The sequence below is a fragment of the Rhipicephalus sanguineus genome, chromosome 11 (genome assembly GCF_013339695.2).
Source record: "Rhipicephalus sanguineus isolate Rsan-2018 chromosome 11, BIME_Rsan_1.4, whole genome shotgun sequence".
NCBI classification, from domain to species: Eukaryota; Metazoa; Arthropoda; class Arachnida; order Ixodida; family Ixodidae; genus Rhipicephalus; species Rhipicephalus sanguineus.
In genome coordinates this window covers 8,288,138-8,360,226 of record NC_051186.1, presented here as the reverse complement: position 1 = coordinate 8,360,226, position 72,089 = coordinate 8,288,138, and the positions used below count along the sequence as shown (strand labels likewise).

The 72,089-nt window shown below is 46.9% G+C and overlaps 1 long non-coding RNA gene across 2 annotated transcripts; it reads left to right on the top strand.

Moving 5' to 3' along the window:
- The first annotated feature begins 21,911 nt into the window (after positions 1–21,911).
- Positions 21,912–62,689, top strand: LOC119373740 (uncharacterized). 2 transcript variants are annotated; one of them, XR_005179960.2, is made up of 6 exons: positions 21,912–22,011; positions 23,559–23,658; positions 31,985–32,136; positions 45,497–45,570; positions 53,292–53,369; positions 62,421–62,689. It is a non-coding gene; the product is annotated as an uncharacterized LOC119373740 (long non-coding RNA). The 2 variants fall into 2 exon arrangements; XR_005179961.2 differs by lacking the exon at positions 21,912–22,011 and adding an exon at positions 22,031–22,337.
- The last annotated feature ends 9,400 nt before the right edge of the window (positions 62,690–72,089 follow it).

The window sequence follows — 72,089 nt, the reverse complement described above, 5'->3', positions numbered from 1 at the left end:
AAATGCCTCACAGAAATGACTAAGAAGAATGTTCCATTTCAGTGGACAGCAGAGTGTGATTCCGTTTATCACAGCCTTGTGAGCATCATTTCATCTGATCCAGTTCTCACTCTTCCAGACTTCAAGTTGCCCTTCGAGCTGAACACCGACGCTTCTTATTATGGCACAGGTGCAGTGCTTTACCAAAGAGATGCCGACTGTCCGCGGAGCCGGCAACAGAGGGTCGTCGGATACTATTCGTACACCTTCTCGAAAGCGCAACTTAACTACACGACTACAGAGAAAGAAGCCTTGGCAGTCCTAATGGCCGTACGCTATTTTAGACCTTACCTGGATGGCAGGAGCTTCACGCTCTTCACGGATCATCAAGCCTTGACTTACATCCTTAACCTCGCAGAGCCTAGAGGAAAGATCGCTAGGTGGGTCGCCGAACTCCAGCAGTTTACATTCGTGGTCCATCACAGGCCTGGGGAGCACCTAAAGGATGCAGATGCACTTTCGAGACTTGCGGTCATTCCTGATCAAGAAAACATCAACGCAAACCTGTTGTGGGAGGGAACTGAAGAACTCCAGTTCCTCAACGGAAAGTTCGCAGTCCCCGAAACAATGGTGCCTCGAATCTTGGAACTTTATCACGACTCCCCGCACTCAGGCGGACACGATGGCTTTTGGAGGACTTATCGCAAGATCCATCAACGTTTCCAGTGGAAACACATGAAAGATGACGTCCAGCGGTATGTTCAGTCTTGTCATCAATGTCAAGTTCACAAAGCCAAGTACCTTCAGAGAACGGACGAGATGGTCTTGCCTCAACACTCCGACATACCGTTTGAAGTTGTCCACGTCGATTTTGCAGAGCTCAAGAAAAAGGCTGCTGGAGTAGGAAGAACACAGTCTTTCCTAGTGGCAATAGACCAGTGCACAAGAACAGTGGCTGCACGGCCGGGAAGAGAAGACGCGAATAGTGTGATTGCTCTCTTGAGCCGTGAGATGTTTAAGAGTACAAAAGTAGTGATATCAGACAATGGACCAGCGTTTCTAAGCCAGCGTTTGCAAGAGTGGGCGAAGCAACGTGGAGTTACTTTGCGACGCTGCGCGCCGTACCATCCTGCAGGAAATGGCATGGCTGAAAGAATAATACGAGATTTGAAGCAGTTCATTTCAATGTACCCAAGCTTTCAAGGCGGATGGAAATGCTGCTTGGAGGCAGCTGTTGCTCATCACAACCGATCGCACACTGCGAGCATCGGCTGTAGCCCGTATTTTGCGGCATTCGGAAAGGTGCCAGTGCTTCCTGCTGATCAACAGCTTCGCATTGCTGACCGCCTGCAATTGTGCGAAAAGCGAAAAACTTCGGAAGCATACCAGCGATATCGGGAAGATATGAAGAGAAACTTCGACCGCCGCCACAACACGCGGATACCTAAGATACAGCTTAACGATCTGATACTCGTCAGAAAGGGCCTTCCCGGCACGAAGCAGCTGTATTTGGGACCTTATCGAGTGGTGCAGACTGCAGTGCAACAAGGCGTTCTCAAGAGGGTTGGTTACGTAAACGGTGACGGAGTGCTGGAGTTTGCGACTGTTGGAAACGTCTTCATGTATCATCCCAGGAGGGATGAGTCTTCAAAGAGGGGGAGTGTACGTGGACGTGGTGAAGAAGTTAGAGAAGGACTGAGGGAAGACGAGGAAGAGGAGGGTGTTCTAAATAAAGAACATGGCTGACACCATAGCCTAGCCCAACGTGTATTATTACACTGATGTCATCAGATGTATTAAGAACTGCAAGAGTACGCAAAACAAGGTTACCAAGGTCGAGGGATAATAGCTTGATTACATATCTCGTGCAGTACAACCACCCTACTAATTCCCATAGGGGCAGTTCTCCCGCTACCTATAGTATTTGCATGGTCAGCCTGTTTGAACGAATGGTGGTGTTTTAATATTGTTTATGCTTCAATGTGTTAATGCTAAAATGATGACGTAGCGTATATTTATGCTGACAAAAAAGTATTCAAGAAGACTAAGCAGTTTTGCCACGCGTCTGGAGCGGTTTTGAATATGGAGAAAAATAAGATTTGGTTAATGAGGAATAAGACCCTCTAGATCTGCTGATATTAGTTGGAACAGTGCACCGCTCGGGCACCTTGTGCCTTTGTATCGAATACGGAACACTGGGCCGCACTGCTCGTCAGCACTCACGCTTGTCAAGCGCTCCTCGCAAGCGTAGAAGCATTAGCGTGGCACTATGGTGGAAGACCCGACTGCCACGCAGAGGGCGCGGGTTGAAATGCCATATGATCCTAGAAATTTGTTTCTCATTTATTTTTTTTATATGACGCGATAGCGGTCCCAGACACCGGCGGCGGTGAACAACTATGGCGCCAAAATCAGCTGTTGTGATCTCATAACAGCTTTCGCTGTAACAAACTTCATTGCCGACAATGCCCTCTCTACGCTGGCCTGCGCGACAGGGCGCGCAAAAATCCTCTTGCGTTAATATAAACATCTCTGGTTGCCACTGTTTTCGGTTTTCGCACAATTTCAACATGTCTTTGCTTTGGAATTCCTGCCTGAGGTATTCGCTAATACCGTACCCTGAGATATGCTCACACTGCACGAGCTCAGTTGCTCCGGATTGCGAAGTTCTCTCGTGAAACGAAAAACGATTGAAAAAATTTCGTTTTCACTCCGCAACGAAATAATAAAGTTTCGGTTACGTTATCGTTCCGGTCGAAAATATCGTTTTTTTTTTCGTTTTTCGGTTTCGGTTTTCGTTCCGTTCCGACACCCTGGTTGTGTGCTGCTTCGGGTCTCAGTACGACTTTTTTTTGTCAAATGTGTGCATGACAGAATTTTTATTGAAGGGAACACCAGTGCCACAAAAACAGATAGTGGTCGACCAAGGTATGCTGCCAGTAATAATATATGGGCAGACATTTGGACAAAGCGACTCGAGTAGTTAAGAACCATACAGCGTGTAATAAAATAACTATTGTGAAGAGGTTTATTGGTCGTTGAAAGACGTAATGGTCGTCAGCGGCAAGCAAGCGAGAAGAAGCGTCCAGAGGCACAGCGGCGATCCGAAACACGAGCCGAGCGAGCCGAGCGTTGGCGATGCTGCTGGATGGAGGCGCATCTTCTTCTTCACAATCGCCCCCGCTGAAAAAGGAGCCATCCTGGCGACCTAAGAAGTTTAGGGTAGAGGCTCATGGTACGGCTTGAGGCGGGAAACATGGACGATGTCACGTCCACGCCGGCGCATGTCATCCGATCGAGAAACTGGCTCGATAAGAAAATTAACTGGAGAGGTTTTCTCCAAGATGGTGTAAGGGCCCTCGTACCTTGGAACGAGCTTCGAGGAGAGTCCCGGAGTCTGGTATGGGACAGAGAGCCATACGAGAGACCCTGGGGCATAGCTAGGGTCTGGAAGTGAAGTGCTGCGGTTTTCTTTCTGTCGCTGCTGCTCTTGCGAGGTAAACGTGCGGGCGAGCTGGCGGCACTCTTCGGCTTGTCGAGCGGCTTCGGAGACAGGTGGACACTCGGAAGCATCAGGACGGTAGGGAAGTAGGGTGTCAATAGTATGTGAAGGCTCGCGTCCGTAAAGGAGAAAGAAAGGCGAAAATCCGGTAGTTGTTTGTATCGCGGTGTTGTATGCGAATGTTACATAAGGGAGAACACGGTCCCAGTTGCTATGGTCAGATGCGACGTACATCGAGAGCATATCACCCAGGGTGCGGTTAAACCGTTCCGTGAGCCCGTTAGTCTGCGGGTGGTATGCTGTGGTTGTCCGATGAATGACGTGGCATTCCGAGAGCAGAGCTTCGACGACCTCGGAGAGAAAAGCGCGGCCTCTGTCACTAAGGAGTTCTCGAGGGGCGCCATGTCGAAGGATAAAGTGACGTAAAATGAAAGAGGCGACATCCCGAGCGGTAGCGCTAGGCAAAGCGGCAGTTTCGGCGTAGCGTGTCAGGTGGTCGACAGCCACGATAATCCACCGGTTGCCATCTGCGGTCATTGGAAGGGGACCGTAGAGGTCAACGCCGACGCGATCAAATGGCTTGGCAGGGCATGGAAGCGGCTGCAATGCGCCGGTCGCACGTAAAGGTGTCGATTTGCGTCGTTGGCAGTCAGGACAGCACTGCACGAATTTCCGCACAAAATTGTACATGCCGCGCCAGTAATAGCGATGGCGAAGGCGCTCGTATGTCTTGAACACCCCGGCATGGCCACATTGCGGATCGTCGTGAAGAGAGGCGCATACTTGTGATCGCAAGCTGCGTGGAATGACCAGTAGCCATCGGCGGCCATCGGCAGCGTAGTTGCGGCGATGAAGCAGTTGATCGCGGATGGTGAAATGGGAAGCTTGACGACGGAGGGATCGAGATACAGGAATGGTGGATGTTCCACATAGATAATCAAGAAGAGAAGCGATCCACGGGTCACGACGTTGTTCGGTGGCAATGGAGTCGAGATCGAGAGATGACAAGGGGTGGACGCATGTGGTTGCGCACGCTGGATCTGGCGGTAAAGGTGAGCGGGAGAGGGCGTCAGCGTCAGAGTGTTTGCGTCCGCAGCGGTATACGACGCGAATGTCGTACTCCTGGATGCGAAGTGCCCATCGCGCTAGGCGGCCAGAAGGTCCTTCAACGTGGCGAGCCAGCAAAGCGCGTGGTGATCGGTTACTAGATCGAACGGGCGGCCGTATAAGTACGGCCGAAACTTTCCAAGCGCCCACACCAGAGCCAAACACTCTTTTTCAGTCACGCTGTAATTCGTTTCGGCTTTCGTCAGCGTGCGACTAGCGTAGGCGACGACGTATTCGGAATAGCCGGGCTTTCGTTCAGCGAGGACAGCGCCAAGCCCGACCCCGCTGGCGTCTGTGTGTACTTCGGTAGGAGCCGTCGGATCGAAGTGACGAAGAATAGGTGGGAAGTGAGCAGGCGGCGCAGTGTAGCGAAGGCTACGTCACATGCAGAGGACCAGGAGGAGAGGTTCACGTCGCCGCGAAGAAGCTGGGTTAACGGTGACATGATGGATGCAAAATTGCGAACAAAGCGCCGGAAATAGGAGCAGAGACCTACAAAACTTCGAAGTTCCTTCATGGTCGTGGGCTTAGGGAATTCCGCGACTGCACTAAGTTTTGCAGGGTCAGGTAATACGCCCTGTTTGGACACGATGTGGCCTAAGATGACGAGCTCCCGGGCAGCGAAGCGGCATTTCTTGAGGTTAAGCTGAAGGCCAGCGTTGGTCAGACAAGTCAAAACGTGCCTGAGGCGACGGAGGTGTGTAGGGAAATCATGGGAGAAAACCACGACATCGTCGAGGTAACACAGGCACATAGACCACTTTAGACCACGTAGCGTATTATCCATAAGTCGTTCAAACGTAGCAGGCGCGTTACAAAGTCCAAAGGGCATGACGTTAAACTCGTATAGGCCATCAGGTGTAATAAACGCAGTCTTCTGGCGATCGGCTTCAGCCATAGGAACTTGCCAATAGCTAGACCGCAAGTCCAGTGACGAGAAGAATTCTGCTCCGTGAAGGGTGTCAATGGCGTCGTCAATGCGCGGCAAAGGATAGACGTCCTTGCGGGTTATCTTATTCAAACGACGCTAGTCCACGCAAAACCGGATAGATCCATCTTTCTTACGCACCAGTACAACAGGAGACGCCCAGGGACTGTGCAATGGTCGAATAACGTCTCTACGAAGCATGTCTTCGACTTGGTTGTTAATGACGCGGCGCTCTTCAGCGGAGACGCGGTATGGTCTTTGACGCAGCGGCTGGTGTAAACCGGTGTCGACGTAATGTTGTACTTGCGACGTGCGGCCCAGTTGAGGTTGCGACACATCGAAAGAATTCCGGAACTCGTGCAGAAGAGCAAGTAGGTCAGCGTGTTCGGCAGGGGTGAGGGTATCGGCGATGGCACTGGAAAATATATCACTGGATGACTCCCCGAGTGCCGACAGGGCATTTGGTGGGTCGGAGCAGTCATCCGGGACGTCAACCAAAGACGAAGAGTCGAGATCTTCCACGCGGCCGAGACATTCGCCTGCAAGCAGCGTGACAGGTGCACCAGCGTGACAATAAACCTCCACCAAATGTGAAGAGGTTTATTGGTCGTTGAAAGACGTAATGGTCGTCAGCGGCAAGCAAGCGAGAAGAAGCGTCCAGAGGCACAGCGGCGATCCGAAACACGAGCCGAGCGAGCCGAGCGTTGGCGATGCTGCTGGATGGAGGCGCATCTTCTTCTTCACACTATGAATAATGTATTTGCTTCACTAAGACACCACAGAAGCATTCTCACGCCTGTATACCAAGCAGCTATTCACCACTCTGGCCACGGAGTTCACTGCCCAAGTCCTCACTCACGGTGGATGTCCTCCACATGAAGGCGTCGCGCACAAGCCCCGAGTGTGACGGCAGTCATCGGCAGGATTGAACACATACCTGCAGATGTTGTTTGCGTTGGTAGGAAGTCGGCAAAGCAATACAACCAGCTACATGCAGAACAACTGTAACTGTGTGTTCCAACGCACTTATTTCTCTCGAGTTGCTTTCGAAGCGCAGCTTCCACAGCTTTATCTTTCATTTCATATGTGGCAGTTACTGCATGTGTGCATACCAATATTTATGAAATTAGAGCGCAATCAGTACGTTTGATTTCCTTTCATGCATTACTTTTCTTAAAAGCTACCACAATCAAATATGAAGCTTGATGAACTTTTTATGGTGTAAAGTCACCCTTGCCGAAACTACATAGTGACGGAAACTCCGTTTACCGTGACTACTGCGTTCTTTTCTATCACGCCAGTTGGAGCCGCGGCAAATGTCGTTGAAATATAGGAGTGGCGAAAAGCTGTCTTTCGCGTTCCTCCTTTGCATTCTACTAACGGCATGAACGTGATTGAATAAGATGAAATTTGTTCTCACCACCATGGTACTGAGGGCGTAAGTTCTTGCGGCAAAAGTAAGAGGCCTTGTCGCCGTCACCCTTTGCATACGGCACACTTATGCACACGAACGTGTCGTCGACCACCTCGACGCATCCTTCAAATCTTGCATCCATGTGGACAAAGCCTTCCGCTTGGCAGGAAGGGCGATCCACTCATTGCCGAGGCGCTCGACGATAGCTTCCATGACAGCATGAATCGTGAGACCCATACTGGACAAGCTCGTCACCACGTCCTCGTTGTTTGCGATCGCGTCGTTGTAACTGCCGGTGGCGAAGAAGCGAAGGGCGCAAAGCACTTGTAGCTTTGCGACCGTTGTTGTAACAGCCCCGACTGTTGTAACAACAACAACGGTCGGGGCTGTTCTCGTGTCCGTACGCCGCCTCTCCAGGTCCTGGGTAAGCTCCCCGCACAGCCATCGCACAATGTCGTTCGTCAGCCGGCACCGCAGTTGAAACAATTTATCGGTCATTGCAAAAGCACTGCGGTACTCGCGGAATTCTCTTTTTTCCTGCAGCTCCAGCCACTACACGACAAAGGGCAGCGCCATTTTTCTTCGCTTATCTAGTGTTCTCTTGTGGCGAGAACCCCAACTTCGAACAAGCCAAATTAAATAACAAACTTTTATTTTTACAAGCAGGCTTCATGTACAACACTTTATAATATTACTAACGGAAAACATGCTTGTAAATAACTCACGGAATGACATTTACACATGCGTATGTGAGGCTGTACATCGAAAAAAGCAACTCAATTTACAACAATATGGCGGCGAATTTAGGGCACTTCTGTCGCTCTCACATTTTAAGCAGCAAATTTGGCAGGGTGCAAAGTCACGCAACGTCTTATTGACGCTACAAAGAGTGAGGTCCTGTGACGCAATGGGCGCCATCAGTGCAATGTCCAATCGTGTTGCAGACATGGCGGCTCTTCGTCAAGCGAGCAGTAGTTTCGATAAACCGCAAGTTTCCGTAGGCACAGCTTAGTACCATATTTCTGCTTCGTTGTTCAACCCAAACCTTTATTTCTACATTGCAGAGTACGGCGAAGCGTTAGTCCGGAAAAAAATAAACTATTTTTGTCACGTTACGTCATCGCACATTCCTGTGTCGTAACGCCACTGCATCGCCACAATGCGAGCAACCTCGTGTGACCAATCAAATCAGCAACGCGGCGGAATTTGACAATGTCCAGAATAGCACCCTCCCTTCTCCGGCCGGAGGCCTACGTTTCCATTTTATTCCAAGTCGTTTCGTTCTATATCACTTTTTGTCGGACTTAACGGTGCCTCCGCCTGTTCAGTGCCCGTTCATTGCCCGACAGACGACAAAATAATTGATAACACTGACTGTTACTGTTGTTGTCACGCCTGACCATCGGACGAGCCTCGGCCGATACCGTGCGCTGCGATAGTCCGTTCTGTAACCGAATGTGTGCAAGATAGCGTCGAAGAGTTGTGTGCCCAGCGCTCTCATTGGCCTCATTTGTTTCTCCTGCGCAGTTTTTTTCATGCGTGTCACGGCGCTGTTTTCGAAAATCTCCTACAAATTAGTAAATTGAACGTATGTTCTCTTTCGTAAGACGCGTCACAAGAGTTCTTCTTCGGCGGAGCCTGGGTTCTAGCCGCAACCCTTCCTGGAGTCACATCGGCGAGGACATAGCACAATGTCCATTTATTGAGATATTGGGCCCGCGTAACCGCCATTATGCGCAGTGCTCCCTTCTGCAAAGCACAGTCCAAGAAGTGACAAGGAAATAACACGAAAATGAAGGCTGACGAAAATTCATTGGCTAATTTTTAGTCCTGGTGACAGCGACACGTGCAAAACAGTTGTATGTCTTATACATTCCTGCCATACAGATTGCAAATGTACATCATATTGGGTAGGCCTTGATACCAAGCAACCGTAAATACTTCTGCGTAGATTGCATTTTTGCAGTGTTCCACAGGTGACACCAACTTTTCGTGTGTCGAATCAAGACAAATTATTGCCTTCAATTCGTCACACGAAAGAATGATCGCCTTGTTTCACCATTAGCGCTCTCTCGCTGAGGCTAGATATGAAACTCAGGCTATGTGAGAGTTTTAAAAATATTTATTTTTCTGTTTTTCAACCCGCAAACAAGGTAAGCGGGCGTTAGAAACTCAGTACTCAGTCCTGTTTTACAGGGCATGCTGTGAAATGTTCCAAATCTTTTCACAGGATCGCCAGGCACCGATTTCACACTGGTTTTCTGGAGTAGTATGGAAAATTGTGCCGTCTTTACTGTTCACGTGGGAGGTAAGAACTTTACAATGTATTTTTCTGCAGGAGTGAAGTACATTTTGGCTTATCATGCGCCCGAAATTTACAAGTTAGATACTTCTACGAAGTGTGTAAGTTCATTCGACTGTGGGACTAGAGCATATCGTAAGCACCGTCAAAGCACCAGAAAAAAACATAGTGGGGGGCTCAAGAAGGCGACAAAGTACTAATAATGCAGACATACTCTCAATGCAATTTCGATTTTAATCCATTATGAGCCAGAAATAATGCATGTTTACAACACCAATATTAATAATAATAATAATAATAATAATAATAATAATAATAATAATAATAATAATATTGAGACTTCAATCAATAAGTGATGCCTTTAACGTGCCAACGAACAACGATATAGTCTTTGTGGTAGCGCACGCGAAAAATAATAGAATACAAATAAACAACACAACAAAGAGAGTATCCAGGCGAAAAGAAAAATGGAAAGAGAAAAATGCTTAAACAAAAGAAATCGGGAAAACGGGGCGAGAATACAATATTACGACACCAGAAATATCGAAGGATAACGACATATAAAATCGCATATATAAATTTATGCGCTACCTGGGCAGAAAGACAGAGAAGGAGAGTCTTTTTACAATGTGGGACACTATATTAAAGCAGTGCAACACCCAGGGGACAACAATGACTGAGAACTATGAAGAACGTGAGGATCAAGATAACTTTGTTTTCCTCTAGTGTAATGCAAGTGAAAATCATTACAGGAATGAAAGTTTCAAATGCAGCACCTAAAGTGTTGCAGGTCTGACGTGCTTGATCGTCATGCATTGATTGATCTGTGCTAGGCTTACGGAACGACATTGCTTTAAGCTGAGCCCCGTTTGTGTAGCGAGCGTGTACCCTGTTGTTCTCAATAACCACACAGCTTGTGTACGAATATTGCAAATTCATGAATGATAATAATAAACGATTAACAATAAAATCCCGAGCGCTTTATTGGAAGTTCTACTGCCAGTGAGTTACCGGCTTGCTTACCCTTTCACAAAGCCATTTTCTTCGCGAAAAGCTATGGGTTACGTTATAATGCGACCTCGTTCTCAATTTTCAAAACGAAAATAATGAGTAGTCTCAAGCAGAATCAATAATCATCAGTAGTCTTAAACATGAATCAGTAATCGTCCAGCAGAAAACCTCGAAGGCATGACAAGGAAAGCTGAATGCATGCACTATCTCGAGTTCTCCTTGGTTGTAATTCCGAAGTAATAATCATAATACACATGTATCTCGTTCCAGGTAAAACAGAATGCGACATGCGTGTGTGGGGAGGCCACGTTACATCACCTGTACCGCAGTGTCAAATGGCTTATAAGAAGTATTGCACGCAGCAGTACACACCATTCACCCGACATTGCCTGTAGCGAGGCAGTAAATGTTTCATGCAACCAACACCGTTTCTCAGCGTTTGGTTTTTATAAACTAAGAATGCTAAACAATAACCCGAACTTATTGGAGCGGATGAATCGCTGCCTTAGTAAAAACGCCAGGCCTGCACGGACGAGGGCAGCACAGTCACAGCGAAAGCTGGAAGAGCGGCTTTTCTAGAGCTCATTGCAGACTCTCTCGGGGCAACTAATACAAGCACACTTGCAGGATATCCACTATACCATAAATCGTCATGACCCTTGTGAAGTAGGGAAGCACCCGCCATGACATTATTCGTCATTCTGCGTAGAACCGAGGTTCCCGCTACACATCTGTGAGCATTATGTCCGCGAGCCGCACCCAATGCCAAATTGCCTGCCTCGAGCCAAGCGTTGCGAGGTGTGTCGACGTACTTGTGTAAGCTGAGTGGGTGTGCGCATATCGTGCAGCTCAGCAGGCACGCCTACCACACAGGCGTGTTAAGGGAAGCTTATGGTCCGACGTAACGTCGGCACTCACGTTGCAGCAGATACGTTGTCGCGAGGAAGTGCACACTATGGTGCAATCATGTGCCGTGTCTTTGCAGACAATCCCAGCTTCAAGCGCTCATTCGTATATAGTAGTCCTCAAAATAATTTTTGGCAATTACCGACGACTGGGAGTGGGAAGATAGAATGACCACGTTTCACGAAATTACAGTACACCATAGATTGCAGAGGCGTACATTCCCACCGCCTCACCCGAAATTAAGCAAGAAACAGTCTGTCGAATGGCGGCAGTTACAGACCCGATCCTACCCGAGTCCAGCTATCATGCATGTAATACACCCAGACTTATACACGACAGACAAGTGTAGACATTGTGACTCTGGAGCCACCTTAGAGCACATACTATGGGGATGTCCAGATATAATAAACAATAGCTGTGATGCAGCCTTAAACAGCGACAGCCTCCGCGCGCGCTGGAAGTCTGCGTTGCTCAGCTCGGACCTGGAGCAACATCTCTGGGCAAGTGTAGACATTGTGACTCTAGAGCCACCTTAGAGCACATACTATGGGGATGTCCAGATATAATAAACAATAGCTGTGATGCAGCCTTAAACAGCGACAGCCTCCGCGCGCGCTGGGCGTCTGCGTTGGTCAGCTCGGACCTGGAGCAACATCTCTGGGCAAGTGTAGACATTCTGACTCTAGAGCCACCTTAGAGCACATACTATGGGGATGTCCAGATATAATAAACAATAGCTGTGATGCAGCCTTAAACAGCGACAGCCTCCGCGCGCGCTGGGAGTCTGCGTTGCTCAGCTCGGACCTGGAGCAACAACTCTGAGCCGTCCAGCGAGCCGAGGAAGCCGCCAAGGGCCAGCAACCCTTGGCCGAAGCCTGGGCGGGATCCAGGCCCATCCCACCAATTCGCAGGGCAATCAATAAAGTTAATTGATCTGAATTTGTTACTGTTTAGTATACAGCGTCATCAAATTGTTCGCACCATAAATCAAGCGACGCGGCTTTTATCAAGGCATATACGGGCAATTCTATGTTACCTCCTTTTCCGCACTGCCTTTCCCCCTCAACACAGAGAGCTCGCAGGAGTCGATTGCGACGGCAGCGCACTCGACGAGTTGAGCTGCGCTGAGCAGCGGAGACGAACCTTATCGCGGAGTGGTTAAGGTATGCTCCAACAGTTGCCGTAGCATCATCAAACGTTCTTATTAGGAGCTGGCTCGCCAGGCTCTAAGCTGGGGCAATGTCCCACGTCGTAAGCGTAACCTTAGTTCCATAGGCGACCGCTACAGGCACAGCTCGCGCGAAAGAGAAGTCTTCTTTCTCTTCTTCTTCGAGCGCCCTGATGATGATATTAACGCAGGTAAAACCACAAATAGCATAGCCAACTGTGGCTTGCGCACGCCAGCACAAAAGAAAAGTCTTCTTCCTCTTGCTCTTCGAGCGCCTTGATGATGACATTAACGCAGGCAAAACCACGTTTTCTCGATTTCCTCGACGACACGTTCGGCCACAGCTGCAAGGTCTGCGACCGCTCGTGGTTCGACAACAACCTGACCACAATCGCTGCTGTAAAAGAGTGTGACGTCTTTATATGACAGTAGAGGAATTGTATGGAGCAATCACGGTTTACTCAGTTATCACCGAGCCAGCTCCTCAATCATCATTCCATTCGTGGATATGGCGCGATTGTTCTTTTTATTCCCCTGTGCGCCGACAGTCCGCAAATGCCAATAAATATGCGGACGAACAAAACATATTTGCGAACGATCCCGATACCCGTAGACTTCGTCATTGTGGTTGTCTTTCGGGGGTGAAGTTATAACCGTAGACGCGTTTATCCCGGCGTCGACAGCGACAGCCCTATGCTCACTGCACCGACGAACTCAGGCGATCCCACTCGCCAGTTGCCTTGCATGCGTTTCTCGATGTGGCAGCTTTGGAAGTCAGCAGACTGTAAATTTTCAGCACACGGCGCAGCTAGGACAACTCGAAGTGTCTGAGAAAAGAATCCTCGAGATAAAGACTGGCCCGCAGCTCACGTCAACGCAGGTGGACGTTGCATGTTGCGACGCAGGCGGACGCACGTTGCGACGTTGCGACGCAGGCGGACGACGCTCGCTGTCCACGGGAGTTTCAGTGACGTGGACTGGGCATATCTAGTCAGAGTTTCCCCTGGTGCTACGTATCATGGAACAATGCTAGTTAAAATGGAACCGGGAAGCTGAAAACTCGCGCCGCTACTATCTGTAGCGATTCGCAAGTTTAAGTATTCTATTAAATTATAGCCGTTACACAGAGCGCCTAAATTAGCCTTCAAATGATCTTTAGGACTTTCTTTACTGGGTCAGTGGGTTTTTACGAAATCAACAAAGCCGTTTCACCATGCTTCGCCGCTTTCATGCATATGTAATAATAATATTATTATAATATCAGGGGTTTGACGCCCCAAAACGCCCCAGAGACGCCGTAGTGGAGGGCTCTGGAGATTTCGACCACCTGGAGATCTTTAACGTGCACCTAAATCTAAGTACACGGACCTCAAACATTTTCGGCTCCATCGAAAATGCAGCCGCCGCGGCCGGGATTCGATCCCGCGACCTTCGGGTCAGCAGTCGAACGCCATAACCACTAGATCACCATGGCGGGGCTTCATGCATATGTGGACGCCTCTGATAACGTCATATGTACAACGTTGCAAAGATTGGCCTGCGGTTCCGTAAGACCGAGGCTATGCGTAGAAATTCGAACAATTCAAATGGCGTTGTTACTGCATCACATGAAACATCCTCTGGTGCTACGGGTATCTGATGATATGCTCGTACGAGATTATGCTTGAGAAGGTGTTAGCACCACGCCGGCAGGAGGTCATGTTGTGAACGTGTGGCACTGGGTAACGTTTCACTACGGTCATCCGCTTCATTGCTCGATAGTTCTTACAAGGGTGCCAATCGCCGTCCGTTTATTTGGGGACCATGTGAAGGGGTGATGCGTATGTGCATAATAAGGACGTACTATACCATGTTCAATGACGTGTGCGAACACTTGTGGGCCTAGACGCAGCTTTTCGGGTGAAAGGCGCCGTGACCGCGCGTAGGCCGGTGGGCCTGTGGTTCAAGTGTCATGTTGAACTCTGGGTTTCACATCGGCGAATACCTGTAGGTGTCGCGTCAGCTCGGGAAACTTTTGTATTATGGCAGTAAAGTACGATTCTTGTGATGAATTGAGCAAAGTCGGGCACAGATGAGTGTGCTAAGATGGTATGCCTTGTACTACTTGCTGACGAACAGGTTCCTGAATTGGCTTTTTGCGGACGTCAACCAAAAGACCGAAGTATTACAGAAAGTCTGCGCCTAACATAGCGAACTTTACATCAGCGTATATCAACACCGAGTTAAACCTTCCGCTTAAACCGAGGTTCAGCGTCAGGGAACGATGTCCATGTGTTGGTTTCACTGTGCTATTGGCGGCTTGCAGTGGCGATGCGTTAGGGCTATTTCTTTCGGCTTGTGCCGCCGGTATCTCACTCACCTCGGCGCATGTGTCGACTAAGAAACGAGCTCAGTTGTTGCGCTTGGTAATAAAGGATAGCGAGGAACGACTTGATGCAACGTAGAAGCACAGGGCACATTCAGTGCTTCTCACGGTCATTTCCCGAGTGTGCGCAGGGTGTAATGCAGTTACGCGCAGCATTTCCGAACCACCAGTGATACCAGCGTATCTTTTAACGCTCAGGCTACGATAATGGTGTGTTTGTTTCACATAATGTTTCTACCCTTTTGCTTGTGCGAAAAGTTGATAGTGTTTCGGTGATGCGACAAATCGCGTCAAACAATTCTTGAAAATAATCTCGAGGCGATTGTGCTTGCACGGCAGGCAGTGATGTGGACGGGGTGATCGCTAGCAGCCGGTCAGCAAGCCCGGTGACCGCGCGTAGATCATCGTACTCTGAGGCAGCGACTACCATGCGGACAGTTCAAGCTCGATCTTGCATAAAGAGTTCTCGGAGCAGTAATAATCGCTGGGGCTTTACGTGCCAAAAGCATGATATGAATATGAGAGACGCTGTAGTGAAGGGCTCCGGAAGTTTTTGCCATCTGGTTTTCTTTGACGAATAGTTCTGGTTTTGACGAATCTGGTTTTCTTTGACGATAGAAATGGGACGAGCGCGGCCGGGATTTAACCCGCTACCTCCGGGTCAGCAGGCGAGCACCGTAACCACTCTACCACCGAGGCGGGTCACGTTCTGAGTGCAATGCTCTTTCTATAGCGCTGGTTGTTTCGCCGAGCAACTGCTGCATGTTCACCTAAACTGACTAGGAGTACGATCGCCGAGGTTCGTGTCCTGAAGCAGTTGCTGCAGTCGCCTTGGTTCGGGATGCGTAATTCGAAGAACGAGAGTTTTTTTCGAAGTAGCATATGTACTATCGCGCTCAGTATGAGCTACATCACGCGAGCGCGTGGCCAAGCATTCTGCAAGGTTGTACAGTGGCGCCGATAATGGCTTATTTTCGAGTTATCGGGAGAGAGTTTGGCTGTCCCTGCGAACGCGCATCGCCCCCACTTGCTTTCACCCTCGCCCTCGTTTTGCCCTGCGGTGATATCAGCCTCGAAAATGATAACATCTAGGGTGAGAGCAAGGAAGTGGGGGCGATGCGCGCTCGTAACAGCAGCTAAACCCTCTCCCGATAACTCGAAAATAAGCCATGATCAGCGCCACTGTACAACCTTGCAGATTGCTCGGTCACGCGCTCGCGGGATGTAGCTCATACTGAGCGCGATAGTACTTTCGGCAGCTGTTGCAAACACAAGATCTTATTAAATGCGGAGCATTTCTTTGCGAACCCAAGGCACTTTGATCATTTCTTTCTTTCTTTCTTCTTTCTTTCTTTCTTTCTTTCTTTCTTTCTTTCTTTCTTTCTTTCTTTCTTTCTTTGGGCTAACTTAGTGATTGCACTGTGCTGGATTACCGAGGATCCTAACAAGTGAAAATATTTCGTTCGCCATAAGGTAACGAACCGTGCTGACTTTTTGATAAAATGACTATCCGCCTGTCAATTTACAACTAAATCAGTCTAGTAGACCGAACACAAGTGGCTTGTGAAGGGAATGAATGGCCATCACGCCACATTCTTAACTCTACCAATCTTCCACTGAGCGTCGCGGGGGATCGTACTCATCGAGGAACACTTTGGAAAATCGACATGCCAACCGAATCATCAATTCTACATTCATTAATCGAGCCCTATCTTTCGAGGCTACACAGTATTACGGCTAGGGTACTACGATTCGCCTCGAAAATGAAGCGGAAGACAATGTCTCAGGGAGCCCTGACTGCTGAAGATTTACAAGCCGGCGAACTATATAGGACACAAATTCAGGAGCCCTTCCCTAATTAGGAAAATTGAGCATGCGAAGCTTGGCCTGGGCGTGACTGACCTACTACTTTCTTTTTCTTTCTTTCTCTCTCTCTTTCTTTCTTTCTTTCTTTCTTTCTTTCTCTCTTTCTTTCTTTCTTTCTTTCTTTCTTTCTTTCGTTACAGGTAGTGGCTGTCCCTGTAACGCAGTTCTCGGCCGGAATCGCCGTGGCGTCCTTTATGTTGCCGGCATTCGTCAGCTTCTAGAACGGCCGAAAAAAAGAAACATCACGCGATCAGGAAAACGCGTTTTAGGAATTCAACTTGCTCGAATTCGGAATTTTCCTGAAATGTGCAATTCCCAGTATCGACGTTAGGCGTTGTGCAGCATATCGCTTTTAGTTCGCCAATACGAAATATTGCAATGAAGCACTGCAAGTGCACATCTTCCCTTGTTTTTTCATCGTCGGTAGAACGCATTCATATGCTTCAGCTATGCTCACATTGGAGAAATATGGGAGCGAGGCCTAGTGTTCAAGGCACTCGCTTCCGAACCGCGGGGACCCGGCTTCAAACCCCAGTGATGGAGAGGAAATTTATTTGGTAAGCATTTAATTTTTTATTGGGTAGCTTTGGGTGACGATGGTTTTTTGGAACACCACCCGCTACACAGGTCAGTCAATACGAGCTCTGCTTGAAAAAGGTTCTAAGCTGAGCCCTTTTCTCAGGAAGTTAAGCCTATTTATAAATGAGCGCAGTAAGTAAGGGATTCTGTACTCCGGAACGCGACCTGCTTCCTCAACAAAGGAGTTCTTCGCGTCGCAGGACGTCTACAACTCATCAAAAAATCTCGCGAGGAAAAACATCCCATCGTCTTGGCAAAATACCACCACCGCAACTTCTCGTCGTGCGCAACCATCGCCAACGCCTTAAATATGCAGTTTAGGATACTCTCGTTCAAATGAGGGAAAGATTCCGGATAATACGAGGATGACAGCTCAATCACAAAAATCATCATTGGATGTACAGTGTGCCAATGTTCCAATGACAGACCTTTTTCGAAGTAACTGCGCCGTTACCATATGAAAAATTGACCGCTTCGAAACCTTTTCAAGTAACAGGACTACATTTTACCGGTCCCTTTACGTTAAATGTTTAGATGGCTACGCAACAATCTATATCTTCTTGTTCACGTACGCCACGTTTAGAGCTGTTGATCTCGAATTAGTCGAAGATATGACTGCCACAAGCTTTCGAAACGCCTTCCGAAGCTTCGTCTCACGGCAAGTACTTCTTTTTGTGATATATTCAGACAACGCCTTAGCGTTGAACAAGAACGAGAGAGCTCTCGAGACTGTGACAATAATTTTGTTGACGGAGAGAATGAAGTCTGTAGCTTCATCGCTAACCATTATATAAAATGGAAATTTATGGTTGGTCATTCAGCGTGGTGGGTCGGTTTTTACGAGAGATTTGTCATATCTGAGAAGCTGACGCTGAAGACGTGCGTCAAAAACATCTCATACAACGAAAAAGCTACAAACTACCTTAACTGAAGTAGAAGCAGTCATGAACTCCCGGCTAATCACAGACGTTAATGACCACTGTCGAGATCTGGAAGCGATCTCTCCGGCTCACTTTGTCGCAGTTCCAGACTTAAATCTTGCCGCGATCACAGTCCACAGTCGCCGTATGCTATCTATGTGGGATCAACGTTGGGAGCGTTGGTCTAAAGAACACCTCTCGGAGTTGAAAACAGCGCCACTTTGCAAATCAGCGACCTCGTCAGACAGACTTGAGAAATGCGACCTGGTTCTTCATTTTTTCAAGAGTCCAGGAAGCGCCGACATCTGTGGAACATTGTTCGAATAGAGAAGCTCTATAGAAAAAAGAATGAGAAGATTCTGTACCTTCAGACCACAGGGCGCAACTACTGTGAAGGTGAGACATTCATCACGTGGTCCGTCCATTTACACCAAGACCGCTCCAGTGCCGTAAAATGTCAAAAATGGATCATGTGAGCTGAGCTTGCAGGAATGTGACGATTTGCCACCGCTGTGCACAGCCACAGAATGCGGAATCCTGACCGAGCAACTGCCCTGAAATTTTCCAACTGCACTAGATCACACGAAGCCCCATCAATGAACTGTCCATTAGTGAAAAAAAAACATGGATGATCCCTCCGTCATAGGAATCGGTATAACACGAAAGTGAAACGTGTCTTCACAGAAGTAGTGCTTATTGTGTAGTGATATATGAGAGCTTGTACAATGTTTATTCGTGTTTGGCAGCTCTAGCACCGTTTGACGTGGATGCACCCATGTTGACAGCATGTCTCTATCGCGACGACTAACGCCCATGATCATTATTAAACCGTTGTGGTAGCTGACGGTGTGAACATATATTTGGACACAGCGAATCGTGAATCCCGCGTAAGGATGATATCAACGAGCTCATAATCAACACTGGTACACGGTATGCGCTTCTTCAAAGCGTCTTCAATTAAGGAGAGAAACGGAACGGTGTGCGCTTTCTAGTAATGGGTAGCCGACGCCTGTGCTCATGCATACATAACACACACTGCGCTTCAGCAACACGGCCGGGAGGTAGAGGTTCGTAGCCCGAGCCGCAAACGCGTGCGTCCCGCTGGCCTCTGTCTCGCAGGCGCGGCCCTCGCTCCACCAAGGCACGACATTCGCCCGTCGAAATCGCGTCCTTTCTGCAACGCATATTGCAGCAGTTTTGTTAGTCGGTGCTCTCGCAATTGAAACAGTCGGCCGCGGAGAAATCCCGTTGGTGCACGTGGAAACTGCAGTACTCCGATGAGCCGACGCACGCTAACACGAAGCCAAAGGCAATGAACGTAACTGCGTCAAGGGCGCCTCGGCGACGCCATCGCGGCCAGTCTACCTCTCTGGTATCGAGACGCTTCAACCATTACCTTCGATATCGCGTGCAGTCTCGGAGTAAGCGCTAGTAAGTATCGATCGTGAAGCATTACTTCTTTTCACATCTCACAGACGGCAGCAGCGCCCCGCTCCGCCCGCCACGAAAGAGAATGTGTGAAAGATATAAGGCGCGTTCGCGCCGTGTCTAGCATCATCCGAGTTAGCTTACTTGGTAGGGTATCGGGCGCTTGCCGTCGCGGCCGCAACCTCGTGGGCTCGATTCCCAGCGGGGTATCTTTTTCTTGGTTTTTTCTTTCTCACCTGTTGGCGTCCATTTTGTCAACGTCATATCCGTGACGGATGTACTTGGTGGACCCCGGCATAAAACACTTTCGTGTTAAAAGAATGGAGCGTCATGAAACGGATGGTACGGGACGGCTCAACACACGAAGAGGCTGCTGATGTTGAGAAATGAATACCGACGCTCGCGTCGGCGACGAAGATCTGAGTCTACTGCTGCCCAATCTGGACAGACGCAGCAATTGCCTACTTCGACAAACTGTCAGAGTTCTCTTAGGTGCCAGCTACCACCCCTGCCGTCACCACCACCGCCCAATGCGTCCCAATCGGAGAGCGGAAAAGATGCAGATGCTCTAAAGCGGCGGCGGATGTCGCGTGGCCCCCACTGCCACCACTACGCCCTCATAAACAGCCGATGCAGAATGCCCCGCAATGTCCTTCATCGTCCACAGATGATTGCCGCGACAAAAACGTACAAGTCCTCACTGTGTTGAGGTCTCTCATGACCACGATGCGCACTCTCCTCAATAGAATGACAACTCCGTCAGCTCAATGCGCTCTGCAATTTCTGGATTCCTTGGAGCCAGTCCTTGCAAGCCTTCTTTATTATCTTTCATTCTAGCCTATTATTAGACAACCGCAGAGAAACATATGTCGAAGTTTTCTTGGTTGTGGCTGTCTGTGTGGGCGCATTACATGTTCTGCCTTGCCTCCTTGTAGCTATACTCTTTTCCCCTCCTCCCCCCGTGTAGGGTAGCTCACCGGGTACAAGCTGTTAACCTCCCTGCCTTTCCTTCGCCTTTATCTCGCTCTCGCCCTTTGGGATCGGCATCATACAGTATACAAGGGTATCCCTCAGCTATCCACCTGTCTGAGTGTCTGTGAGAAGCGAAATAGGTGAGTTTATTGGGGTGATTTTAATCATTGCAATTTTAGTTTTATGGAAGAGAATGATTCTTGCAGTTCCCAGTGAGGGCTGTCTTCTCATTTGGTCATACGGCAGCTTCCTCGTCGAAGTTTCCCGTTTGGGGGGAGCTTCAAAAACTAAATTTCTTGCCTAAAACAAAAATTGAGATGATGAAACTTGACATATCATAATAACTATTTATTTGCTTTCAATTAAAAGTGTAAACCTAATTTTTAATTAGGGCACCACGTGGTGTAAATTGCGTCTCAGTGTGGACCAAAATGACGTTTGCCTCAAATTTCTTATCTTTGCTCGTAAAATTTAGAAACATCAGTCGTCTCAAAATTTTTTTATGCGAAATTACCTTCTGTGAAATAAGTATCCATTACTCGGATATTCATACATAGAGTAATATAATAAGGGAAGAAATGCTAACAGAACAGTTTGCCAAATTTTCTGGACGCGTATAGACTATGTTACGTAAGGGCAAGGCATATGGACGCCACCATCATGGGCTGTTAAACGAATGTTTTCTTGTTTTTGTATTCCGTGACGCGAACTTATAAAGCCAGGAAACGCCGAATGCACCAACCCAACAGTTTTCATGAGTATACGTCCGCCGTAGCGCTGTTCGCTTAGTTGTTCAAGATAAAACACGGCAAGGTTAACAGCCCAGCATGGCGGCACCGAAACCCGTCCGTCAAATAGTCCATACAAAAGAAAAATTGCAGTAATAATAGTGAGTTTCGAACACCTTACACACGAGGAATTATACTCTCAGAATGATTTTGCAAGAAACAACACTTAGACAACATTATGAGGAATTCGGAACGCTCCCATGTGACCAAAAATATTTTTCTCTTCGAAGTAATTTAGCAATTGGTTGTTTTCAATGCACGAAATTATCACGATTTTTTTCGAATACGATTGCGATGGTCGCCAAAATGGCTGGGTCGCTGGGCGTGCAATGACGCAGCTGATCTTGAAGAAATTACGGAGAGTCACCCGCGTAAAGTAGTCTCGTTTGGCCTCCTTACCTGGCAGGCACGTTATCCCATAGGAGCTTGACCTATTGTATTTCTAAGGTTGGCACTGAAGATGACATTTTTCTAGAAGTATCTGCATGCCTTTATGGATTGTCGTCTCCTTGCCTAAGCACCTTGCAAATGAATAATTATGCATAGAAAACAGGAAGATCGATTGTAAATGAGCAAGTCCATGTGGTCGGTCGAAATAAAGCTTCTAAAACATATCAAAAACATAAACCGGCTACTGTCTCTGTTTTCATCGAGCATCCATGCGTTGTCCTCGCGCGATTCGTACAGGTGCGCGTGGCCAGCTGGCTTTCTGCCGCATAGAAGACTCGCCGCGGCATACAGCTGAGTATCATTTCGCGAGAGTCCTTTCCACTCAAGTAAGTTTAATTGTTATGCCACAGTCGTGCTGTTCATGTACGACCGTCGTATTAAGTTTATGTATATTGGAAAGCTTAAGTCCAATATCTAGTGTCAGAGCACAAGGTGCACGCTACACTCGTTCCAACAAAAAATATTGGCACCCCACAATGATGAGAATGAATATAGCCTAATAATTGGACCATGGGAGTGCTGCACTCGTTGTCGGAGGTCAAGTGCAGTGATCAGTGAAGCATTTTTGGTTGCGTTATGGGAATATCTTTCACAATTCGGAAGTGTGTAAGAGAAAAACCATTTTTCCTGTAGCGCTTGTCCATCAAACAAGGTAAAACATTTTCTTTATATAAATGAGCCCGTGCGCCTAGTGCACATGCACAGCTGTCCAGAATTCACAATCTAGCTCCGTCTTACGTGATTGTTCTAGATTTCTATTCAGCTCACAAGCAGCCAATGTAGTTTGCATGGTCAAAATGTATCATATGGCAATGTTCGCATTGGCGGGGAATTTCATCGGGTGATCAATAATCTCCGCTATCCGATATTGCACGATCTGCCAGCTACACTCAACTAACACACGACATGAATTGATGATGCTGCAATCAGCTGAATTATCCTATAATTAATTATACCCACATTTTCTTCGTATAAATTCAACAATAGAATATTAGTGTACTAATATCGGTTCACACTTCATTTGCTTATACTCATATTGTATTTCTGTTCATTGCGCGACCCATTACGCCTCCTGCAGTAACTCACAAGACAGTAACTACGCTATAGGCTGACGCAGTTCTGTTTCAGTTAGCTCTTTTCCAAGGAATATTATCCACAAGCAGGATTTTAATCTTTTACTCAGCGGCGCTACGTGATTCAGGATATTTTGGTTTGGAAGAAATGAAGAGTAATACTGAATAGCTTACTTCTGTGTTAAAATTATTACAATAGAAAGGCCTGGAATCTCTTTGTCTTCTTATATTTGGGACTATCCGCCTCGGTGGTGTAGTCGTTATGTTGCTCGATGGCTGATCCGAAGGTCGCGGGATCGAACCCCGGCCGCGTATTTTCGATGGACGCGAAAACACTTGAGGCCCTTCCACTTAAATTTGCGTGCATCTCAAAGAACCCTCATATCCTCGTTTTGGCCCGTTAACCCTCGCAGTTAGTGTAATTAGGACCCAAAAGTGCCCACACATGAGCAACAGCTAGCATAGAAGTAACCAAGTTTCAAAATTAAAAATCTAGGTCTTATATAATAGCAGATCAATGCGCAGTTCCAAGTATATGAAATCACCTGTACATCCTCGTAGAAGCAGCACTTTCTTGCTTGAACACTATTGTAATGAACCGTCGTGTCCGCAGTAGGTGGACGCGTTCTTTGTGCAGCTCCAGACATATTTATATGCGTGAAAGGGGCCGCTCTACAAAGACGCGCGAAAAAGCAGCTGATACGACAAAGCTCATTGTAATACGTATGAAACGAACTCGCGTTTCATCGCACAATATCTTCATCATCAGGACTCAAGCACCGCTAATATTGACATTCCAGGCCTTCAGCGATTTGTGCGTAAATGTCTACACCAAAGGTCATCTTGTTGATTAGTGTGGTGGTTGGAATTAATGGGATCGGCGTTTACGACCTCAAGTGCGTAAGTACACTAATTTTTCATATAAACTTTATTTATTTGTACATACTGACAATGAATCATAACAGGAGGGCATGTATAGTAGTTGAATACAGAAACAGCGCGAATTGCAATACATTGGCAACAACAAGGCCTGCTCTGAAAGCGCAGAACACACACAGCGAAAGCTCGAAGTGCAGCGTTTCTAGAGCCCGTTATAAACTCTCTTCGGACTACTGATACAGGTACACTAGCGAGGTACCCACTACGCCATAAATCATAATTTTTGTGAAGTTGGGATGCACCCACAACGCCAATATTTGTCATTCGGCGGAGAAGCGAGGTACCATCTGCGCATCTATAAGGCACTATGTGTACGTTGTCGATGCCACGGCTGATGACGATGAAGAATTATGACTGAGCCCTTTCCAATGGGTTGGAAGCTTTAAACGGTGCCGACCCACTAGTCATGTAATTGGCATTGTGTGACGCCCGGTCGTTATTTCACTCCCCCACCACGCTTTATAACATAAGTTAACGTGAGAACGAGAGAGAGAGAGGGAAATAACTTTATTGAGACCCTGAAAAAATGGATGATGGGAGCCTTATGGGCTACCTTGGCAACCAATACAAATGCACTTGCGAGGAACCCACTGCGCTATCAATCATCATCATTTTTGTGAAGTAGGGAGGCAGCCACTATGCCATTTTTCGTCATTCTGCGTAGAACCGTGCCGCCCGCTAAACACCTGTGAGGCACTGTGTGCGCTTTGTTGATGCTGTGACGATGAAGAATTATGGAAGATCCTTTTGTAATGGGTCGGAACCATTCGACAACCCACTCGCTGCGCAGTTGGCATTGTGTGACACCTGATTACAGAATTCGCGCTGCGTTGACGCCTGGTGGTTGCTTTACTCTGCTACCACGCTATATTACATATGGTTTCTTCGGGACATGAAGACTGTGTAGGGTCTTTTTGCAAGGCAATTTTAAGCACCGACATGGCTTTGAGGTATAATACTGGGATCCCGCGCAGAGGGCCCGTGTTCGAGCCCCGTTCCATCCGGGATATTTTTCTAATTTAATTTTTTATATTTCGCGCAGTAGCGGTTACGGGGAGACCGGCGGCGGCGGCGGACAACTACGGCGCCGAAAAAAACGGCCGTTGTTGTGATCTCATAACAGCTTTCGCTGTAATAGGCGCAAAACAAGAGCGATTAGTAGCATGATGTATCTAACGATAAACAGGTTCGCATAGTGAAAGAAAAACACAGTGAAAGAAAAAGAAAGAGAAAGAAAAAGCAACGTGAGACCCAAGTTTTAGCACTTTTACACAGCGGTGCTGCAGCGCGAGAAGACACATGCATGCTGTGGCACATCAAGTATTGCAACATAAAAATACGACCAACAACAAATCCAATAAGAGCGAGGTTCCCTTTCAAGTGCAGTTTAGAACTGCGCTAGTGGTGGGCTTTCTGTGATACATAGGGGAGGGTTTTCCATTCTCTTATGGTCAATGGAAAAAAATCAACTTTTGAAACAGCCTGTATGGATGATCATTTGTATATATTTATGTCTGGTAGGCCGTGCTTGTACTTCGTTGTATCGATATTTACGTTGTTATGCATAACGAAGTATATGAATATCAGTCTAGCTATTTCATATATGCGTTAAATAGTACCTATGGCAGCAGTTTCCATCTAGACAGTAGGTGATTCATGTGGCCCATACCTGTTAAAATGATCATGATTGCCTTTCTCTGTACGCATTAGAGTTCACCGATGTCTCGTTTAGTAAAAGGGAACCATACAATGGTTACGTATTCAAATGTACGTCTAGTAAATGCTTTATAAGCCAACAGTTTAGTAACAATGGGGGCTAATCGAAGGCGGCGTCGGATGAAAAAGCCCCACGACCCTGGTTGACTGTTCATATTTGTTTACAACATGGCAGTGCCCTCGAGCGTTTCGTTGGAACGGCTCTCTAGAAATGCCAACGAGGTACTGACGAGAAAACAAATTCTTCTGTGAGATAACCAACATCGAGATGCAACTCTTGCTGCGTTCACACACGACATAACTAAGGTGCAGCTATGTATCGTAGACATTATTTACCACTTATACTGCAATATTTATTCAGTACTTATTAAACGCCTGCCTATTATTTGTTTCAATGCACTTCCCGGGGCAAGAAATTTAATCATAATGGTGCACGTGAGGAAACTTTTCTTTCAACATCTGAAGCATTGTATGCTCGCTGAACATTCGAATAGCGACGTGGAAGGTGCGACATATGTTGCACGTATAATAGGCGACCACCAAAGCTGCAGTTAGGCATGCCTGGAGTGTGTACAGAGCTCTCTAAAACAATTTGTCTGGGAGCATTTTTTATATTCTTTTTATCTCTATATCGCTAAGCTCGTTTCTTTCTTTATTTTGATGTATTCAGGTTTCATCCATAAAAACTGTCAGCAACGCTCTGCGCCGACGGCGTTGCAATGTTCGGGAAGCTTCGTGATTGTTTGAGACCATCCTGTTAAGATTACGCGCAGGACACGAACAGCCAAGAGAGAGAGAGAGAGAGAGATTTATTTATAGAAAGGCAGAGAGGTCGGCCTGAGGGATAGTATGCTCTAGCCTGCTACTCTACACCGGGGGTAGGGAAAGGGGAGAAAAAAGAATGATGGATGACGATGGTAGCACAACTGTGGTCATAAGAGCGCTCGCAGCTTTCCTACAAGCCACTGGACTGGATGCGCGGCTATAGCACTGCACCACCTAGACGGGACTGTACATACTCACCTCCCTTACTTACCATCGAAAATCAAGTTTATTCTAGAGCTTACGCGAGCACCAGCGATAGGAATGTTCAATGACTGGTGTATAAAAAACCACGCATTCCAGCGGTGATTATATCACCGACGGCCGACGGTCTGTTCGCCGCTATCAGCGTACAGCATGCATTGCTTGGACCTTGTCTTTTCATTTTCCGGGCACAAGCTCACCCGAAGAAAGAGCCGCCGGCTGCTGCCTTCTTCCACGTCACGACAACGTGACATCTGGTGGAGGTGCTGTTTCGTTCGTGATCCGGACGCCCCCGAGAAGCCCTCACTCAAGACCAAGCCGCGAAGAAGCCGATGCTAAAGAAAACCCGGGTTGTTGAGCAAGCTCAGGCAGAAGGGACTACAGCCAGATTTCGGGCTACTTCTCGAAACCACCAGGCAGCCCCACACCACGATATCGACCGGTGAGTTGATGACAGCCACTGTATACCGCCTGTGGCGGCGGTCATGCACCAGCCCAGAGGGCCGCCGATCTTCCCTGGATCACCATGGGAGAATCCAGAAAGCTGGCTGGAGGCATATGACCGGGTCGCCACGTTCAACAACTGGGACAGTGACGAGAAGCATGTGTATTTCGCCTTTGAAGGTCGCGCAAGAACCTGGTTCTAGAGCCGACAGCCCAGGCTAACAACCTGGGAGCTCTTCCACACCGCATGCCTTGGTACATTTACGAACGGGATTCGCAAAGAAAGGACCGAAACCGTGTTGGAGACCCGTGTACAGCTGCCGAACGAAAATGTGAGGTTGTACACCGAAGCAATTGATTGGTGTATTTCGCAAGGCCGACAACGCTATGTCTGAGGAAACAAACGTTCGCTTCTAGATGCGAGGAGTGAGGGAAGAAGACGGTCTCGAAATTTCTTACGGAGGCCAAAGTGATCGAAAAGGTACTTGAGGTGCGTACCAGACAGTACAACCGGCCCATGCCGACGACGACTTACGGGAAGCTTCAAGCGCAGCCTTCCGACGACCTAGACGAGACCATCAGAGCGAGCATGCGGGAAGAGCTGCGGAAATTGTTGCCATCCTCGCAGCCTCAAGTGGACTCGATTGCTGACGTCGTACGCCGGGAAAGTCAGGAATCACTGGGAGCACCTCAAACAGTGCAGCCTGAGCTACAAGTGATATGCTACGCTACCGCACTCCGCCGCAACGCTCGTCCACGCCCGCGCCAGGGCTCTACACTGCCGCAGTCCCGCCGCCAGCGGCCACCGCCGATTCCATAGGACCCACCTGTCGCTCAGCGCTACTTTCCGAGGAATGCCGTCATTTGGTGCACCCCCGACCACCGTTCGCTTTCCTACCACTGTTGAGAAGCCGGTCACACATACCGCCGCTGTCTCAAGATAGGACTGCGGGGATTTTCCATCAAACCGCCACGTCCAGAACGACGTGAACGGTCACGTGACATCGCAGACTCGCAGGAACGCAGGGCACACCCAGACGACCTTCCAGATCGCTGTCGTCATGCCGCTAAGTCTCTCCCCAACTCGGGGCCGGTCCCCTTTCCCGTACTCGGAAAACTAACGGCAGCAACCGATGGAGGTGCAGTTGCTGTTCGTCGTGGCAACGAAGATCATCCGCCGCCGACGACAACGGTGCGACAAAATCATGCGACAACGCTGCGACGAATTCCGAGATCCAGAAAGATGGAGGTCTCCAAGTAACGCCGACGGGAATCTGCACAGCGAGAGTCACCATTAACAACCGGATTTATCCCGCGAGCTTCGTAGTCCTACAGCTTTGCTCGAGATGTGTCATCCTTTAAGGACTCCTAAATTAAAAATCCATAGTGGAGTCATCGACCTGAGATTCGAGTCGACAACATTGTCCACAGAAAACGCACTACCACCGCACACGCCAACAGAAAAACACGCCTTGAATGTGCAGGAAGACCAAGTCGCCATTCCCCTTCGCTCCAGCGTCATCATTTCCGTCGGAACTCGGAAATCAGCACGCCAGGAAGGCATCGTGGAAGGCGACCAGCAGCTGTTGATCAACCACGAGATTTGCGTCGCAAGAGGAATAGCCGAGCTGCGTCGAGGGAAACCAACGGTGATGCTTACAAATTTCAGCCACGAGTGCAAGCATGTCAACAAATGCACGACGGTCGCCTACATCGAAAAAATTGTGGAAGCCAGCAATCCTTTCTCCCTAACAGATTCTACCGAACCTACTACGACGAACCAAGCTCATCAACCAGCTTTCCACGTCAATCCGAGCCTTCAAAAGCTTAATAAAGAACAGCTCAAAACCCGGTTCCTGCGATTCAAGGACTTCGTTCCGTCGTTTCCCAGAATTCCACAGACATCATTCGCGAAAAATCGCAATACTACCGAAGACTATGCCAGTCCGCTCCGTCAGAGTTCGTGGGTGTCTCCCGTGGTGTCAGTGAAGGATGATGAACCCTACGTTTTTGCGTCGACTATCGTCGCCTGAACAAACTCACAAAGAATGACGTGTACCCTCTCCCACGGACAGACGACGCCCTGGATCCGCTCAACAACGCGAAGTACATTTCAGGAATGGACCGCAAGACCAGCTACTGACAAAACAAAGTCGACGAGAGAGGCAGAAAAAATATGCCTTTACAAAAGCAGACGGCCTGTTCGAGTTCAAGGTCATGTCCTTTGGCCTTCGTTCGGCACCTGCGACTTTCCAACGCGTTATGAATACAGTAATGGTCGGATTGAGGTGCCAGACGTGCCTCATGTACTTGGACGATGTCGTTCGATAACCAGCTGTGGCGCCTTGAAACTTCGATAAACACCTTCGGCGCCTTGAAGTTGTACTACAAGCAATCAAGACCTCCAGAGTCACGTTCAAGCCAGAAAAGTGCCGCTTCGCGCACGAGGTGCTCTTGTTCTTAGGCCACGTGATTAGCAAGTCTGCAGTTCATCCCGACCGGCGGAAAACAGCTGCCATCGCTGACCTCACGCCACCCGCGGACAAAACGGCCGTACGCCGATTTGCTCGGCTTGTGCGCCTTTAAAAGACGCTTCGTCAAGTAAATTTCACGGATCGCCGAGCCATTAACTTACCGCACGAAGTCCGGCTTGCAATTCAAGTGGGAAACGGAGCGAGTCGAACCGTTTCAAGAAGAGAAACAGGGCCTATAGACACCTCCGATACTTGCGCATTTTGATGAATACGCCGATACGGCAATCCACACCGGCGCAAGCAGCGTAGGGCTCGAAGCCGCCCTTGTGCAGAGGAGTGACGGACTCGAAAGGGTTATCAGTTATGCTAATCGGTCGCTATCGCAGGTGGAAACCAACTGTGCCACAACAGAAAGGTAGCGCCTTGCCATATTCTGGGCTACATCCAAGTGTCGCCCCTCCCTCTACGGCCCGCCAATCGAATTTGTAAGCGACCACCATGTCTTGTGTTGGCTAGCTACCTTGACGGACCCGTCAGGTCGCTTAGCACGATGAAGTCTGAGCTTTCAAGAATTCGGCATTACTGTCGTTTACAAGTCCGGATGAAAACACTCTGACGCCGAATGCCTGTTTCGCCACCCCGTCGACCCGCAGGCTCAGGAGGATCCCGATGACGGCGGCTTCTTGGGAATCACAAGTGCCGACGACTTCGCTGAACGAGAGCGAGCCCACCCGGAACTTAAGTGCCGTATGGAACACGTCGAGGGCAGGGCAAGACGGACGTTGTTTCGAAGGCATTCAAGCGAGTACTGGCGTCGTTTTTCTTGCGGAATGGTCTCCTTCTAAAGAAGACCTTTTCGTCACTTCGAACCAACTAGCACCACTAGCTTCTTCTACTGGTGACGTCACGGCCAGCGCTGGCGATAACAGAAAAGCCCTGAGAGGAGCACGATATCGTTTTGTTTCCTTTTCTTGTGGCTCGTCCGCGGCGCATATCGATGCCACGATTGGCACTGTTGATCATGACGGTTTTATGAACTTGATGCGCGAGTTTGCTCAAAATATAATAAAAATATATTGGAGGTGCTTCAGGTGCCATTTAAGAGGGAATCTCACTGGAACACGCGTTTCCTGGAGAGTTCACTTCTTTGTCAGAGGAGCAATAGTTGCTGCCCTGAAGAAGAAAATTCTACGCGTCTAAACGCTGGTTCCCGTTACACTCCTGGTTCAAATATTTTGCGGTTCTATATAAATGAGTTACGAACAATACTCCCTCCCTCCATCTTCTTCTTCAAACGCAGCCTCTGATTGCAAAAGCGCCTGCCCTGCGCTACTGAAACCGTTACCTTTGGTTAAAATGGTTGCGGTATTCGTTCGCGGGCCTGATACAGGCGGACTCATTCGCGGTGGTGGTAGTTGCGTTTCGAAGAAATGAAGATGTTAAGGGGCTGCGTAAACTCCGCTGCCAGTTCATATTGAAGAACCTCAGATGCTGAAAATTACCTGCGGCTTCCACTGTGGCGTGTTTGATAATGGTATTCGAACGTAATACCGTAGAAATTATTATTTAATCATTGTTCAGCTATTATTGCTACATGCTTGTTTGTTGCAATTTCCGAGCCACTACGTGCTGTGAATGCAAGAGATTGTTTCCTGCCTTTTGGCGATCACTATAACGGCACGGGTACCGAGTAACACTCCTTGCTATCTTCTACACCACTGTGTCCAGCGCCAGTGCGACTTGTCCGATAACCGTGATAGAAATAAATTATAAAAAAGAATAAAATGGGTTAAGCAAAGTGCTGTAGATGATAGAGTGGGCAATAAGGTGCGTTATAAATAAACTTGAAGCCATTAAACCAGTAAAAATTAGTATAAATAGCAAATACGGCCATTATTGGGTTCTCTGCGGCACCTGACGGATCAGATGTGAGGCACGCGCTTCTTTCTAGGTGGCTGCGTAAACCCGCGAAACATAACGTTCACCTAAGGAACAACCATGGCACAAGAACCCCGAAAACGTACCTAAAGGAGATGGAATCGGTTATAAGCTGTCGGTTTTATATGATGGAGTGGACTTTAAGATATGCCATAACTTAGATTATCATAAAGGCCCGTGAACGTCTTGCGTGTTGACCTCACATTGCCCTCGCCGCACGCTCTATCTCGTTCCTCACTGCCGTTGCGCGAACTTTGTGCCTGGTTACGCAGCGTTCGGCGCACGTACATCGCAGGACAGGACTAGCACTGGGTGCATTTGTTCTTGCGCTCGCCAGGTGTCGCGTGCCTTGCCGTTGCTCCTCCCGCCCACATATAAGAGGACGCCTGCTTACGCCACCACTTGCTCTTTTGGGTACGCCGCGGAACGACTGAAAGAGGGGTATTTGGCTCACTAGCGTCGAACGCGGGACGCCACCGATGTCTCCTTGAACACTAAGGACTACGCTGGGGTACAGGAACGCTAACCGGCGAGTGCCACTATCAGATACCTAAGTCAAGATAAAGTTCGCCTGCGGTAGCGCACTCCCCTTTGTCACATATCTTTTTTTTTTGGGTGGGGGGGGGCATTTTTTATTCGATGCTTACCTCCGTTTGTAATAGAAATGTTTGCTTTGATTGTATATTTAGTTCCTTGCTACGAATCAAAGGATTTGGATCCGTTACCGGAGTTTTGAAAGATGCACTGAGGGACAATGGCACACATGTATATATTATAGAGTAAGCAACCAGGGTCATGGAAAATATTTATTGACACAAACGTACAAGGTTTCCGGAAGATGGTAAGTTTGATTTCTTTAATGCCTTTGAGCAAACTGTAAAGTTTTCTCTTTTCTGGCGAACACTCAAGGAACTCTCTCAACCTTATCTTTCTGTTATTGTGATAGCAATTATATGGACACTCTCGGCAGGTTTTTGCCGTCACCGTTGCTGTCGCCGTCATGTCCCGGATATTTACATGTATGTATATACAGGGTGCTTCAAGAAATGTGTCCAACCTTCTCAAAAAAATCAGGAAAATGCGATATTTGCTCGGGGCTTTCAGAATTGATTTTTCTGTAGCGGCAGGAGTCTTAAGGTAGTTAAGGACATCATTTAGGATAGTAATTAAGAAAGTTAAATTAATTAACTTTTTATTTAGTGAAGTTAGGTGATTGTGTCAAATGGGAGAATTGAAGTTCTTCATGCGAGGAACCCGTCCGAGCTTTAGGATTTCGAAAAAGCGTCCTCTAGTAATTGTTGTGGCGTAATGAAATTCAACGAAATGCAACGGCTTTCAACAGCGAAAGCCATCGAATTCGGTTGAATTTCAATACTTCGCAATTATTACTAGATGCCACTTTTTCGAAATCTCAAAGTTGAGTTGGGTTTCTGGCATGAAGAGCTTCAATTCTCCCATTTGACACAATCACCTAACTCCACTAATTAAAAAGTTAATTAATTTAACTTTTTATATTACAGTCCGAAATAATTTCTTTAACCATCTTAAAATCTCTGCCACTACAGAAAAACCAATTCTGAAGGCAGCAATCAAATATCGCATTTTCCTGAGTTTTGAGAAGGTTGGACACATTTCTTGAAACACCCTGTATAAATAAAAGCCATAAAAAAATAATCAGAAGAAAAAAATCCGGCAGATCCCACGCGCAGTGGGAATCGATGTAATGCGAAGCAGCCAGCAGAGAGCTGCATGCAACGCCTTGTTTCTCTCCGAGGAAAATGAAGTCATTCACATCATGCCATCGAGTTAACTATATGACCTATGTTTGTCATGCATGCATGTATGTGCGATATTTTATATAATGAAACGTATATTCTGGTACGGTATTTACTCGAATTTAAGCCGATGTGTCTTTTTCTGAAAAAAAAAACGATGTGCGAAAGTGGGGGGGGGGGGTGGCTTAGGTTCTGGCACAATGATTAAGTTTTTTTCTTTTTGCTTTCGGGGGTCGGCTTAGAATCGGGGCCGGTCTAGATTCGAGTAAATACGGCATATACAATGCATGGCCTATCATTTTCGTTCGTCGTAGACTTACGTCAAGCAATACCAGTTTTGGTATATATCAAGGCAGGAAAACGGCCGCGAGTAAATCATGCTGTACAGGGATTGCATGTCATGATTGTCATGTCACCACTTGCCATTAGTTTTCATCATACAGTCGCGTCGCCCAATACCAATATTGGTGTATGTCAAGCTAGGGAAATAGCCGCGAGCAGACCATGAACGTGGCATGTAAATCAAGCCCTCCACGACATGCATGTCATAATTTTCACGTTACCAACTGTCATTTATGTTCATCACACAGTCACGTCACGAAATACCAGTTTTGGGGTATACCACGCCAGCGAACCGGCCGCTAGGGCACCATGAGCGTGGCTTGTAAATCATGCTCTACATGACATTCATGTCATGATTGTCATGTTACCACCTGTCATTTATGTTCATCATACAGGCACGTCACGCAATACCAATTTTTGTGTAGATCAAGCCAGCGAAACGCCCGCCAGCGGTTCATGAGCATGGCATGTAAATCATGCTGTAAATCACATGCGTGTGATGGTTTTCATGTTACCACCTGTGATTTGTGTTCTTCATGCAGTCACGTCGTGGAATACCAAATTTGGTACATGTGAAGATAGCGAAACGGCCGCAAGCGCACCATGAGCGGGGCATGTATGTCATGGAGTAAATGACATGCGTAATGATTTTCATGTTACCACATGTCATTTATGTTCGCCATATAGAAATATCTTGTCGTATCAATTTTAGTACATATCCGTCTAAATAAACGGCCGCGAGCGTCCGGAGACCATGTCATGTTAATCACGCTGTAAGCCGCCCATTTTTTTAACCTGAACGCGCGAGCGTCGATGACCGAGTCGATAAACGCCGGTTCCCGGCGTCCCGACGTCCGGTTCTCGGAAGAGCCTAGCAGAAGACAGCTGCACAGGACTGTCCATCATGCGCATGCGCGTATTCTCGTTCATTTCACTGCTGTGCTCCGTTAAACGGCGCTTATCGACTGGGAGGTCGGCGCTCGCGTGTTCAGGTTAAAAAAATGGGCGGCTATACATGAGATGCGTGTCATAATTTTCATAAAAGGACCTGTCACTTATGTTTGCCATGCACTCTTATTACGTCATACCAATTTTGGCATATATCAAATTAACGAAAGGGCCGCGTGAGCACCAAAACCGTGGCATGTAAATCATGCCACTCATGGCATGCATGTCATGATTTTCATGTTATGACCTGTAATTTATGTTCGTCAAACAGTCATGTTATGCCATGCCAATTTCGGTATACATACTGTAGCGAAGCCTTCGAACTTAGTAATGGGTTGCTTTCTCCAGTGCCTTCTATATAGTGGATCGACCTCTTTGGTTTCCCCTGAAAGGACGCCGCTCGCGCTGAGAGTACGTGCCTGGCCGTGACTCGCGCTCTCCCTTACCTGAGGACAACGCCCCTTGCTCAGTATCTCACATAGCTGTTGCTTCAATCGACGTTCACACCATCGCTCCCGAACCGCGCAAGGTTAAATGGATCACCTCGCTGATCGACTTGCTCACTGATCCGTCGGCAACACCAACCACTCGCGCGTTGCGTCGTCAAGCCCACCATTTCGCCATTCGTGACGACCTCCCCCACCGATGCAATTACGGCGACGGCCGCCAGTGGCTACTCATAATACCCCGCAGTCTGCGTTCTGAAATATGCGAAGCCTTCCACTCTGACCCGCAATGCGCGTATTCTGGGGTATCCAAAACATACCACCGCATTCGACAATGACACTTCTGGCGAGGGATGTACCGCTACGTGCAGAAGTTCGTTCGCTCCTGCCTCGACTGCCAACACCGATAACCTGCAACGCACGTGTCGCGAGCAGGTCTAGAACCATTACCTTGCCCTAACCGTCCGTTCGGGCGCGTGGGCATCGATTTGTATGGACCACTTCCTTTGACTTCGGCTGGTAACCGCTGGGCCACCGTCGCTGTTGACCATCTAACGCTATGCGCCGAAACCGCCGCCCTCCCAGCGGCTACAGCGCGCGATGTTGCCACCTTCCTACTACACAGATTCATATTGCCTCACGGTCCACCCCAAGAGCTTTTCAGCGATCGAGGCCGTGTCTTCTTGTCGGAAGTCGTGGAAGACATTCTCAAAGAGTGTCATGCTGTTCACCGCAAAACTACTGCTTACCACCCGCAGACGAATGGCCTAACCGAACGATTTAACCGCACGCTCGGTGACATGCTCTCAATGTACGTCGCCGCCGATCACACCAACTGGGATGCCATTCTGCCCTTCGTCACCTGCACCTACAATACCGCCCCTCAGAGCACTACTGGGTTTTTACCCTTCGTCTTACTGTACGGAAGGCACCCGTCGTACACCATCGACACGATACTTCCATACAAGCCGGATCCATCGGAGCGTGCACCTATTTTTGACACAGCCAGGCTTGCTGAAGAGTGTCGCGAGCTTGCGAAGACATTAACGACGCCTGAACAAGAGCTGCAGAAGAGCATTCGTGATGGCACCACCACTTCGGATCCCACGTTCCTCCCTGGAGCGCTCGTATGGCTCTCGGTCCCTACCACTGCAAGTGGTCTCTCTTCGAAACTGCTGCCGAAATACGAAGGCCCCTACCGTGTAGTCGAGCACACATCCCCGGTCAACTTCCTGATCGAACCCGTCGAACCATCTTCAGACATGCGCCGTCGAGGGCGCGACATTGTCAATGTGGAGCGCCTCAAGGCATACTATGACTCCATCATAGTCACAAGCTGTTAGGTCGCCGGGCGGCTGCCTTTTCGTAGTTGACCGGGGACGTGCGTTCGACGACACGGTAGGGGCCCTTCCTTGTGTTTGAGCAGCGCGCTGCAAGTGTCGAGCTGTGACCGTTGTTAGTTCGCGGTCGCTCTGTGTGTGTTCTTTTCGTCCGTCCTCCGCGATCGAGCGGCGCGTTGCAAGTATCGCGCTGCTTGCCGTTCTTCGTGTGACATTTTAATTTGTTGTTATCGCATTCATTGCTTCGCCATTGCGGCGGAACTGTGACTATTTTATGGCCCAAGAAAACGTGATCGCACCTGTTGAAAGGGCTGTTTAATCATCCGCTCAGGTATTACGTTTTCACGGGATTTATCAGCCTTGATATGGTTGTCCATCAATAGATGCATGGATTAATGTAGTACTCAAAAGTGACCAGCACGACGAGTGTCTGTGAAACGCCGTCGCATGTGACTCTTAAGCTGCCTTGTCTATCTGCCGGCATCCTCTTGTAAATACACATCCTGTCTCGCTCCCGTCTCCGCCACACTTCCAAAGTTTCCCGCTCAGGAACATTTGATAACACAGAGAGAAGAAATAGTAGAGAGGGAAAGGCAGGGAGGTTAACCAGTATAGGACAACCTTTTTGCTACCCTACACATGGGGACAGGGTGGGGGAGATTTAAAGATGGAGAGGAAAGAGAGAGAGAGAGAAAGATAGAAAGATAGCACATGACACAGCACACATAGAATCAGTCCGTCACTTTTGCGTGGTACGCGACATTTCTGTCACAGTCGCTTGGCCGAGTTCCTCGCTCTCAAAAACCTCAGCAGTGTCTTCGTCGCCTTCAGTGTGATGTCTTCTGTTGACAACATGCAAGTATTGTTTGAACAGACATTTGTCTACTGTCAAGGCGCGCTAGAACAATGGCCGACAACGCTCTCTGCGATGCCTGTCGTTGCGAGGAGACGCTACACCATGTCCTGTGCGACTGTCCGGTATATAATGCTCAGAGACAGTCATTGATAGCACCGAATGTCTCGGCATGATATATACCTGACGGTTGAGTGTTGTCTACCTCAGCTATTTTAAAAAGAACTAAGTCACGTAATTTCGATGCTTTTCTTAACTGTCAACATTTATTTGCTCGCAACGGCGTCCGAACATTTGTGCCCGATAATAGAAAAAAGGTCTGCCCAGCGCCAGAAAAAAAGAATTTAAAATTCTGTGTGCTTGGCTTTTTAGGGGCGTAGCTCCTCTTAGTCTAACCTTGTCACGTCACCGTTGTCCGGCGTCAACGGCAGTAGCTCTGTCCGGCGTAAACGGCAGATGGCGCTGTCTCATAGAAGTGCGTACAAACTGCAGTTCAGGGACGATATTCTAGATAGCGCTGTACACAATCCGTGTCCTCATCACCATTTCTCGTCTCATTTCCTAGATGGCGTTGGTCCAATAGAATTGTATGCAATATGGTACTTGTGTGAATCGACACTAGATGGCGCTAGAAGTACCGCTGCTCTCCGATTGGCTGCTGCGCGGGCTGCGCGGGGAGCGAGCGCCTCTCTCATTTTCCTGGATCGTCGCCGTGCATGTCGGATCGTTGGTGGAGCATGAACGATGCACAGCGGCGGGCGCTCGCTTGGCGGCAGCCAGCTGGATCCCAAGAAGGTGCGCGCCAAGGACGCCACTGCAAAACGGGCTCAACGAGAAGCCGATCCTGAGACCATGATTGCTTCAGGAGCTTCGCCCAAGCTCTTCATCATTCACCCTTGGATATGCTGTAATTTTTTGTTCATGTTCAAAACGGACGAATGTTTACGTTCCTAATGCTCACATGAGCGATGTTTCAAATAGAACGCCTTGTTACAGTTTGTGAAATTTTACGGCTGCAACAAGCTTGTTGACAATACTGAAAAAAGAAAACAATCACAATTACAATTCCTGCGCCATGAAAGTAACCAGTGACAATTACACCCTCACAAAGGTTATCGCAATTTAGTTTAGAGTAATTGGTTAGTTCCACGTTACTTTTCATACGCATTTTTGTATGACGGTAGCTCATATACACATGCACCGTGGAACAAGTGAGCGAGGTTGCCGCTAAATTGAGTCAGAAAAATGGACAGCTGCCCGTACGTACCTCAAATTTGTGTCAAAGATCATTGTTGTGGTGCCGCTACCGTGTGTAATTTAAAAGAGCTGCTTAAATTTAAACGTCAAAAATTTGCAGCTTCCACTAGTGGCGCAAGGCTGGAACCAGCAGCCGAGCTGGGCGACCTTCAGTGCTTGTCTTTGCTTTTATCTTTCTTTATTTCTCTCTTTCTTTCTATTTTTCTTCCTCTCTCTCAATTTCTTTCTCTGTCTTCTTTTGTTTCTCTCCTTTTTTCCTCGTTCTGTCTTGTTCTGTGTTTTTCTATCTCTTTTGTGTCTGTATCTTTCTGTCTATTTATTTCTCTCTCTTTGTTGTTCCCTTTCCTTCTCTATATTTCTTTCTTTTTTTTCTTTCTCGCTTTCTCTCTTTTTACGGTTGTTTTCTAGCCCATCGGAGATATTGCATCCCACTCGCTGCCTTTTGCAGTAACCGCTTAACAATTTGCACACATTTTTCTGCCGGGCGATTTGACCGGGGAAATCGTGGGCTGGAGGTTGTGTGATTGAATTGAAACACGTTTGCGAATTGTCTGAATTCGTAGCAAGCGATTTGCGGACCATTGTATGTCACAACCTCCAATGAGACGCCCTGTCTGCAAAAGATGCTGCTCAACACATCAATACCTTCCCGGGCATTGGCGCTTCGCAGTCGCTCAGCTTCTAGGAAACTTGAGAATGCGTCATACGCTACCAGATAGCGCTGCGCATTGAATTGGCAGAAGTCTACGCCCCCACGATCCCACGGTCCTACTGGCGCTTCGAAGGGCAAAAGTGGCTCGCATGGCTCGTGATATGCGAACGTCTTGCACACCCGTACATGACCTGATTCAGGCTTCTATGCGACTGGCCAGACCAGGCCAGAAGACCAGTGCCCGTGCCCTCGCTTTGAACTTGTTCATTCCTAAGTGACCTTCGTGAATCTACTAGAGCATTTCTCATCTCAGTGTAAGTGGAATGACCACACTGGTTCCTTTAAATAGCAGTCCGTTTATCTCCGATAGCTCCGCTGCGAATGGACAGAAGGGGCCGTTTACTGGATTGCCCGCCTTCAAAGGTTCAATGAAGTTTTGCAGCTCTGGGTCTTCTGCAGTAGCTTTGACCAATCGATGGGTTGTTTTCTCGCTATGCTGCTTTGAATGAGAGGCGCTTGAAGGTCTGCGTCAGCTGAGGCATCACAGTCTTGAGCACTTTTGTGACGAGGAATACCCTCGAGAGGCTGTCCGGAATTACGATATCCTTTCCGAGTACTTACTGCATGGTGTAATCGTACTCCATTAGTTGCAAGAAAAACCATTGCAGCCTTAGTGGCATATCTCCAATTGCTTTGGCAGAGATGGCAATAAGCGGCTTATGCTTAGTTTCTGCAACCGCCCGACGACCATATGTGATGTGGTGAAATTTCTCAAACCCGAACAGAATTCCCATCGCTTTTCATTCAATTTGTGAGTAGCGTCCCTCAGCTTCTGACAGTACTCTGGTGACCTACGCTGTCGGACGCCAGCCATCATTATGCTATTGCAGCAAAACTGCCCCAAGACCTTGCGATGAAGCATACGTTGACAACTTTGTATCTCTTGACCCATCAAAAATGGCCAAGAGTGCTGTTTTAGTCAGAAGTTCCTTGAGTTCTCGCCATTCTCTCTCGAAAGGTTCTGGCCATTCAAAGACAGTGTCACTCTTGATAAGCGAACGCAGTAATGAAGTCCTAGCTGACATATTTGGGATGTACATGCCAAAATAGTTTATCAAGTCTAGAAACCTGAGGAAAGGCGTTTTGTCTTTTGGCGGGGGAAAACCGCTCACCGCCGCCACGACTCATCACATGGCCTTATGCCACTGTTACTAATAACATCACACAGGAATACAATTTCTGATAGCTCAAACTGACAATTTTCGAGATTCAGTGTGACGGTCTGTTGTTTCAGGCGAGCTAAAACAGCACGTAATCGCCCCTCGTGCTCTTGCCTGCTACACCCCCAGACTAGGATGTCATTCATATATACATTTGTTCCTGCCAAGTCCTCAAACACATCGCTCATAGTTTTCTGAAAGACTTCCGCAGCAAAACTAATTCTGAATGGCAGCCGCAAGTACTGGTACCGACCGAATGGCGTTGCCACGGTACATATCTTTGGTGCGGCCTCACACAGTGGAATTTGATGGAACCCATAATTTGCGTCGAGTTTAGAAACGTTACACGCGCCAACAAGTTGCGCCTGAATTTACTCGCGTTTGGGGAGTTGAAAATGCTTACGTCTCAAGTTAGCGTTGATGCGTCGCGGATCAAGACCAGTGGTGCGGAATGTACGCCTCCATTCCATTTCAGTTCCATTCCGGGGAATTAGAACTTACCACAATTGCATTCCTTTCAATTCCTTCTCACCAGCCACATGGAGCTACAGGGCTATCTTCTGAGCGGCTGTGCGTCCGTTCGCACTTTCTGTGGCCTTGAGGAACAACTCAAATCGTTGGCCAAAGCGCCTCCAGTCCTCCGCGATGTTACCCAATATTACGAGCTCGGCGGGCGGCTTCAGAAACTCCATTCCGCTGGCTTGCTTTGTGGCCTAACTGCCGAAAACCTGACCGAACCACTTCTGAAACCATCCATCGATACTTACAAGACGGCTAATGGTCTTTATTGCGTTCAACCACCGGGCTCGCAGCCAACCAGGGTTCCTAGCCGAGAGCGGTGGATAGCATACAACTATATACATACCATGCACTCATTGCAGGTGCCTCATCTTAGGATAACCCAGAATTATTCTGCGCTTCCTTCTTTGCAGATATTTCTTCTTAATGCTGCAATCGCGCACCACTTCTTTCGGCAGTTTTAGTATATTTCCGGCACTGTATTGCAACAACGTACTCATACCCTACGCCATGTTCTCGGCACTGCACTTGAGTACTGGCACGTTTGAAAAGTGGAATGGGGGCCGAGGGGAAATGTGCCCAATGAAACTCATTTGTCAATTTGTCCATGAAATTTTGTCATTCGGTTCGAATCGAACATTCGAAGTGTCGAATATTTGCCGCTTCCCTACAAATAAGCTGTAGTTTGAGATGCACACATGCACATTATCGGAGAAACCACTTTAATGAAACGGTCACGATAGCTTCACAGCGTATGCATAATTTAATCTGTGCCATTCATGTCATGGTATACTACATGATGAGGACAGTCATGTCGCGACCTGTCATTCGTGTTTGCCATGCACGTGCGTCATACTGCAGGAAGATAATGAAACCATTGCCATGTCATCACGACGGTATCTCGTCATATATTTCATGACACTCATGACATGCACATTTTCACGTTACCATCCATCCTTTCCTTCTCTTCATTCACCTGCCATTTATATTTTTAACCCACTTATATCACACTGTGCCAAGTTTGGATTTCTATCAAACAAGAGAAGCGGCCAAGATTGCACGAAGGCGGAAGTGGTTTCAACATGATTGACATGACACGCATATCATGATAGTACGACGACCTCCCGTTCATCTTCCTCCAACACCCATTTCGTGCTATTTGAATTTTGGTATATAACAAGTTAACGAAACGGCCACGAGACTCCAAAGACGCAGGCGGCTAGATGATGATTTACATTCAACACGACGGAAACAGGACAAAGTGCTTCATGCTCTTCCCCTTTGTTTTTGTGAAAATATTTTCAGACGTTTTCAAGCAGGATTTACTTTACATGTGTTTCATAAGTTTGATGTTATCAGTGATCATTTCTGTTCGCGATAAGGTCATGTCATTCAATACTAGTTTGGTTTTATGTCAAAATAAAGAAACAGCCACGATAGCACAAGTCGTAGATAGATAGATAGATAGATAGATAGATAGATAGATAGATAGATAGATAGATAGATAGATAGATAGATAGATAGATAGATAGATAGATAGATAGATAGATAGATAGATAGATAGATAGATAGACAGACAGACAGACAGACAGACAGACAGACAGACAGACAGACAGACAGATAGATAGATAGATAGATAGATAGATAGATAGATAGATAGATAGATAGATAGATAGATAGATAGATAGATAGATAGATAGATAGATAGATAGATAGATAGATAGATAGATAGATAAAGGTCAAAGTACTTTTCGCTTGCCAAGAATTTATTCGCATTTAAAATGTAAATTGCGTGTTTTGTTACCCTATACTATCGTGGAAATAAGTACAATACTGCAGATAAACCACCTCCGAGTCTTTATCGTGCCCCTACATCTAAGTGCACGAGTGCTTTCCTGAATTTCGTCTACATAAAAATGAAGGCAGCTTCGCCCTAGTCGTGGCACGCCTGAAGAAGCAGTGGAACTGGGCGGCATTTCTTCTTTCTTTCTTACCCTCTCTCGTTCGTTTTTCTCTCTTCATTTTGGTCTCTGTTTCTTTCTATTCCTTTCTTGCTCTCTGTATTTTTCTCTTTATTGCTCTTTCTATATTTCTGTATCTTGCTGCTTTCTCTTTCTGTCTCGATTTCTCGCTTTATCTTTCTTTTTCGATTTTTTGTTTTGCTCCCTGTAGTTTCTATCTCTTTTTCTGTGTCCCTTCTTTTCTCTCTCTCTCTCTCTCTCTCTCTCTCTCTCTCTCTCTCTATTTGTTTCCGCGTCTTTCTCTCCTTTTTCTGTGTGCCTTCTCTCTATCTTTCTATATTTTTCTTTCTCTCTCTCTCTACTCGTTCTCTCGTCAATCCGAGTTACTGCATTCCACGCCGGAAAAATTGGCGGACGTGTTCTGCGACCAAAGCAGAAGAGGAATAAGAGGACGGAGAGACCGCGTGCCGGCGTTGCACGCGCTAGGGTTTAAAGGGGCCCTCCAACACTTTTCCAGGCCTCACTGTTTTACATTTTTTATTTGCGGGTTGCGCAGATTGAAGGCTGAAGAGATTAGTGCATTAAGAACGGCAGCGATAGGGGCGTGCAGTCCGAAGTTATTCTGCCTAGAAAACTGAAAATAGAATAAAATGGAGGTCTACCCTACACTTGATTTTCGCGGGGTCACCTGATTACGTTTCACTTGCCCTGTGGCGTCTGATGGGGCCCCAATGAAATTATACAGAAATATACTACTTACGGAACGCCTGCATACAATGTTGCCCGTGATTTCCAACGTACTGAGGACGCCGTTGCGATAGTGACAAACAGTATGGTGCTTGCAGAGTGAAGCGCACGTGCGAAACGAGGCAGCTCGCGAACGCCTCTATAACGTTTTGTGGTTTTTAGTGATTTTTCTTGTTGCGACGGTGTCTACATCGACGGTCTTACATTTTTTCCCCTCAGTTTCATCAAAACAACGGTGCCTCGAGCGTCCCCTGCTCGTTTCCTCCATCGCCTTGACGTATGGCGTATTCTTTGCCCGGCGCTGCACTTTTAAAGGGACACTGAAGAGCAAAACGATTTTTCTTATGCTAGTAAAGTACTCTTTCACGATACCAAAAACACCACGCTTGCTGCGATAAGACGCTAAGTAAGCGAGAAAACGCGCTAAAACAAATTGTGGGTGCCGACGCCACCTAGAAGTTTCCGCAACGTTCGCCGTCACGTCACATGTTTTGCTGGCGCCTACTAGGGAGTACGTAGTTCCTAATCAATAAAAATTAAGTACATTGTCCTCTGAGGGGGCCAGAGACTTAATGTACCAAGTTTGGGGTAATTTAGTTGAGCCAATGGCGCCAAATACGGTAATTCCACTTTCAATTTCGTGACGTCACGAAGGGAGATTTCTGCGCGAAATTTAAAATTGAAACTTTGAACTTGATTTTCTCCTGTATTAATAAACCTATGATGGCGAAATTAACGACATTAGAGTTATCAGAGAATAATTTATTGATCTAAACAGATTCATTGTTTCTCTTTAGTGTCCCTTTAAAGGTAAAAAAAGTCTAAGAGCGTAAGTCTATTCGGCGTTTAGTGAAAAATATGTCAAAGAAAAACGAAACAAAATAATAAGCCGTTTTTTGGCGGTACGCTATGGTCACTTGTAACGTTACATTTATCCAATCACAGGCCAGCGCTCTGTGACGTCACTTCCGGCTGCAATAGTTCTGGCGAGCGCCACTACGCGTTGATGCCTCGGCACTGATGTAGGCGCTTCAAAAATGTGTTGGAGGGCCCCATTATTGTAGAGGCCGTTGATGATGATGATAGTCTCTGTTGGCGCCTAACGGAGTTTCCTATAAAGAGCTCCTCTGTAAAAAGTTAGCTCTGTGGCCTGTAACGAAACCCCCGTTCCCTTAGCTACGCAACACTTTCCTTCCTCAGTTGTCATAGCAGGTGTGAAAGCATGACAAAGTGTAAATGCCGAAACTGATTCAGGCACACGCAGCTGCAAGAAAACTGCCTAGGAAGCCTCGGAGAACCACCAAGAATGTTATTGAATACATAGGACACCACGACCATTCCGCAGAACATCGAGGTCCCCACGATGGGACTTGGTAGAAGAAATCTGAAACACTTCGGTCGCAATGACTTCCATGGAAGGGAAAGCACATGCCTCAACGGATGACTTCAACGCATAAATTGTAATCTGGCAGCGTGTGCAGTTATTATATTGTAGGGGTGTTCGTTAATGAGCAGTTCCAATTACTCTACGCATATTGAGGAGCGAATGCATTAACGTATTCGATGTACGCGCTTTACATGTCCAAGTTAACCCAATTTGAGTTTAAATACGACGCTATGAATGGCATTTTCGCGCAATATTGTCTATCGCGATTCTGAAATATTTTTTTAAAGTTGCCCAGTAACATGATCAGATAGGAACACATCAATTATTTCATTATAGCTACGTCACAGGCTGTGGTCAGAGAATTTAGTCACTGGGTATTGATGCACTAAGTTATATGTCGAGTATGATTAAGCTTCCGCCAAAATAGGGCGGTATATCACTACACATCTTAATTTGCAAAAGTATGCGCAGGTACTCGCAGGCAAGTTCACGTATATCTATTAAAAGGATGTTGCCTGTAATGGAAGACGTGCACATTTGTGGACAATCATCTCAACAGATGGCGTTCGACAAACGCTATAAATCTTTGCTGTGAGTTATTGAATTTTCAGGCTGCGACAAGTGCTGTCTTCGAGTGTCCTCTTGGTTCAAGCAACGAAGCTAAAAAGAGTCAACTGACAATGTGAAATGATGATAATGTGTACAGGGGTCAGCTGGTTTCTGCATATATTGAATGTGTCAACAAATATTTCAGGAGACGTGCGCAATATTATGCAGCAGTATACGAAGGCAGACAAGGACCAATAATGAGATTGATCCGTCTACCAGGTATTGTACAAATGTTTGCCCCCAGCATTCACACTTTTGTTTTCAGGGCTGCGAGGAAACCACAATTGTGTAGTAGATTAGCATGCAAATATTTCATTCAGGTAAATCAGGAGAACTTATGCGGTAAAAGCTCATTAATTCGAATTTCACGGTACAGGAAATAAATTCTGAATTGACCGAATTCCGAATTATCGAAAGTACCAAGAAAACACTAAAGAAATGTCCATTACGTCTATGCACTTTCAGTTTCATGATGAATACATAAGTTCTGTACCTACCTTGCATAAGAGCAGTGTAAAAGTCGGAATGTTCGCCACTAGCGACAGTTATTTATTTATTTATTTATTTATTTATTTATTTATTTATTTATTTATTTATTTATTTATTATTTATTTTGAAATACCCTCAAGGTACATACAGTACATTATAGAGGGGAGGGGCAAGCACACGATTATATGTAACACGCAACAAGACACGAAGAGAAAAGAAAGAAAAGCGTAACAATCAATCAAGTGAGGACAGTATCAATGTACAATAAAGACAAAAAGAAAAGGATAACACCGATATAAACACTGGTTATACAAAACATACCGCTGGATTGACTAAATCACATATGAATCTGTAATGATAAGAATAAAAAGTTCAAAAGAGAAGAAGAAGAGAAGAAGAAGAAGAGAAAGCTCAGAGCACGAAAGAGGAAGGGAAAAAAAAGAAAAAAAGTAAAAGGCGGAATTTTACAACTCTAGATCATGTTCATAGGAGCATGTTTCAAAAAAAATTGGCCGCGTATCTGCGTGCTTCGCTGCAAAATGTCGTCTAAAGACGATAGGAGAGGCGCTGCGTGAGATATGAACGCCATCTGGCAATACGTCGGAAATGCTGTGTTGCGGGCTTGTAGTCCCGGCGCAGCAGCAGGCGAAGACCGGCGGTGACGCCAGCCAGCCCGAACACGCGGTTTGGCGCGAAGCGCCGAAGCAGGAGAAACGTCCGCACTCAACGAGTACTCTCCACACACTCTTTTATATTCACGTCGCCTGGGTAAAGCAGGAATGCCAGAGCGGCGCCCCATGGCATTCGTACAATGCAATACTGAACCGAAACCGAAACACAACAATGAGCTCGTGCAGAGGGCACGGAGGAAGCCAAGTTTCGGCGCAGTCGCATTTTCAGCGCAGCTTAAGAAACTAGGGTCTCTAGAATTACGTATCTATGTATTTTCTATTAAAGGAACACACGACCTAATACTTACCTAGTGATGTTGCGCCTCAGATATGCGTAATGTTTGCTTTTTGATCAACAATGTACACAAGTATGAACCTAGTCAGCCGTTCACGATGGCTGGCCCTTGGGCAAGTGGTTCAACATTGGCCGAGTGATTGAATCGAGGGACGTGCCGAAAAACAGAAAGACAGACAGACAGAAAGACAGACCAAAATTTCTGCGTTTATGTTCCCCAAGAAAGACTATCGTCTTTAAAAATTGGATCGCGTATGTTGACTATGGATGATGGTAGGTTATTCAATTCGACTATGGTTTTGGGAAGGAATGACTGCGCGCACGCGACAGCTTTAGAAAACTAGACTGACTTTATGACAATGATCCCTACGAGGAAATGTGAATGGTGGTGGCTGAACAAAGAGTGATCAGAGAGTGGCATTGTGATAATATATTTTATGAAAAAGTGAAATGCGAGCTTGCTTCCGGCGAATGGCGAGTAGTGGGATGTTAAGAATGGCTTTCATTTCTGTTACGCTTGCTGTAGGGTGATAGTTTGCTAGTACAAAACGAACGGAGCGATTTTGCACTGCTTCAATTGCGTTAAATAATATGGTTTGATGCGGATCCCAAACCGATGATCCATGTTCTAGTTGAGGACGAATGTACGTGGTGTAGAGCAGTAATTTTAGTGAAGAATGAGCGAGAAAATGATTTCTTTTTATGTATCCCAGAGTACGGTAACTTTTTCATATTATGTGTTCGACGTGATGTTTCCATAACAAATCATTAGTTATGTGGACGCCAAGGTAACGGTATGCTGTAACAGATTCGAGATTTATGTTATTAATCACATATGCTGAGGACGCTGCGTTAGAACGTGAAACTCGCATGTATTTACATTTCTTAGTATTCAGCTCCATGCGCCAAGTGACGCACCAGTTATGGACGTGGTTTAGATCAGCCTGTAGATTAGCGACATCAGAGGTAGTAGTTATTCTGCGATATACGATGCAGTCGTCAGCAAATAAACACATTTGTGAGGAAATGTTATTGGGTAAGTCATTTATATAAATTAACAATAGTAGAGGACCCAGAACGGACCCCTGAGGAACCCGGATTCAACAGGGGCCATGTCAGACACGCTATCATTAGTGGCGACAAATTGAAACCGAGATAGAAGAAACGCTCGAATCCAATTGACGATTGCAGGGTCTATATTAAGTACGCTTAGTTTATACAAGAGAAGCAGATGGTTTACTTTGTCAAAGGCTTTACAGAAGTCGAGAAATACGCAGTCAATGGGAAAGCCAGTCATGGTAAGTGTGCATGTCATGAGTAAATGAAAGCAGCTGTGTTTCGCAAGAGAAAGATTTGCGAAATCCATGTTGAAATTCACAAATGAAATTAATATCTTCAAGAAAGTTAGCTAGATGAGTGAAAATAACGCGCTTTAAAATAACCGGATTGAAAGATTGGCACAACCTTTCCCATCTTCCAATCTTGAGGTAACTAGGCAGACCGAAGTGATTGCAAAAGATGTATTCAAAAATGATGGAGCAATACTCAATGGTATTTTTCAAAAACTTTGAAGTGATACCATCTGCTCCACAAGACGAGCTGAGCTTTAAGTTCTTAATTATCTTTTTTTTTTTTGATGCCAGTGGACTCAAAAATAATAGGGTTCAGTGGAGGAAAATTAGAAGGGGTAACATGTGGTAGTTCATTACCGGGTCTCGAGGATGAAAATGATGAACGTATTGTTCAAAATCGTTGCACATTGTTGACTGGGTGCGGGGTCACCATTCGGTGTGGTTAGAGATATGGTTTGCGCATCGTTACACTGAAATACCCTCCAAAACCCTTTGGGTTACTTTTTAGCATGTTAGAAAGTGCAGTGTGGAAAAACGAATACTTAGAGGCTTTCAATGCTGCTAAATAAGTGGAAGCTGCATTCTTATAAGCCTCCCATTTATGTTGACATTGCGAATGCCTTGCAATGCGAAAAAGACGTTTTTTCTTGTTAGAAAGACGGTTCAGTGATCTGTTCTACCATGGTGCTTTGTTATTTGAAAAAGCTTGTTTAATAGGAATGAATTGATTGTGTAGTTTATTTGCCGTTCTCTTGAATATTTGCCAGTTCAACTCTAACGAACGGTCGTCGAAGTTTGTCAAAAACGGATATAAAAATGTTGAGAGCGCACTGTTAATAGCTTCGAAGTTCCCCCTCCTGTAATCCCTGACTGTTTGAAAACGGTTACGGGATGGCGACAATGATAGAGTGATAAAAAAATGTACAACATTGCGGTCACTCAGTCCTCGTGAGTGAACCACAGAAGACAGGAGATCAGCAGACGACGTGAGGACCAAGTCCAAGAGCGATGACGTAGTTTTTGTTACGCGTTTAGGTGAACTGACGATCTGTTGCAAGTTGAAATCGGCGCATAATTCAATGAAACGATTAGCTTCGGATGAGGAAGGCGATGAAACGAGACATGATCCTGACCAACAGATACTCGGGAAATTGAAGCCACCCATGATAATAATCTCATCCGCCGGAAACTGAACTGTCACTTGGTTGAGGCAGTAGTACAGGTTGTCGCAAAATGACGAATCGCTTGATGGTGCGCGGTAACAAACTCCGATAACAACTTTTTTGAATTTAACACTTAGAGAACACCATAAAGATTCAATGTCACACTTTATTGGGATAGAAAAAGACTCATAACACTTAACAGCCTGCAGAACACCGCCGCCTGTTGTGTTAGTGCGGTCCCATCGGTAAATGTTATACGATTTGTTGCATCGAAGCAGTTCGGAATTTGATACTTTTGAAGTTAGCCATGTTTCGGTTAGGGCAACAATATAAGCTTCAGTCATCTACTAGGCTGCACAGTTCGTTGTACTTTGACAAGTAACTACGATTGTTAGTTAGCAACACCGCTATTTTTGTTTTTTCAACAGTACACTTGCCCCTCACGGCATGCTATCGGCTTGCAGCCGAAACCGTGGAGCCAGACCTTAAATATCGTTCACGATGTGCCCGCGGCTCAACACCACCCTGTCCTAACTAACCTGAAACGCGCTAACCGAAAATTCACCCGAAGCGTCGTTACCGTCGTTACCTACGGTCCGCGCGGATGACGATGGCGATGCAGACTGCGCCGCCTCGTTTCGGTTGTCCGCGAACGCCGCTCTCGCTGCTTTGCGACGCACATTTGCGCCGCTTCGGGCTCGGCGCGCTCCGAGAATCGTCCGAATAAACAGTGTTGCGTCCAAAAATGACAGAATTAACGACCGTCTGATGGCACGGAACATTATATAGGCTTGCCGGGACCAGAGAACGCGTCCGAAGTATACGGTTTTCCAAATTAACGGGCGTCGAATTAGCGAGCTTTTACTGTATATCCTTAAATAATATTGACGCCCATGCATCCGCTTCTTCAATTTTTGTAGCGTTATCTACACTTGCCCAGCCGGAGCCGATTTCGCGTGGATCCTCATGAGCCGTTCTGCGCATGCGCAAGGTTCAGTGATGTCACACAGCTCGATCAGCGCTCTCCGCGCTCTCTCCGCCACCGCGATCTCACGCGCTTTCCGCCACGCCGCGCTAGACTTGCCGCTGCTGGTCTGCGCGTTCGGGAAGAGTGGCATCGTAGCCGCGGCAGACACACTGGTGCCGGCGCACGCGCAGACTCCGCCACCGCCGCGCGCGTCGCGCCGCTGCTGGTCTGCGCATTCGAGAGGAGTGACATCGTAGCCATGGCAGACACACTGGCGCCGGCGCGCGCGCAGCTATTCGCCTTCGCTGTGCAGTCACAGTCTGACACAGCGCTGGTGCCGCGTGATAGCGCCTCTGACTGGCGTTTGCAGGTGGGTAATGCCATGGGGAAGGAGAGCGCAAATGCTGCTCAACAGCGCAGAAGAGGCGAGAAGGTTATCTCATCGGATACCGAAGTACTTGCCTGGCAATTAGCGGTTCAGCGTACGAAGAATGAACAGAAGATGGCTAATAATCCTAGAAAATCTGGAAAGCAAAGAATAATCAGCTGAACCTTTGCTAACGCTACCTATATCCTGGCATAGCCGAGCTAAGCCACTGTAAATTTTACGTAAAAGATCGGCAGATTATGTCGCTTTCTTGGGAGGAAAAAGAGTGGGGAGAAAAGACAGAGTACTTGCCCTCGCTTTATTTCCTCCCCTCGTTGTGATTGTCCTTTTTGAAGCAGCTTGCGCAACAGTAAGTGTCAGTTTCCGTGTCTTCGGAAGTTCTCAATAACCTCCCAGCACTCATGCTCTCAATGTATTCGGTTATCACAATATTGCAGTCAGATGACTTTAAAGGGCTCGTTTTTTTCTTCGTTAGACACACTATTAATGAGAACCAAGAGAGAATAAGGGCAGTCAGTTATTTCTTCTCCTCTACTTTCTCGAACTGTATGCCAAAGGTCCCAACAAGGTGTGCTGCTCTGTGTCTATATTGCCAGGACCATCTAATACTTAACACATCACAAGACGCCGAAAGAGCCGTGCCACGCTCTCGCTGCATGATTTTTACTCATGCATGTCTAAACATGTTGCAGGTAAATTAACTTTTAATGCCACTGAAGGCAGGCGTGGAGATTGTGAAGGAAATGTATGACTGATTATCTTCGTATTGTGAAATATTTACAGCTGTCATCGTTGCTACTTGCAGACCGCCATGTAGCCGAGTTTTAATTAGCATCACTGTCACTACATGAGCAATGATTTCATTGGCACATAAATATACTGGCAATAAATACAGATACACTGTCCATAAGTAAGGACTCCTTTAGTTACCCAGCATTCGAGACCTTGAACAACCACGCGGCAAGAAATGGTACTGCCACTAGTATGAAGAGGTTTAGTGGTGTTCGAAGGACGTTATGGTTATCAGCGCTCAGGCGGCGTGAGGAGCTGTCCAGAGAGAAGGCAGCAATCGAAAGTACGAGCCCAGCGTGCATTGCGCTGGCCATGCTGCTGGGTGGAAGTGCATGTTTTTACACTAGTTTCAAGAATCCGGCAAACAAAATATGATGAGATAACGTTCCTGCCTCAGTTAAAGTTTTTTGTCCTATTTAAATATTACGATGCGCAAGATCATAGTGAGAGTATCCACACGTTTGCCTGACATTTTCGCATCCATACTTGTGAATGAAATGTGAATAACTGCCCAACGCAGCCATGAAAACGAGACTAAACGAAAATGTTCTATTGCATTGCATTGCACAGAGTATATTATGGTAGGGAAGATAGAAGGCGGTATGATGTTTGCCACTTTGCATAGTTTCCACATAAGGGATTTGATGTTTTGTGTGTCGAAGAGGAGACTTGTTTCGTTCACTAACTACGAACCATATGTATAGGGAATTGTTTTTTGCGTATTGAAAACGAAAGCTCACAGGGACTGCTTAGTGTTGCTTTTGGTGCATGGCGTTAGGCTCCCCATAAATATTTTACACGAACCAATGATATTTTAAGGGGGAAGGTGAAACAGCGTATTAGTTATAGTCCCCTGCAAACCATGTGCGCATTGAAACCGATTGCAGTCATTTCAAAAAGTCCAAGGAGAGAAAAGATGAATATGTATGATCGCACGACCCACTCAATAATTTAGTTCAACTTTCCATGTAATACACGACCCCCCCCCCCCCTTCCTCATTCTGGAACCGACAAGACCTCCCTCAGTGCTCAACTGTCTTCGGGATATGCCTACATATTACCAAGCACTACGGCATCTGATAGTCAGAAAATGGCGTCAGAGACGATGTCATTACGATGACACCAAGTTACGTTATTTTGTAGCACCGCTACTTGGTACCGTGACATTTGGTGCCGTTCGCCTTACCGATGATGCCACACCACTGATTTTTTCATGCGAAGCTTCTATCGACTGATTTCCGAAGCTGCCGATGTTTTTCCGAACAACCCTCCTCACCCACAGCTGGCGCGCACGCACCGAAGAAATAATTAATAAAACAAGATAAACTTTCTTTGCCCTGAGTGCGCCTAATACATGGCCAAGCACTCCTCCATGTTTCGCCAATTAAACCGGTCCTGTGCGTGCTTCGACCAAAACCTTTCACTGCCGCTTAATTGGAACGCACATTGGAAGGCTTGTGAATCATGCGCGCCTTGCAAATCTTCAACATCACCTAATAAACAGGCACATCCATAGCGCTATTGCTAACATTGGTTGTAATGCGATTAGGTATTTTTTAAAGATCGCCCTATTTATAGCATCGGCCAGAGGCTAGCGAATGAAGCTTTTGTCCGGACGGAGCTATGCACCAGTGTGGGCCGTTGAGGACACTGCTGCATAGCACATCAGTGCGTTACGTACAACCATGCATTAAGCAATGTTCATGTGGAATTAGGTCTTTGAGGTAAGTACCACTCGCTTTGTGCCCTTGTTTTTTTTTCATTATTTGCCAGGATTTTATCGATGTTCTACAGCTTCTGTATATTGTTTTTTTCATTTATAGGGTCAATTGGCGTGGAATACACGATGGTGTTCTGGCACAGCAGAGAAAGTTGTGCCGTTTTTACGGTAAATACTCAATGTAAGGAATTTATTGGAACGTTTCACGACATTAACAAGAACGCAGTTATACACATCGCGAGCCAGCAACGTTTGATTTAGCTTATAACCTATTGTTTTGAACTACGCATTCATGCAGCTTCAATGCAATGTTTAGAGTCCGAAAATGGAGTATGCTTTTGTCGTGGTTTCAGAACCGACTGTTTACTCAGTAAAAGGTGTAAAAGGCGGTACGTAAATTCTGCTAGCAGGCATAATTTGTCGCGCGTTCCATTAACCTAACCCTATTTAACAAAGCAATCGCGAGAAAGTTGTACACAGTATTTTAAACCGTGTCAGAAACACCACTATTTTGTCCGACCAATCAGGCAATCTGCTAGGCTCACTGTATCAACTCTGCCTGTGCTTGTCACATCTTTTAAATGAAATGTAATTGAAGCTTTATTTTACACCACGTACATTCAAAGAGATGGATGATGAGGGAAAATATGCTGCCAACAGGTGGCGTGACTAGTCGGCAGCCCTCATTCCAATTTAAACCTTAGCCCTGAGGAGCGTTCAAGTTTTACTGGTGAGAAAAATAGAATGAAGCAATGATATAATCGCAAGGCATGTGTATCACTACTCAAGAAAACCTGTTGTGTATGCTCACGCACAACAAGGTCACTGTGATGATATCAAAACATGTTACAATTCACCATGTAGAACATGCCACTGAAGGCAATAAAGAGAGTGTACTGGATGGAAAAACGAACGAAAAGCAGAGACGGTTTCTATGTGTTAAAGGGCCCCTCACCAGGCCACATAGCAAATTTTAGTTAGACGCTGGGAGTTGTGTGCCGAATGAAGAGCAGTATGCCGCAAGAATTTTTGAAATCGGTTCATTACGAGCTGAGAAAAACAACAATTTGTAGCGGCGCGAAACCATGACGCGAGGAGGCGAGTTTCAAACCCTTGCCACTCGCCCCGCGTAGCCTTCGCAAGCCAAATCCCTTCCCTGCCCTCTTCACTTGACACATACGCATGAACACGTCATGCGCATGCATGGTAACGTGCGCATGACGTCCCCGAGCCAGCCCGAGCACGCGAGGGGCGTCGCACGGACGCTACTTTTTTTTTTATGTAGCGGCCGCGGGCGTTGTGTCGGCGTTCTCTGTGGTGTACTACCTGTTTCTGCGGGACGGGCATGAAAGTTGCGGCATTTGTACGGGCACGAGAGCGGCGGTATCATGAGCCAGTGCTGCATTAACGTTTACTTCGACGCGGTAGAATAAATGAGCATAATGAGTGCTCGAACGCGCCAGAACATTACTTTCGTTTCCAGGGCTGGCGTCTGCTCGATGCGCTAACCGCGGGGACACGAACGCATGGGAAAACGAGGCACATTAGCCCCGCATCTCGCTGCAATTCACGAAAAAAAAATGAAAAAGGCGCACACATTCCCTTTGTGTGTTTCATATCTCTCAAGTTTTATTAAGGTGGCGGTTCCACTACCACCATCTTGCCAATAGTTCGAAAAACGACAACAGACGACGCCACTCATCCACGTTTGCAGAAAGCGAGAAAATTGCGCGCGCAAGTATGGTCAGCGTCGCCTCGCGCGTGTTATATGTCGCGCTAGGTGACGGAAATCGGCCGACAAAAAGCAAGGAGCACGAACGCGGACGGCGTCTTTCACCTACAATCGGGGCCCAATGTTGGCGTCGTTTTCACGACATTGACGATAAGTGCCCCAGTTTGGTAAGGACAAACGCTCGCTTCCTATTGCAGCCCTTGAGAAAGGACAGCGCAGCGTCTAAATACAATCGCTTGAGAACAAAGGAAAAAAAAAACACGCACACACACGCACACTGGTGCGTACAACAGCGTGCACTCATACACGCACACATGCACGCTCTCACCCACACGCACGCACTACGCTCTCACTAACGCACTCACTCACATAATATAATGTGCCTCAGTGAAATAGTATTGATCAATCAAACGCTTCGCAGCGTTTCAGTGGAATTGCACGGCCGCTACTAAAACAATCATTTTGGTTCATTTTAGCGACCATGCCAGTGATTTTTATAGCATCGCGCGAGCGCATGTCTGTGTGTGTGTGGGTGGGGTGGGGGGGGGGGGAGGGAGGCGGGGCGTGCTTTTGCTTATTACGATTGGAGGAGGAAATAATGGACCGACAGATTTCAGCAAATTATAACTCGAAAGTTATCTGCGAAATTTCATCCTCTCAAACTGCAATAAACGGCTACCAAAATAAAGTACATCTTGATGATCAGTTGAACACATGACTACCACTAATTACCGGACTTAGAACCTCCTAGAACACATGCTTCTGCCAGCGAGACGTCTGACAATGAACGCGTTTGCGTGAGGAAGAATACAATGATTTTTCCATGTGAGGCATGATTTTTTTTTCTCTTGGGAACAGTAATAAACCAAGGTGGTTTGTGCGTTGGAGGGCAAGACACCCCGTTATTTTCGTCTCTTTGTTCTCATTTGTAACCTTTCGCGACGCTGTGCAGGCGCGTTCGTGGTCGTCTCGCACGAGCGTTTACAACGATGAAAGCCAGGCGCAAGACGCGCGTAGTCACACATACTGCTGACTGAACTTGTATAGCTTCCACAGGCGTTGCATATATTGTATGAAACTGAGTATAGGTACATCGGCCAGCGTAGGTGGCACACGAGGGGCTGGCTGCCCCCCCCTTTTGGGAGGGAGAGAATACAACATTTATTGGTAGAAATAAGTCGCTATTGGGGTGGGCCCTCCTAGTCCGGAAGACCATTGGCTCTTGCCGCCGCCCGGGCACGACGGTCGACCAGGGCTTGTTGCTGCACTGGGTCAGAGCTCGGACAGGGTCGCCTTGGGGGCTTACATGACCGGTCATGTAGGCTTTTACAGAATCCAGTTTTTATTTATGCTTGTTCTATAAAAGCATGAATACACTTATTTGTTGTGGAAAGCTAGTGGTTTTCCTTTATTTTGACTTACAGGCACCATCGACAAGCTTTCTATTTAGGTTGCCGCAAAAGTTTTTGAACAAATGTTCGTCAGTAGCGTATGTATCGGCACTATTTTGTTCATGTGGCCACTCTCACGTGCGTCTAAGTCAGGTTATTCTTCGTTGACCAGACATTGCACTGTCCGCCTTGTACTTTGCTACGAACTAGTTGTTATCCGATCATTAGTAGTAGTTCTGGCTACGCAGCAAGCCGCTTTACGACAAAGTAAGTAGCAGTGCGCAACAGCGTTATCCACTAGGTAGAGTAGTCCTCCTCAGTCGAAACTGTTTCCTGACACCGTAGCCCTCATTAGTGGCAAAGACAGTGATCGTCTATCCGAAGTGAGTGCGTCTTTTCACAAAGCACAATATACTTTTCCAGGGTCCCGTACATTGATATTCTGCCCCGTTGACTAGAACGTTCTGCATCTTCAACAAAGTCTCGCTTCTGTCGCATCGTTGCAACTAGGACGTAATTACCTGATTGGGTACAACTTACCACTACGGTCAGTGGAAGTTGTCGGCACAGTGCTCGACAGGCATACTTTGAAAATTCCGGCAATGACAAGCTTTCATACGTTCCCCATCGTGTCCCCTTTGAAGCGGCGCTACATACGTATCATTCACACGGCATGTCAGCGTCCTTCCTTTCACAATTTCGAACCTCACAGGCACGAAAACACTCAAGGAACGCGCAAAACACAAGCAGCTGAACCACAAAGAGATGCACATTACTAAAGACGTGCCGGGGAACACTGGTTCTAAGAACGCGTGACGAACGCGCAATCTTCCTGCATACCGAAACCATTTGCCGCTTGATGAGACCGCCCCACCTGCTGACGTGGGGCGAGTGGAAAGGGTTTATCACTAAGCCCTCCTCCTTTTACGGTTGATGTTTTTTACGCGCGGCGACTAGACTTAGCTAGTGAAGCAAACTATGAGGCCTGGAGATATAATTCATGCCTGTTCTACCCGTTTTATTATGTTTAATTGCGCCACTTTTGGCGAACGCTTGAACTCGCATAAAGCAACTTGATGTTTCATTTCATAGATGGAGCTACCACCAAAAAACGCCTGTGAGACTTATGATTCATTGAAAATATTTTGTTTGAAGCACTGAGTGGTCAAGTTAGTGAGCACAAGTAGATAAAGACACAATATGCATCTACTAATGTGCAATACCGTTGGCAATTAGCGTCTAAAAGAAAAAAAAAGCGAGTTTTTACGGGACTGGTCAGCAGGAAAATTACGTAAATTCACTGCTGTCTTGCAGGTTCCCTAATAAAGATAAAGAAATTTTCTCTTCATAGAATCATAGAAAGGGCCTTGCTTCTTCATATGTAGAAGTTCACAGTAGCAGCTTGTATAGTTTTGTCGCTTCATCGGTAATGCGTGACCAAGTACAGCCATAAACTGCCACCTTGACACAATAATAATTCATCAAGTTTTCGTCAGAACACAAAGCAACTTCGCATGGAAAATAAGTGTAATGTAGTCTACGTAGCCACTAAATATTATTGTTCTGCTTTGAAAAGTAAAAAAGATATTCTCAGAACAACTTTTAATATTTTGCCCATTTTCATTGGAGCGTAAATAAATTACTAATTATTTTATGGCTAATATCTCTTCATAGAAACCTTAAATAGTGCTTCTTCTAAAGGCACGGTAAATTTGGTCTTGTTATGTTGAACAGTTTCGCCGTACTGGCCGTACAACGGAGGCTTGTGCAACGAAAATGCCTTTTGTTGCTCAAACTATTTTCATTGCTATTAGGTAACGCTTCCGAACAGGCATTAACACCAGGTGTCATTAGAAAGCGGAGATCATAAGCTTTCTGAATTATTACAATTAATATTTATTTGTCAAGCGCAGCGAGCACAGTGTGTCCGCAAACAATGCGTAAAATGCGGAGGGGGGTTCGCCGGAGTGGGACCGCCACCTTAATCTATTCAAGCAACAAATTACACAAACAACACATGTCGTGTCAAGTAATTATCGCAGTGTCACGTGCTACTGTTGGCGACGTCAGAGCACAGTCGTCTACGTAAAGGAGCGATGTCACAGCACTACCATCTACGTAGGGCCATTTTCTCATGTACGTCATCCCCTCATTCTCTAAAGCGCGCGCCCGCGAGAGGAAGGGCAAGCAGCGTTCACCTTGAAATTTGACCCATTTCCGCGGCGCGTAGCGTTGCAAATTTTGGCAGACGTTATCGTGAACGCCCAGTGTATGCATTGCGCTCGTTAGCTCAAAATTGTCAAACCTGGTGAGGGGCCCTTTAATAAAAAAGCTCCCCCATAGGCGTGCGCACGGGGAAGGGTAGGGCAGGGGGGCGGCTGCCCCCCCCCCCCCATTCGACTATGAGGCGGGGGCGCGAAATCTGTCTTATACGTCGACTCAGTAGGAAGGACACTGTTGCGATGAACCATCGCCCCCCCCCCCCCCCCCTGACGAGGAACCATCCGCACGCCTATGAGCTCCTCCGTAGGCGATGCCTACTTCCAGCGGATTCACAGAGCTGGGAGATCAGTTTTGATGCAGCTGTAGGGATCGACATGATGACAACTGATGAAAAGTGTGGTCGTCCTCATACATTTTATACGGAGCGTCAGAAAAAAGGCAGGGCTGCCAGACCGATAGAGAGAAATGGCGTGTTTAAGCTCTGAAACGGTGGAATCACTTGGCATAGTACATTTTCTGACACCAGCTGTTGCTGTCTCTCGGTGGCAACAAATGAAATTCTCAAAAGCTTTACCAAGGATACGGGTGATATATCCCTGGGAGCAGTCTTGTGACATTTCGTGCTATTTAGCGCATGAACTCCAGGCTTGCGCATAGTGTGCTACACCAGCAGACGGTAGCACGCTTAGACTAACAGAGAGCTGAGCTAGTTGGTAAGTATTCATTCTAAAAAGACAGGGCGTGCAAACACGGACACAAGAAAGAAGTCAGGACACCACAAACGCCGCATCGGGGAACTTAAAAGCGCCCAAGCTTAGCTCCTGGCAAATTCTGCTTTCAAAAATTGACTTTCAGACAGTCAGAAACCGACTCTCAATCAAGCGAACGTAACGGTGACAAAACAATCTTCTGCGCATCACTGACGTGCGCTCTCTGGTAACGGCCTAGCAGACGACGCGCGAGCGTCTCGATCAAATAGCCGCGAACGACACATCCCGATGAAATGGGATGGTCGCCCAGACTGACAAGTGCTTCATAATTCCCGTTTACAAGTTCTCTTTGCCCTTTAAACAACGCGAACACAGCCGAAAACTGAACAATGACAGCTTCGAATGCAGCCACGATATTCGTTACCGCAAGCGACGGCGGGTCTGCTCCGGTGGCAGCGTACTAACGCCGACGGCCGAAAGCCGCACTAACGCCGACGACCGGATCCCATTGCACTCCTCTCCTTCGCCCAGGCACGGAAATATAGAGGAGGCGCTGGTATAAGCTTTCTCCCGGTACTGGAGCTCCGAATTCAAACACCACTCTGTACGCTGTTCATGAGCTTTGACGCGCCTATATAACTGAGTCCCCCACTGATATCCGCCATGCCAAGGACAAGCACAGACCAAAGGAGGGCGCGTTATCTCGCTTGCATCTTGACGCATTCTCTATCGGCAGAACTTATACCATAATTAGACGCTTGGCCGAACTCCACCGCAGTGACGAAGAGTTCTGTTGGAAGTTCGCTAGTTCTTCAAGACATCATAATACTCTGCAGCGATGTCTCTAAATTGTGTAACATTTCGAGTGTCACACAACAGTCATCATGAATATTACCCTTCTCTCGACCAACGCAATAGGAGACCTAAAGCCCAGTCGGCGAAAGCTCTGCCGGACCATCAATAAAGTTGTTACCAACCAACCAACCAAAATTGACCAACGGCAGCTCTCCTTATGTATCAAATGACGTTTTAAAGGCCCCGATGACTGCTGGGCCACCGCTGTATTTCAAAAATACGGCGTTATTACTTGAGTTAAACTGCTAAAATTCATGTGGACAGCTGCGAAGCTTTACCATGTTTAATGATCTATCTGCTATCTGAGAAATGTGTTGTCTGATCAATCGTGAGGGCTGGTTTAGGGCCATTAAGACACAACCAATTTAATTTGGTCGCTGCACTGTTTTAGTATGTGGCATATGAACAAACGCGCGCATTTAGAATTAGTGTTGCCTGCTCCACAGTGCTCGTGCTTAGAACGGATAGGCAGGTGGAGCTCTCACGTATTTGTGCTATTTTTGGGATTGGCGTAAACGAGCGCGAGCGAATCAGCATTGAGGATAACATGGCGCTGCCTGTCTTAGTGACAGCTTACTACTTAGATCTTTCTGGCTGTGGGCCTGCATTGTCGAGCACATTCATTGTCAGATAGTGCTAGCATTTGCTTTAAAGGGAGACTAAAGGCAAATAACAATTAATGTCAGAGTGAAAGCCCAATGTATGGCAACTTCTAAAACGGCAATATTATCAACAGCAGTGCCCTGCTTACCGAGAAATTAAGCTAAATGTATCACATGATGAGCGCCACGGGTGGGACATTTTCGAAGTGATCCCGATGACGTATGGAAGTCGGCCTACAATAAATCACTAGTGTTCAAACTAGCAGCAGTAAAAAAAGAACCTTCCGAGCATCAAAAGACGTAATAAAATGCTGTTTGTTTGTTTCCACTTGATTCAATGAAAAAAGAACATCCGTGGCGTTGTCATATGGGGAACGGCGCGCGTGGTTCAAAGGTTCCGTTTTCGCCGAACTCCGCCTCGCCCGCCGCCCTGCTTCGCTCACGCGGTCGCGTCTCAGTGGTAGTTTCGGGATCGCGTACTGCCGCGTGTGTTTTGCGCGCTCGTGAAAGCCGCTCTGACCGAAAGTTCGACAAAATGCCGCATGCATGTGATATTGCCGGATGCCCGAATGGTGCACAACGCCACTGCTGCAGCAAGGAAACCGGTGTGTCTTTTCACTGGGTGCCGCGGAATGAACCCTTACGCTCGAAGTGGCTTAGTGTCATGCCATTGCGCCAGTGTGCTGAACAGTCAAAACCTCTGCGTGTGTGCTCGCTGCGGGACTGCGGCAAGCTTCGATGGCTTCGATGACCGTCGTTGCTACTGTGGGTCCCGCTACTTCCGCTCTGCTGCTACTAGTGTCGGCGGCCGCGCAGTAAAAGCGGGCAACTTTGGACACGGCAGCAGTGACGTATGAAAGTCGTATTTTCAGGCGGGAGATTTGAAGCGCGCTAACGCGATGCGGACCACTAAAAACGTGATTTTATTTCAAAATAAGCACTTCCTTGGCATAAAAGTAGCACTACGAGGTTTCTGGACCGCTATTTCAACAATCAACGTCGACTTAATATTTGCCTTTAGTGTCCCTTTAAATTTGAGTAATGCTGTTTCACGTGCAGCCGCCTGCGGGCAAAATAGGTCCGTATTATGCGTTCTCGATCAACGGCTCAGGAGGCTCAATGAAAGTGGGCTCACATTACCTTAAGACGCATCATGATGGCGCGATGTGACCATAGCTTTTTATTTGTTGGCCTGTTCGAAAAGGTATGAACACAAGTCTGCTGAGATATGTCACCTTTCGCGCTACAAAGCAAAGTGAAGCAGGATGGTTTTGGTTCGTGAGCAGTCTGTGCGTTACAGCTAAAAGGAACTCTATGTGCTCGCGGTGGACTTTCTTTTCCTTTCACTATAATGAAGCACTAGCTTTGGCCACTGTGTGCACCCTATTTTTGCGTGGAAAGGCTTTTTGCGGCTCATATAATGGCTTTACGCTACGCTAAAAATCTGTGTTCTTTATGTGGAGTTCTTGTATCATTTACCTGTTCTCATGAACGCCGCAGCTCCCATCGACAAATTGCTCGTTTAGTGACCCGGCCATGAGTGTCTGGATTGCGTGGAAGTCCGATACAATAGAAACCGTCTGTTACCTCATTGCCCGGTAAACGTATTAGTAGTTAGAATCTCTGTGCTCACTAAAATCTTGACTTTTTTATGGCTTAATGTCTTGCACATTGTTCGCAAATTATACTGATTCGATGTTCTGTTTGATGCCATTCCAGGTGGAAAACAATGTGAGATGCATGTGTGGGCCGACCACGTAGAAAAACACGTCCCACAATGCCAACTTGCGTATAAGCAGCACTGTCCGGGTCAGCAATACGCTCCGTACACTCACCATTGTCAGTATGCATAGCAAGTGCCACCTGGGGCACTTGCGATAAAATCAAGGCGCAGCCGATACATAATAGCACATTGCAAAATAAATCTTTATCGTTAGTGCGGTCGCCTTGCTCAAGGCTGAATATTTTCTAGCGGCAATAAATAATTTTGCCTTAACATGGCCTCTTTACATTATTTTGCTGAATCCTATAAAACGGCGTACAATGCAGCGCGCGAACAATCGGGAAAAGAGACAGAGTAGAAAAAAATTGGCCGCGTATCTGCGTGCTTCGCTGCAAATGTCGTCTAAAGACGATAGTCTTGTGCCGGCCGTACTACACGAGTCCTCCTCCCCTATGTTGAACTGCCGAATTTGGCTCATAGCGTCGCATTTTCAGCGAATCATAAGAAACACTAGCATTTTCAGCGCAGCCTAAGTAACATGAGGGTCTTTAGAATTACTTATCTACGTATTTTCGAGTAAAGGAACACACCGCCTAATACTTACGTATTGATGTTGCGCCTCAGATATGCGTAATATTTGCTTTTTGATCGACAATGTTGACAAGTATGAACGGCCGTATCAGTTCAAGATGGCTGGGCGTTCAGAAAGCGGTTAAACTTTGGCCGGGTGGCTCAATCGGGTGACAGACAGACAAACAGAAAGACAGACAGAGAGGCCAAAATTTCTGCGTTTAAGTTCCCCAAGAAAGACTGTCGTCTTTAAAAAGTGCTCTTTTATATATATGGGTGAAGATAACGAAAAGTACAAGCGTAATAAAAGCATCGTTATGTCCAATTTTAGCACGTGTCCCCGATTGCCCTACAACACAGCTGATGCCGCGACAGTGTAACGAATGGGGTGTTTACGCTGCAGTCGCCTAGATCGTGTATCTTTTCCACTTGTATAATCTCACGGCTTAGCTGCGACCTGTACCTTGCCTCTACATCACACTAATGAAAAAGGGGGACTGCAAACCCGGCAATGAATGCCACTACCCTTCTCCACAAAATTTGTGGCCGTTACATCGGTGCTCACGCAGGCGGTGGTTAAGACACCTGCCGGTCTGGCGGACATATGTGTTTCCGCACACCTACTGCGCAGGAGACGCAGAGCCCTTTGTCTATTGTCCCTTTTTCCCATTCTTAGCGCTCAGTCTCATACGTTGCCACGAATCAAATACACCTTCTCCACGATTCTGGTCTTCTTCTTACGACTACTTTACGTAAGACATAAGGGCGTTGCCAATTGGGACTGTTAAACGAATGTTTTCATTTAAATTTTTTTGTATATCGCAACGTGAATTGTAAAGTCATGGGACTTCAAATTCAACAACCCAACCATTTTCTTGCGCATGCATCTGTAATAGCATTTTTCGTTAAGTTGTTAAAGATACAAAGCGTCAGGTTAACAGCCCAAGATGGAGCACCGAAACCTATCGGTAACAGTCTGTAAAACACATGAGCGTTCACAGGTTCACCTGCACTTCCGATATTCATAATGAAAAACACTGCTTCGCATTATGAAGTTTTGGTTTCGGCTTGAACGTGTGCGAAAACCCAAGTTCTGTGTCTTTGGAAAAAAAAACCAATAGCGAGCTGCTGGTATGTCTCGCTTCTGGCAGCTTCTGGCTACCCGCGGGCAGCCACAGCCAGTCTGACTGCTCTATTTCTTCTGCTGATGTTCTGACCCATACGCTGCGCGCTTGCGACGTAGTGTACAAGTATATTAGCTGTTCACTGTGAGGACGATTCGTATCTGGTAGCTCCCAGGTATTTTTCTGCCTTGTGCACTACCGAAAAGTCTACGACCGCTCATAGTCGTATCTGTGAGAACTAGTCGCGTACAAGCGCGTGCGCAGAATTTAACCTTGAATTTTGATTACGCCTATGATTATCGTGTGAATCCTACTTGGCCATGCCAGATTACGTGATCACGAGAGGCAGCAAATTTTTAAAGCTCACATTGTAGGTTGTGTTTTAAAAAGATAACGTTAAAGAGCTCGTTTAGCAGGAATTTCGGTGTCGGTGTCGGTAGCGTCGACGGCGGTGTCTTAGGTTGTGAGCGACAAAGCAGCTTTGGCCGTGAGCAACATTTTGAGTTAGATGCAGGTCCGGAGGTCGTTTGCACTTTGGCTTTCCTTGCGGTACAGTTTAGATCTCCTCCGAGATGCGAAGGCAGGCTAGCGATTGGGAAGGCAAAAGTGTGTTCGTGAGTGTGAGTGTGTGTGTGTGTGTGTGTGTGTGTGTGTGTGTGTGTGTGTGTGTGTGGTGTGTGTGTGTGTGTGTGTGTGTGTGTGTGTGTGTGTGTGTGTGTGGATATTGCTACCGCGTTCAAGTCCTAAAGGCGAACCTGAAGGGTGACAGTGACAAGACTGACAGACAGAGAGACAGCGAACTTTATATGATCTTTAAGAGTTACTGACAGGAACCCCCCACTGAAGGCCGTTGTAGCTGCACACTTTTGTTAATGGCCCCGAGAAAAATAATGAAGCGAGGCCTAGGGCTCCCCATCAAGTCGGTGGATCCACCCAGGACGGAACCTGAAGGGTCCCCCCGTTTTTACAGCGAAAGCTGTTATGAGATCATTTCACCGGCCGTTTTTGGCGCCGTAGTTGTCCGCCGCCGCCGCCGCCGCCGGTGTCCGTAACCAGTATCGCTCGAAAAATGAAAAGAGACGAAATAAGAAAAAAACTCCAGGATGGAACTAGGTTCGAACCTGGGCCCTCTGCGTGGGAGCCCAGTATTCAACCTCTGAGCCATTCCGGTTTTTTTTTTCTTTATTGCCTTGCAAATCGAGACTATTTACATATTCACAAAAAACAAAACAAAAAAAAAAACAAGGGTACAGCTATACAATTACAAAGCGCAATTATTTCTGCGAATCAGTGTGCCGTTTTCTTGAAGTGCTGAAAGGGCAGGAGGATGTGCCAGAGTGGATTTCACGAGTGGAACTATTGTTGCGCATGCCAAAGTTTTGATTGTAGTCAGCTCAGTGTCTGAGCCATTCCGGTGCTTGGAACTGCTATGCAAAAAGGTCCTATACAGACTTCATGTCGGGAAGGAACCACCTTAGCATATGCAATATAGCGTGGTAGAGAGTAAAATAAGCACCAAGCGTCGCGCAACGCGTCGCACAACGCGAATTCTGTAACCAGGCGTCACACAATGCTAATTGCGCAATGAGTAGGTTGTTGAATGCGTCCAACCCATTACAAAGGACTCTGCCATAATTCTTCATCGTCGTCAGGCACAGCATCAACAAAGTGCGCATAATGCCTTACATGCGTTTAGCAGGTACCACGGCTCTTCGTAGAATGACGAAAAATGGCCCAGTGCCAGCTGCCCTACTTCTCAAACATTACAATGATTTATAGCGTAGTGGGTTTCTCGCAAGCGCACTTGTATTGGTTGCCAATGAAGCCCATCAGGGCATGATCTATTTCCTCGGGGTCTCAGTAAAATTACAATGATTTAGAGCGTAGTGGGTTCCTCGCAAGTGCATTTGTATTGGTTGCCAAAGAATCTCATAAGCGCATGATCCATTTACTTGGGGTCTCAGTAAAGTTCTTCACCCCACCCTGTCTCTCTCCCACGGCAACGTATGTTATACAGCATGACGGGAGAGGGAAATAGCAACCGGGCGTCACCCACTGCAAATTACATAACTGCTGGGCCGTTTAAAGATTCCAACCCATTACAAAGGGCTGAGCCATAATTCTTCAGCGTCATCAGTCGCCGCGTCAACAAAGTGCACGTAATGCCTTCCAGACGTGCGGCTGGTGCCTCGCTTCTCCGCAGAATGACGAATAATGGCTTAGTAGGTGCTTCGCAACTTCACAAAAATTGTGATTTATTGCGTAGTGGGTACCTTTCTAGTGTACTTGTATTGTAGCCCCAAGTGAGCTAGCTTACAACGGGCTCTAGAAACGCCGCTCTTCCAGCTTTCGCTGTGACTGTGCTGCGGTTTCAGCGCAGGCCTGGCGTTTTTTTTTTTTTCCAGTATAATGTGAAACTGCCTTCCGTGAAGCGCGTACTTTTGGGCGGAGTACTTTTCCGCGCTAACGTTGTACAGTAAAACCTCGGTGATACGAATCTCGCGCGGTTACCAAAAATATTCGTATCATGCGAAATTCATATCACCAGAAAGCATGGAAAATTAGTATGCGACAAAAGAATGTTCGCATACCTTTTGATTTAGTGTTTCTCAGGGCCGCAGCGACGTCATGAACAGCTCTGAATGATTGTCAGTAAAGATTTTAGACGTCAACGATCATACTTGTACTCGTATATATACGGTGCATGGGCGCGTGCATAATTAAATGAACCAAGATGTGTTGTGCCCCGTGACCGCTAGTAGCCCCTTCCTAATCTTACTACGCTTTTCTGTATGACACCAGAGTACTGCGGCGAAAGTAACTTAAACGATAGATAGCGACCAAGCTCCTTCGACAAGACCGTCCGCTTTGTCTCTTGGGGTCTTCGTCCACCTTTAATAGGACTTCATGACGGACCCGTAGCCCAAGTTTCAGTCTTGTTTCATTGAACGTCTGATTGCGGGGACATGGCTTGCATCGACGTGGCAGGCACGTGTTAACACAGTCCAAAGACGCTGCTGCCTCGAGCATAGGAGCGCGCGTCAACGTGTCGGAAAAAAAAAGCGCGACGTGAACGTCATCTGTAATCTGAACGCGAAGGCGCCTAAAGGCCTCCAAGATTCGCGTGCACTATCTGGGAGGCCACGAGGCACCGTTGATGGTCGCGTAGCGCGCATGCCCGCGCCCGCGCGTGACAGCCACGTTTTCCGCGACAGCGCGGGCAGCACCTGTTCGTACCTGTACGCTAGCGTACGTTCGTATCAAACGTCGCAGGGTGCAAATCGGTTCGCACCAACCGTACTCCAATACATTGCAGACTAATGGACCTTGGTCGGGACCACAGAAATATTCGTATCACCCCGAAATTCGTACGAGCCGCGATCGTATCACCGAGGTTTTACTCTAGTTACTCCAAAGTTCTTGTCATGGTAAGGACATGCTCATGCGCCCTTCATGCATAATTTTCCCTGGCGGTATTCCTTTTAATTTGCCACGTTATGACACTTCCAAATCTACTTTGCATCGTTAGCTTTGGCGGCTGTGATTGCAGATTTACTATTTCATTATCATGGATCTGAAGGTGTGTGTATGCCGACCTGGCCGGAATAGGTTGTTGTTCCGACTAAGCCAGGCCAGCAAAGCGTAATTCTCAGCCTGTTCTGACAACCGTACTTAGGCTCCAATATTACTCTCGTCATAATCAGGTCTCTGTTTTTTGTTCAATGTGCTTTTCTTCATTTTTGCTTTTTTTTGGAGGGGGATATCTATTGGTATTTGAGATAACTTTTTTATGCGCAAGCATAAGAAGTTATCTCATAACCAATAACGAGGTTATTGAGGCATTCAAAAGAAAGACGAAATAGATGTGTTCGCCATATCATTGCTTGTTTCCCCGGCTTTTTTCGTTTTCTCAGCACAAAATTCACCATACGCTGTACCTCATTATGACCACTTAACTGAATCCTTAATCACTTTTGATCCTCAAGTGAGGACGGCGTGCAAACTAATCGATACAGATCTGTAATCCGCATGATATCCGTGAGGAGCTATCTTCGAGCGGTCGCTTTAGAGGACAGACTCGTTTCTGAACTATTTCGCGTCGTGGAAACGGAGGTGTCGGCGCTTTCTGTTGCGCTGTACAAATAGCGAGCAAGACCCGTCCAGGTTACTGGCCCGACAGCGCACGTTGCATCGCTCGCAGAGGTCTTCGTGCGCCAGCGGCTTTTCAAGCGGACGGGAATTTTTCAGCGAAGGTCCTGCGTCCACGCGGACGAGATCTTGCGAAAGTGCCTGACCGTATCCAAAAAGCCAACCGTTCCGGAATATCGCTTTAAATCTTGCAAGTAGGCAAGGCTGACGGGCCGACTTGTACGTGCTCGGGCAGCACGTACTTTGGGCGGCTGACAACGCGGTAACATTTTTTTCACGTAGATGTTGGATGTCCCAGTTTTCGATTTGACACCATCCAAAGTGGTTTCAGATGTTCACATTGTTTCCTCTCAGGTTGAAGCTAGCTATCTGCTGCGTGGCTGCAAGCGGTGTGCCAGAGCTGCCAAAGCCGAGAAGACCCATCCTGTGCTCAGCAAAAACCATAACTGCGTTTGCATTTCTCATGTAGACGCGTGTGTAACTGTACATGTAGTGGTTTTACTTACCACTTCTGAACAGCGTGGGAGTCTGGTGGCTCGCTCGTTAGGAAGTACTTCGCCGAAAACTTCTGGTCGCGTTGACAGTTTTCTTCTGCGCCGCCAAGCTATCGCATTTTCTTTAGAAACTAGCTCCAGGCGGTAAATCCACGCAGAAACGTATATTTTAAGTTTGCTTAGAAAAAGTTCATATCTCCTGGAGCTACGGTAATTAATTAGAGGACGCTCCAGGTTTGTCTTAAAAAGTAGACCGCGAGAGCCTAATCGGGCCCCGTTTACATCGCCTCCTCATTCATTAACCAGGCGTCGCTTCTCGGTTAACACCGCAACCGTGTCGCGAGAAAATGAACTTTTCGCCCTTTTGGATTATCGTGAAATTCATTCTGCAAGTATGGTTGCGAAGTGCCCACTACACCGTAATTCATAATTTTGCGGATTAGCGGAGTACCCATTTTGTTTCCGTAAGCCATGGTATGCACTTACTCATCTGTACACTTTATCGACGCTGTTCATGATGTTGATTGATTGATAATGCTTAGTGCTTTGTAACGGGTGGGCCTTTAAGTCACCCAGTTCTTGTGCAAGTCACATGGTGTGATGCGTGGTGCGATTTTACGTTTCCGGCAGGCAATACTACATGTGTTAACACTACTCCTCCCGCTACATGACGCATGCATTGTTTTCTTTTTTTTTTCAAACGGTTTCAAGCGCTGGCGAGGCTTGCTGGTAGCACTACTTCTGGCCACTCAGAAAGCTCGGGTTCGATTCCGGGGAGGGGCCATAGTTTTTGTTAATGTCATTTTTCGCGCATGACAATGGCGACTTTTCGCTCACAATCAACAACACCGGCGCGTGCGCCGACAGGCAAACTTCTGCGAAACAAGCTCTTTAACGCAATTGCATTAATAGTTGGCGTCACACACACCATCATCTGTACAAGAGCTTTCCAGAATTATTTTAGGAATATGGCTGGTCACCAAAGGGCACGAGATACACTGCGTAAAATGTGTGTACAACAATCAAGTGGCGGCTGCTGCGTTTTCTCCTTTAGTGCACTGGGTCGGTTTAAAATTTCAAATGATTGTCTGCAGTAAGCGCGGAGCAAGTTTTATGACGTCCATGATGTTTCTGCGAAACTTCGCCACTCCGACGTCGAGCATCGAAGCCGCAAAACTATAGTAGTGCGAAATACAATAACAAAATAAGTATTGCGGCTGACGACCTGCTATTTTGAAGAACGTTTTTTTTTTCTTCCGTCCAATGCCCTATTCTTAATATAGAAGTGATCAGTGGTGCATGCGTCTCAAGGCGTGTCACAAGTGTGCCGTCGCAGCATATGACCTGCCGAAAACTGCCCTCAGTTCTCATTTCGCATATCCAGCTCTCTCGTAAGCTTCACAACACAGCTCAGGCAGTTTCGCTTCGTTGACGAAATACTTCGCGTCCACACATTCGCTGTTTATTTAGAGGAAAGCCTTCATTTCTCCCGAAGTGTATCGACACGTGAAGCATGTGTACCTGCTCCCTAATGACTGCGGATGTGAGCTGTCGTTACCACAGCCAGAACTTATGTTAATATGCACGCTTGCCGGAGTCCTGTGTGGGGGTGACGAGTTGTATGCCACTGAAACAACATTCCTGCTTCAACACTTCATTAAAAAAAGGCAGAAATTCAGGGGAAGATGGAAGCTTTCCATCTCTAATAGGAACTTTAAGGACATATTAGTGCAAAGAAAAGTAAGCCCTCAGTGTACTGTCCACACAATACCTTGTTCAAGTCTAAGATGTAACACTTGAAAATCTCTTCAAAATGACATTATAGTTTATAGCGCCGGAAGTGATCACGTTCATGATATAAAATTGAGTTTTACCCACTAATTCAAACGTTATCTACATGATCGAATGTTCGTGCTGCCGCAAAAACTGCGTGGGCGAAACAGGAGAACCTCTTAATATCACATGAAATGGTCATCGCGCGGTCATGACGAAGAAATTACGGAAATCATTGGCACAAGACATTAATGTGGCAGGTCACATATTCGCTTATCTTAAACTTTAAATACTTTAGCCAAGCTACCGTTCACCGTGAAACAGACAATATATATTAGCTGATTCACAAGTATAATACACTCCAGCCAGTTGGTATAAACGTTTCAAGAGTGAATCTTCAATTCATCTGATATGGTATATACGCAACAAAAGCCACTGAGCATTAACCCTTTCCTCTAGGAATTGCTTACCGTTCCTTGTAATATTCAAGTGGTTGTTGTTGTGGCTGGTGTTGTTGTTGAAACAGCTTTATGCTGGGCCAGACAACACGAGGCAAGACCGGTACTCACTTGCACATGCCTCCCTTTATACGCTTAAGACGTGGATCCCCGACTACCGCCCCTCTTCGTTTGTTTCTTTTTTTACTCTTTGCACTTTCCCCTTGACTCACCCGATTCAGCATGCCGGCCCCTCTTGCCCCCCCCCCCCCTCTCCTTTTCGCGCTCCTGCCCTTTCCTCCTTTTTTTTTTTTTGGTTTGGAAGAGTGGGTACGAAACACGCGCCAAGGTAGGCATTCAGCCTTGAAGTAAACTCCGCTTTTCGAAACGTGGGCTTTAGCGAAACCCCGTGTTCACAAATTTTTCATCTCTTCAAGCTTCCGTCGTCCCTCAACTCCTATCTTTTTGTAACCAAGCCGCTGCTGCATAGCAAACGCATACGATAAAGAAGCGAAGCAACAAGGAAATAGCGGCAACCACGCCAACGGAAAGAACGAAAATGCAAGCATCTCTGCATCTCCAGTAACATCTTGAAGCACTTCACTTGTTCCTGAGTGAGTGGGTCCTACATCTTAGAAACATGTTATTATTATTATTATTATTATTATTATTATTATTATTATTATTATTATTATTATTATTATTATTATTATTATTATTATTATTATTATTATTATTATTATTATTATTCATCTGAACTTATCAGTGCACTGAAGCATAAAGATCACGCACACAGGAAATCTAAATGTTCTCCATCCAGCGAGTGGAAGGAAGAGTTCAGCTTTTTTCGAACTCTCTCTAAACGTTTATATAAACGGGGTCATAGTTCGTATATTGAATTGTTACAAAAAAGCGCCTCTGACAGGCCGCCTGAGTTTTGGAAGTATGTACGTAAACGGTCTAGCAAAAGCGAAGAGTCCTTCAGACTACTAGACTCAAATGGGGTAGAAGTGCATGCCGTCGCTGACTGTTTTGCCGCACATTTCTCATCCGTTTGTAAGGCCTCAGACTCTAGCACTGATATCAGACAACAGCCCAAGGCAGTTAGCTCATCCAGT